Source organism: Quercus lobata, chromosome 9, assembly GCF_001633185.2.
Source record: "Quercus lobata isolate SW786 chromosome 9, ValleyOak3.0 Primary Assembly, whole genome shotgun sequence".
In the NCBI taxonomy this organism is placed as follows: domain Eukaryota; kingdom Viridiplantae; phylum Streptophyta; class Magnoliopsida; order Fagales; family Fagaceae; genus Quercus; species Quercus lobata.
The window spans coordinates 10,437,265-10,509,353 of NC_044912.1; the positions used below are offsets into that span (position 1 = coordinate 10,437,265).

Consider the following 72,089-nt stretch of genomic DNA (forward strand, 5'->3'; position numbering starts at 1 on the left):
AAGTTTTGGACAGAACCAAGGTCTTGCATGGTCCTCGGACTCAAACCTATGGAGAAACCAACTACTTTAAGAAAATCTAAGTTTTTGACAGAATCAAGGTCTTGCATGGTCCTCGGACTCAAACTTATGGGGAAACCAACTACTTTTAGAAAATCTAAGTTTTGGACAGAACTAAGGTCTTGTATGGTCTTCGGACTCAAACCTGTGGGGAAACCAACTATTTTAAGAAAAACTATAAGTTTTTGGACAGAACCAAGGTATTGCATGGTCCTCGGACTCAAACCTATGGGGAAACCAACTACTTTAAGAAAAACTATAAGTTTTTGGACAGAACCAAGGTATTGCATGGTCCTCGGACTCAAACCTATGGGGAAACCAACTACTTTAAGAAAAACTATACGGTTTTGGACAGAACCAAGGTCTTGCATGGTCCTTGGATCCCCAACTCTAAGAAAACTAACACAAACCGAGTGTTTAGACCCGGTATAGTCATACCTCGGTCCTTGGACCGGATGCCCAAAAAAAAAAAAGGTTCAGGCTATGAATATTGTCAAGAACGTGGCAAAGCACCCTAGTGCTCGGTGACCCTCTCGGATAATTCCTTTTAGGTTACCCATCCTCGGGTGATCACCCCATATGCAATACAGAGCATTCAGCTGTTATCTTGGTCAGTCTCATATGGTTAACCTACTTCAAGTCGGCATTATTGTGCCCGTCAATTTTAATAAGTTCAAAGTAATAGCTCTTTGTTAACAAGGGTTTCAACCCTAAGTATTGTTCAAAAGAAAAGGACACCAGCACATCCATTCACAAAACAATTATGGCAGAAAAGAAAGAACACGCAAAATGAGATAAAGTCATATTTTATTAGACAAAGAAGTAGTATAGTGTACAATAAGGGGGTTAAACAAGCCTATACCAGAAGCTAAATACAGAAACTAAAAGAAAAAGATACAGGGGAACGATAAATCCTTCAAAATTTTGCCCTAGCAGCAACTAAGCACGTCAGGATGGCACCAGCGATGGAAGAGAAGAAGAAGCAGAGGCAACTGGGTGGCACCAGTGATGGAAGAAAAGAAGAAGCGGAGGCACCTAGATGGCACCAGTGATGGAAGAGAGGAAGAAACAAGGATGCCTAATCCCCGTACCAGCTCTGACTGCAATCTAGCAGGTATCATATTAGCAGCACTCAAGAGAGAGCGGATGGTACCGACGATGAGAAACCTCAGTGCTGTTGCACCAAAAATCTGATGCGACCTCCACGTAATTCGGATTTTGGCTGAAGGAAGAAAAGGCTCATTTCTTGCCTTATCAAGGGGAAGAAGTGTCTTGAGTCTTTGTCTCCCTTGCCCTAACCGAGCCATCTTAAGTCTCGGGGAAACCCAATGCTTCTGGAGAAGGTGTGGTCTCTTTGCCCTCATTCCGGACGTGACCATATCACTCCCTAGGGCTTAGTCACACTGGTAGTGAGGACTTTAAGCACAACTGGAGGGTTAAGGATTTGAAAAGCTTAAAGGGTCTGAACATAAAGGAAATGACCTCCCACCGTACTTCTTGTATGGAGGGCAAGCCTAGCGGCATTTAATCTGTACAAATCTCCAAGAAAAACTGCAAACGAGATAAGTCCCGCTCAATTCCCAAAACAGTCTTCAGCCGTTGGAATTGCGTCGCCTCGTAAAGAGACCTTATTAAAGGCGTGCCTCGTGTACCGAAACGACAGAAGCACGGCATGGGTAAACCAAAAGAATGTCTCACAACTAGAGGCGTGTCCCAGGCAAATGACGAGGCTCCGGCATTGATGAAGGACAAGTCTTGGCAAACCACGACATAGGCCCGACATCATCAAAACCCTCCTCTCCGTCCGAGGAGCCGGACAGCAAGATTTTAAGGGGCTATTGTAGGGCCAGAGAATTTGTGATCCCGGCCCATTTTACATTAGGGCCCAAGGCCCACGCCGAGGAGAGGCATTGCCAAGGACATACAACGGAAGTCCAAATGGCCTAGAGATATAGCCGAGGACAATTCTGTCCTCGGCATCCCAAAGCGCTCCTAGAAGAAAGGGCGAGTACGGTATAAGAGCAGTTCAAGGAAAAGCTAAATACCTCCGCATTGATGGGGAAAGGACCCCTGAGCAGTGTGGCGACAAAGGACAAGGGAAAGGCTGTCATTACTGCAATTAAGTACTCTGCGCCTGACAAAGCAATACTTTTCAGTTTTTACAACCACCCCCAACCACTTTGGGTATGGGCTGATAGGACAAATATTAGCCCTAGAAAGCTGAACCTACACGTGGACATTGGAGGGAGGGTAAAGGCTAGTATAAAAGGGGAAGGAAGCAATCTAGAAAGGGGCTGGGAAAAAGGCCAAGAACCAGAGCCTCCCAGGCCATGCCGAGGAGAAAGTCTTCTTGCGCAAGCATGGTTCACCTCTGTGCAATCATCACAAACACCATGACTAACGGCTGTCCGTTCACCAAGGCCTAGCCTTTTAGCCCACTCTCTACAAATTTTATTGTTTGGGCCATTAACGTACGAATCTAATACCAGTTTGGGATCGTTACAAATTGAGTCCTTACAATAATCAATAAGCTTATATTTTCTACATAATTTTAAATTATAAAAACTTGCAATTTAAAAATTATATTGATGACATAGCTATTAATTTTTAATTTTATTGAAATTTTGCAAACTTGAAGAATATAAGAAAAATAAGTAATCTGATGGTGAATTTGTCTAAATTCACCTCCTATAAAAAGATATTAAGTAAGGTTGTAGTCTAAGGTTACAACCAATTTTGTAGCTAAATTTTATCCTTCAAAAAATTAGTAAACCAAAATAAAGACAAAAAGCAAATGAAAGAATAAACATACGGCGCAATCAATTCCTAAGGAGCATGTGTATTTGGAAAAATTGAGGAGTACTACATCCACAATATTTTCATAACAAATCATAGGTGATAAGCTATTATTAGTTCTAAGGGTAAATTACAAATTACACCCTAAAATTTGAGAGTGATTGGATTTTACACTCTGAAGTTTTAGAATTTAAATTTTACCCCCTATATTTTAGAGATGATTGGATTTTACTTCCTAAAGTTTAGGAGTGTTTTGATTTTACACCCTAAAGTTTTAGAATTTGAGAGTGTAAAATCCTAACACTCCCTAACTTTAAGGAGTAAAATCCAAATTTTGAAACATCAATGTGTAAAATCCCAACACCCCAAACTTCAGGGGATAAAATCTAAAGTTTGAAACTTCAGGGTATAAAATCTAAACACCCCCAAACTTTAGGAGTGCAATTTGCAATTTACCCTAGTTATAATTTGAATCTACAACTTAAATTACTTTTTTGCCTTGTGAAAATATTATGAAGATAGCATTTTTCATTAAGCATTTCAAATATTTTGAAATATGATGCATATGTGGGGGGGGGGGGGGGGGGAATGCATAAGCATTTGAGAAAACAAATATTTAAAACACAAGCTGAATTTTTTTGGTATATGATGCATAAAGATGATATATATGTGAAAAACTCACAATTAAGACAGGTCTTCACTGTTATCACTAATCTATGGATCCAGATCTATAAATATACAAAAGAATTCGTGTAAACATATTCCATATAACTAGTTTCTATGACACAATCAATCAAATGACATGGTATACTCATCAAAAGAAATTCTTAGTGACAAAACTTGACATTTATCCCCAAAGAAATAAAAAACAAAAAACAAAGCACTCTCTCTTTTCTTTTCTTTTTGAGAAACCAAAACAAAGTAGTCTTATCTTGAAGTGTTGATCCACCTGTGGGCTTCTTCTTTTTTTTTGAATTTTTGATACTTTTAATAGATGAATCAAGGTTGCTTATTTGGACTCTTTGTAATTTAATCTTTCTGATGATGCCAAAATCGTCAATAATTAAAGTCATCCAAATAACTCTAGTGTAACCTGCAAGATCACAAGGGGTGGTAACAAATGGGTCACTGGTCTGGTGCCTGCCGGTGAACCTTCGATGATAAAGTTAGAATGAGAAAAAGAGAATTAGGAAATTTTACCTGGTGAGAATATATTTCTAATCGTACCCCCTACCTTTGGTAAAGTGTGCTATATATAGGCCTTCCATCTCCTAGCCGTTGGAACCACCATTAATGGTGGTTTAATTTCCTCCTAGGGTAACGCCTTTGGCATTCAATGCAGGGATATGGAATCTTCTGATACTTAATGCATGGATACGGAGTCCTCTAAGCTGTCTCTTTACTTCGTCTAAACCATAACGGCTAAGCTAATAATGGTGGCATTTATGGCTCGTTCCTCGTCCTTAGCTATGTCTGGACGAATGGTGCCTTCTGGCTCATCATCAATTGCCCCCCATTCCTTGGTCATCAAGCCTTTTGACGAACTGGGGAATATGGAGGGTCACCCAACATTCAGTGTGCCCTTATTGATTCCATTTCCATCGCATTTATGGGACATGACGACAAGGCACACTTTGTGGCCACATGTCGCGTTTTGGTTGGCTGGACATGGGTGCATTCCTCGACGAGGCGTTTGGTCTTTCCTCGTCTCAGTTTCTTTGGGAGATTTTTAAATGCTTTTTTTTTTCTTTTCCTTTCTTTACTTTTTATGTCTCTTTCACCTCTGTATTTCCATCATCTTCTGTGATTCCTCCTTTTTATGACTCTTCCTTTCTCCGAGCTCCGGCCACCCTACTCTTTCTTTTTCAAGTACGGTACTTTTCCTTTCCTCCCCTTACTTGGTTTTGCTTCGTTTTGCTTCAAATAGGGACTTTTATATTTTCTTTCCCTTTTTTGATGTATGAGTATTCTGAGGTTAGGCGCCATTGTCCTTCTATTTCCTTTCTTTTCACTCGTTAAGGGGCGTTTCTTGGGTCCGCCGGTGGTTGTCCGGAGGTTGGGTCCTTCGCTTCTAGAGGTAGCACTCTAGGGTTGGTCTTAGTTGATCTTAGCCCTTTATTGCATCAGTCCTTAGATTGGTTTAGGTCTGTGCGAGAAATGTCAACGGAGGTGAGATCTAGTGAGTTGGACACGAGTTTGTCGTCTAACGACAAAGCCGTGGAGGTTGATACCGCCATTTCAGCGTCTCCATCTTTAAACCCTTCGTCTTCTTCACCTACTATGCTGAGGACTTTCCACGCCCTTAAGGAGGTATGTTCTCTGGATAAGGACACACTTTTCAAATTTAGGGATAAGTTCCAAATTCCTGATGAAACCAGGATTTGTCTCCCTCGTTTAGGCGAGAAGGCTTGCGCTTTCAATCCTGGAGAGGTGTATTTTTATGAGGCTGCCCTATTAAGTGGCCTCAGATTCCTCGTCCATCCTTTCGTAATGGAGCTCCTCCACCACCCAGGCATAGTGCCAGTGCAACTTATGCCAAATTCCTGGTGGATCGTCATTAGTTGCATGGAGATTTGGATGATAGTGATGGAAGGAGACATGATTCGGATGGATGAACTTTCTATATTTTTACCATTTAAAAGAGTCGAAAGAGTTCGAGTACTACGAGCTAGTGCCTTGAGAAAGGAAGGCCCGTTTTATCGTGAGTCTTCCCTCGTCATTTCGTTATTGGAAGTCTAGGTACTTCTTTATATCTAGAGATGGCTTGGAAACCCTTTCGGACAATCTTTGGGGAGACGTCCCTAGGTTGCTACGTAGGTGGCAGACACCTAAGCTTAATGCGTCTTCTTTCATTTCCTTTTCTTTTTTCTTTTTCTTTTTTGAAGGGGTTTGTCTTTGTTCCGTCTAACTCTAACGTCTCATATTTGTTTATTTCTCACAGCCAAGACTCGTCCAAAGCTGAAAAGTAGATACAAAACTCGCATCAAGAGTGCTTTGGACTACGCGAAGACCATTAACGACTTCGACAATTTGATCGACCCTAGGACTTTAGCTCGTCATTTCCTAGGTCCCGAACCTTCTTCTTACATCTTGCGTGCGATAACTAGGGAAGAGAAAAGTAAGTTTTTGGTGTCACTCGTTTTTCCCCTTTTAACTCTATTGTTGATATCCTATTCCTAGCATTCTTTCGCAGAGATGACGATGAAGTTCAACCAAGAGCAATACGCCAAGCTGAGGGCCAAGAAGAACGAGCCTTTGTCCAGCATTGGCTAGAAACGACCCTAGACAGCGAAGGAAATTGTAAGGTTGAATTTAATCAACCATCTTGTTGACTTTATTCCGTGCCAAATTTGCTTGTAATTTAGCAATTAGTAACCTTGTGTTTAGGTGGGAATCATGTAAGGGTAGTGTGTGAGAGAGTGTGAAGAAATGCTTAAGACTGTGCAGTGAAGCAGGGACTCGCGGTTGGATCTCGAGGGTGGCTCGCGGCTTGCAAGCTGCCAGAAGATGCACACAAGTGAAGCATGCAAAGAAGCTGAACCGTCATGGAAGCTGAACCGTCATGCCAGCTGTAGCACTACAGGATAAGGATAAAAAGTCCAGACTGGCCATTCAGTTAGCTCGCGGCTTGGACTCGTGACTCAGTCAAGTCGCGAGACCAAGTCGCCAGTCCACTCTGTTATGGAAAAATTGACTCTTTGCATTCCTTTCTTACTCCAGTATAAATGCCCCTTATACCCACGAAATATTGAGAGCTTCCAAAAAGAACTTTGAGAGGGAAACCCTAGAGAAAAACAAGATTGACTCATCCACAATCTTTACATAGTGACTCTTCAAATTCTTCAACTTTCACCCTCTCCATTGTTACATTCTTGAGAGGTACATTAGCTAAAACCTTTTCTCACTATACCCATATCTGTGAGAAGACTTTTTGGTGGTTTGGGAAGAAATTCAAAAGGAACTAATTCATATTGGTTGATGCTATGGGTTATAGCGGAATCCGGTAAACTAAAGAAGAAATAGGTTTGGCGTAACCTCATTGGAGTAAGAAGCTTGGAGGGCTTAGGTATACTGGGTAGATTAGGCTTGGAAAGTCTGCTGCTATTCATGTATCCCAACTTCATTCTTTAGTGGATTATTTACCGTTTGGAGGGCGGTGGAGAGGTTTTACGCCGAAAGCTTCAGTTTCCTCTTCGATAACACATCGTTGTATTGTCATTGTGTTTGCATCTCTCTTCCCTTAATCTTTGCCATTTAATTTCTGTTGTGGATGTGATTTTATTTGGTTTAGATTGTTTATCAATTCTATTATAAGCTTATGTTCATTTTCTGCACATATATTGTTTTATATTAAGCTTGAATTGGTAATTTATAAATTGGGGGTCTAAACGTTCAAGGTGTTTTATACACTATTTGAACATTCAAAAATCAATTGATATTAAAGCCTTACGGTGTACCCCCAAGTCTTGGGGATGTTCAGGGCTCCCAAGTTCGAGTAGCCACCCAAGGGGGAATGGGGTATATTTCAACCTAAAAAAAAAGTTCCATGTCGTAGTCTTTGTCTTAATTGCTTTCCCCATGTGGGAGATTATTGGATCCCATCAAAGCCACATGTCAACCCAAAATATTTTTCATGTGGCATTAACGTACTTTGCCACATTTTTATATTCTAAAGTTTTTTTTCCAATTGTTGACATCAACTAAGTGAGATCATCCAGATGACCTAACAATTGCTTTCCAGTGTTTTTTTTATTTATAATAATATTTGTTTTTCCTTAATAACTTTTAGTTTAAAAGTTAGAATAAGGTCTTGTCTGTTTTGGGACGTCTCTTAGAGACAGTATTTTCAATTTTTGTAATTATCTCAATTTTTCTATTGTCGGCAAAATTCACTATTTTTGCCACCTAATCACTATTTATAGGTTTTTTTTTTTTTTTTTAACTATTTAAACATATTATAGCCTCTAAGGCAATAGGGTTTTCACAATTTTGTCTATTTCTCTCTAGTGGATTCTAAGACCTTATCACCATGTGGATTCATGAGACCCCTAGTGGATTTGAGGTTTTCATTTAAAAGCTAACGTGTTTAGTTTCTTTTTCCATTCAAAAAGCAACATGTTTGTTTTCTTATAGCTTCTGCGACATTAGCTGCAAAACAAACTAGCTTTTTTTTTGGGGGGGGGGGGGGTGGGGAGTGTAGAAGGGCTAATATATTAGACTAAACAAAAATAAAAATGAGTCTACTATAAACATTAGCTACCTTATAAAGAAATAGTAAACTCTTCACCACAGACGGTGGATTGTCAAAAATAACAAAAAAGAACTCTAAATTACATTAGCACGCTGGTTTTTGAGATATCTCATAAATAAAAAACAAAACAAAACAAAAATGATATAGAACATGTTAGAAGTCAACTTATCTTGATTTTTATTAGGATAACCCAAGTTAAAATTTTTTTTTTTTTTTAATGAGTTTTATTCTAAAAGTACCAATCAAGCAACATTAGAGCATTCTCATAAGCTCTCTCATAAAAAATGTCATTTTGACACACCAAAAATCTACTTTATCATTTTAGCACATCATTTTACAATATACCATTTATCAGATGTTTTATACTTTAATTCTATACATTAAATTAATATTTACTACCCGTTAAAATAATATATTAACTTTTCCCTATCATCATCATCATCATCAACAACAACACAAACAACGACCACTGCCGCAACAACGGCCACCAACAATCACTGCCGCACAACACTGACAGCCACCACCGACACAATCCCATCCACCAACGCCACCTTTAAAAAAATAATAATAATAATAAATAAATAAATCCACAACAACCCACCACATTCACAAACCTCAAAACCCATCCCAAATTAGACAAAAACCCCAAAATACAAACACAAACACAAATCCAAATTTTCTCAACTCAGAAATTCAAAACCTTGCCATGGATTAGTACTACCACTACTACTAGTAAACCTTTCTCTAAACGACGCCGTTTTCTTTGCGATCTCCAATGGATTCGTTCTCTGGCATTTGTTCATCTTCCCCATCTCTCAAGCCCCAAAAGCCTCTCCTCAGACCAATTCACTCGCTCCGATGCGACTCGTTGGTGTTCCTAACTCGCTCGCTGCCCAAACTCGCCGATTGGACTCAGTTCGTGGTGTGCAAGATCTCCGCCGAGCTATCATCGTCTTCGTCTTCGAAGCTTGAGTCAGGTCGGGTTCTTGGAAGAGTTCGTGGGGTGGAATTCCGTCCTGGCAAGAAGATCGGTGGCGTCAAGTGGTGGTCTTTGTTGAGATCGACGTGCTGTGGAAGAGAGAGAGAGAGAGAGAGAGAGAGAGAGAGAGAGAGAGAGAGGGTGAGTGAGAAGTGTTGTGAGGAGAGAGGAAAAGTAAATAAAATAAGCATAAAAAATTATGGTATTCTTGTCCGTACGCTCTCATATTTGAGAGCGTACTGTAACATGTTTCAAAATTTTAACACATATAGCACACCTCATGATGCTCTGTTTTTGGTGTTTGGTGTGTAAAATGACAAATATTTGACATTTGGCACACCTGATGATGATGATGCTCTAACAAAACGAACTGGGCCTCTATTTTATTAAAATCTTACTGGGTTTGGTCCTATTTGTTAATGAACGTGGGCCATGTTACTTGAATTTAGAAAGATGAGTTTAACAAAAATTCATTTTGGAAGAATTTAGCATTAAAAATGTCCATCTCAAGAAAAATGAAATTAGCTCCAATATTTTTATCGGTCATGCCTTTGACTTTGGGCCGCAATCATATATATAAAAGCTTCGTAGCAAGTCTAGAACTAATTATCTCAGTATATGTGTTTCAAATTCAATATGAAAATTCTCTTTGGAAAAACTTGGAAAATGGGTTCAACAAACTTGAAAGGCAAGTCCTAAACTTGAGATTATATTCCATGTTTCACACTCTTTAATATTGGTTTATGGAGTATTTGAGATTTTTCATAAACAAGAAATGAAATAGTTTGGCCAAATTAAACTCTAGACGACATTTGCATTTTGACCTTAAGGAGACCGCAGTTGAAGTTGCAGAGACCAAGCACTTTAATGAAAACCTCATTTTTTTTATAAATATTTTTCAGAAAATAAATCCATTTTCAAGGGAAGAAAGAAAAAGCAAATCAACCTTCCATCAACACCTGCTTAAATTAGAAGATTTTTATTTTTCCTACTCTAGCCTTCATTCAATACTCTAAACAACTAGCTAGTCAATTACAATCTCTGAAAGACCCGGGTGAGAATTCCTTACACAACATGCATGATAAATGGAAATCTCGCACGAGCAATTATCTGCCGCCCTGTGAGGACTTTTCATGATGCCTGCGCCAAGCTGCTTGCACCACATGAGCTGCGAAGGGTTCCAACTGCCCTTTGCCAACACACTTCCAGTTCTTAGTGACAATATTCTTCAAGTCCTCGGCCATTAGAGCAAAGCCTTCAATTGGTCCATGGGTTTTGACGGTTCTTGGAGAAATGGCGAGTTTGGGCAAGGATGGGTTTTTCAACACGAATTCAAGAAGTTCTCCACCGAAGAAGTCACCTTTTTCAAGACGCTCAGCGAGTGAAGAGGAGCCACTGATTGCTTCACCGTTATTACTAGTTGAATAGCTCCATGCAACACCATCAGTGATGAAGATCGTCGCATCAACTGGGTCTCTCTCCCGAACAATGTAGCTCTGCTCATTGTAGTAGACTGGCCTGAGAGAGTCGCATATCTTTAGCAACAGTTGCTCATCCATATTTTGAAGCGCCGGCACCTAGCTCAAAAAGTAAAACAATCCGCATAAATACTGTCATGAGATCAAATATTGGTAAATTGTGTGATGCACGGAAATTTTTAACAAAATATAATTTTTTTTCTCTTTTATTGCCTAAATATGAAATTTAATAATTATAATATTTATTAATAGATATGTATTGTAATTATGTATGGAATTATACATTCTAACGTTAGGTCTTTATTATAATTGTATTTGTATATAGAACTAAATATTCTACCCTTAAAATTTTATTATATTTATATTAAATTGTATATTCTACCATTAAAAGAAATTATAATATGTCAAAAATTTAAAGGGTAGGTTTAAATATAGAAGGAAAGTTAAATTTAATTGAAATATACATATTAAAATAAATTATAAGGTCTCAAAAGATTACATGAAAAAATATTATAAAATAAATCAAACATCATGCATTTTTGGTCAAAAATCTTTGAATTTTTGTTGTTGATTTCTTTTAATGTTATTGCGTAAATTTTTGAAAGCCTAGAATCTTCCATATAATTATCCTAATTTTTTTTATTAATTTAAATTCTATAAATATTCTTCTGTAAAAAAGTTCTATAAATATTCATTTTTAAAAACCCTACATATATATGGGGTTCTTCATTAGGTAAGGTTGTATATATCGTGTTTATATTATGTGTCTCAATATTGTAATTATTACAACATTTTATAACATTTTTTACAAATTATGTTGACCATGTTACTAATGGACCATTACTATTTACTAATGGTAATATATACATTACCATTAGTAATGCTAATATGTGTGTACATATATATATCACACATAGAGTGAGTCATATACACATAGAGTGTCATATAGTGAAATTATGTTGTACAATTTATTCTAAATATTTAAATAAATCAAAATACTATTTAAATAAAAAAAATTAATTAATAAAGTATCAACAAATTTAAAAGAAATTTTCATTATATATTTCAAATCATTTTATATTTATTAGAATCTTTATTCTTTTAATAAAAACATAGCACTACAAAATGTGCATTAATTCATCACTTAAATTACTTTTTTTAATTTTTTTGTTAAATTTTAATTATATATTGATAATCCTTTTATGCATGAGTGCTGCATCTGCAGTGATGGTTAAACAATCAGTTGACTAAAACTATAATGCTCTTATTTCTTTCTTCGTTCTTTTCAGAGTGATATCAATAATAGCACTAATCTTGCACAGGTGCAAATTAAATATTATTTAGCAAGTTTATCGTAGCTAATTAACGAACTCACTTTTTTTAGTAGATCTAAGTAGATGTGGCGTTTTACAGAATTGCTTAGTCCTTCAGGAAGCTGTCGTAACAGGTTCTCCACATGAACAAGGCTTTTGTTTTTTTTCAAAATCTGCATTGCGTTCTGCATAATCTGTCTTTTCATTTCTCCAGGAAGCCTGTATTTGAACATCCATATTTCTATTGTTCGTTTTTTCTCCTTCATCTCCATCTCCATTCTTTTCTCCTTGTCCTCCCTCTTCTTCCTTGCCTCTTTCTCCTCCGCCTTCTTGCTTTCCTCCTTCTCCTCCCTCTTCTTTTTTGCTTCCTCCGATTTTGAAGAGTCCAGCTGTATGTATAGCTGTCCACTTCTACTAGTAAGTTCAATTTGTCAAATCTTATGGTATTAATTAAGTAGACAAAGAACAAAAAACTAATATTTTACGTGAGTGTATACTCCTTGTAACCGATTCATTGCCGTAAGATTGAGATATATAATCTAATGCACGTTGGTGATCATACTTCTTTTTCAAAGAAAAACTTTGAAGTTTTTATTTATTTATTTATTTATTTATTTATATTGAGGGTGAAAGGATTTGAGCCTTAAATATATTGAAAACACCAAAATGTGACTAAGTTAAGCCCAAACTTTTGACTAAGTTCATATCCTTAATTATAGGTTTAGAATTTGTAATGTTAAATCCAAAGTTTCAAAATCTATTATGACATCCATTCTAGTTTTATATTGAAACAGAAATTTAAGCACTTTTGCAATATATATAGTTGGGTGGAATGATTTGAACTATAAATATTTTTATTAGAAATACCAGTAGGTATTGAGCTCCAAAGCTCTTGATTTTTAAAACCTATATTTTGGATATTTATTAATACAAAATTACTCCATATTATATAAATAATAAGCTTCATAGGATCTCCTTTGAAAATTAAATATTAGAGAAATCTAAACACATCAATTGTTAATAAAATATATATATCAATGGACATTTTTGGTATTTCCAATAAAGACACTAAAGATTCAAATTTCACTTTTCTCGATCATCAAATATTATTAAAAATAAATAATAATAAAAACCTAAATAGAAAGGATAGTGTTTAAACACACTTAAGATATATGGAGAGTTGAGGTGAGACCATGTGAGGATTTGAATAATAAATATCTCCATTGAAAACACAAGATCATGAGAAGATTTGAACTATAAATATCTTCATTGGAAATATTATGAAGTGTCAATTAAACTTCAAAGCACTTTACTATAGTAAGAATAGTTTGGATAATAGTGAAAAGAAAATTATTTTAATTATAAATAGACATCATAGACTTACAGTACAACAATTTGGCCACTTTAATACATAGCAAGTGTGAGGGGTATCATTCTTCCAACCTAAAAACCAATCTAATGCCCACTCCTTGTTTTTAGCCTAAATATTGTTCAGTTCATAATTGTATAACTAGGAAGTAGGAACCCTAAGCCTTTAAAAAAATAGAATTGAGACTAACCTGCAAATTTCCAATGAAATATGTAAACAATAACAAGCCAAAGAGAGAAATGAGAACTGCAAAGCATTTTTCCCAGACATAGTTACTTGTTTCGAGGTTTTGACCAAGAGAACTGCAAAAACGGTGCAACTATAATGTGTTAGATATAATAATCTTAGAAATCAAACCTGCAATAAATAACAAATAAAAAGAAAGAAGAAGAACATTCTGCAGAGAAGAAACTGCCAAGAGATGCACCAAAAATGCCAGGAGACATAATCAGGGACGTAGCTATGCTTGGACCAGGGGGAGCAATGGCCCCCCCTACCCAATGAGAAAAAGCAAAATATAAAATATATAAAGCTTGGTTTTGAATTTTCATGCTCCATTTTTGTTCAATACTTCCAAGCTTTTACAAAAAGTACACTTTCTTTATTCAAATTTTCATTAAATTTTGATTCTTTTTCTAAATGATTTATGAAATTTATCTTAAAGTATTGCATAGAATAATTACAGTTTAAATATTTGATGAAGTTCCCCAAAAAACCTTAGGATAAACAAACACACACACACACACATATATATATTATTCTAGAGCTACAATATAATAAACATGGAGCTACAATATAATAAGCTTGGATAAAAACATGGTTTTCTTTGGGTTAATCTAGAGCTACAATATGAAGATTTAGGCTATAACAATTTTTTTAAGCATTTGGGTTTGAGTGTATCTTGTCCCCCTCACTCGAAATCCTAGCTCTATTCTTGGACATAATCGTAAGCCATGGACGAGAAGGGTGGCTAGGGAGTAATACATCTAAAATTCTTTTCTTTTTTACATACAGCAAAAATATATCTTTAATTTATCTCAAGTATTTTTGTATGGCAGATTATGTGTGTGTGTAGGGGCAGGGGGGACACTAGGTCCATTGCCTGTGACCCCATCCAAATCCCCCTTATCTTTTGTTTGTTTAGAGTGATTTTTAGGAATGATTGAAAAATGATGGAACAAAAACCGAAGAGAATATTCTATTTTTATTTCTTTATATAATTTGAGGAACTATGCTCACAAGTATTTGAATTTATTTAGATATTTTGCTTATATATTACGTAACATGGACATAATAGTAAATTCATATAAATTATTTTTTACATATATCCTCTCAATTTTCTTTACAACCAAAAAAATAAAATTAATATTTGTTTTTCACCCTTCTTAATTTTTTGTTGATCATTTGTACCAAACATATATGATAAAAAATTAAAATATTTTTTATTCTCTCTCTCTCTCTCTCTCTTTTATCTTCCCAACCAAACTAAGCTTTAAAGTTCTTTTGAAAATTAGTTTTTTATAATATTTAAAAATATAAAAAAAAAGTTTTCCCAAAAAAATCAAAAATGATTTTTTAGAAATAAATTTTAACACCTAATGTAATCAAGAAAAAACAATTATATGTAATTTTAATATTAGAAGATATATTATCACTATATCACCTAGACAATGTACTGAATTATATATTTTTTCTAACAAAATAATTCTTTTACAATTCAGTATATTTTTTACAATCTTTTGCAAATCAACCCATCATTAAATAATTCTAAGATAGAAAGAATAAATATTCATACTTTTAATTAAACTCAAGAATAAAAATATCATATAGCGTCTTTTAAGAGCAAAATCAATTCATACATAGAATATTTTAAATATTTTGAGTATGTGATCATAATGTTAATACTTTTAAGCTAATATATTTAGATTAATCTTTTCATTTCATATAATAATGACTATATAGTATATATTGATTTTTTATTTGTTTATATTTTTATATTTTTATTTATATGAATATATATATTCAGCTTAAATTGTGAATAAATAAATCATACATAATAGTGAGTATACTGATTCTGGCTAATATGTTTTTATTTTTTTTGGAGAAATATTCTGGCTAATAATAGACTCAAAAATATAAATTGATATCTAATATACAATAATAAACTATAACTTATATTTACATTATATTTTCTACTTTAATCGATTTTTTTGTTCAATAGATTAAGCAATCTTTCTCCCCCTAAACCAAAATTTTGGCTCCACGAATGGGCGTGGCAAACTATGGCCTCGTAAGAACAGTTTCTCAAAAAAAAAAAAAAAAGTCTCGTAATAACTTACAAATAATGCAATATGGACATAAATATATTATTAATAAAAATTATTCTGAAATGCTAGTAATATGGAATAGCAGAGTCAATATTATGTGCAAACCTTAGATTTTGTAAGCCCCACCAGAAACAGTGAAAGAATTTTTCTGAGAAATTTTTGGACTGCACTACACCAGACTGAAGGGCGCCAAGAAATATTCCAAAATCAAAGCGCGTTTTATCTGGTGGATTTATTGGGCAAACGTCATTTAGAAATGTGTAATTTCCTAAACTGTGAAGCCTGTCATCACATTTGAAAGAACTTTCGATACATCCTGTATGAATTTCACAGGCTCTGTGCCAGCAAGCAGTCTCCCTTTCAATAGAAAGAAAATACCAAAAGGCTCCCAATACCTAAAAGACCATCGAGACATTGAACATCAATAAACTCTTCATATTTTCCTAATAATCATAATAATAATTCATGAAATTGTACACAGAGAAGGATTTATACATGAATTATATAATGTATTTATATTCTATATAATATCTATGTTGGTGGTCATATAATTGACCTAGGACAATAAAGGTATTCTTGATTGAGCTAAAATCAAGAACATGTCACTGCTCTAGAAACACAACATATTTACACAACATTTTTATTATAGTTGAGATGTCAGTTTTTGATAGGTCAAAATAATACTTAAAATATTAGATTAGGACTCTTGATAACTTAAAGACAAAGGTGTTGTGAAAATATTATGACATTTTGTTATATTTTTAGATTTTCTTTATCTGAGTAATAATACATATGTTCACAACATTTTCTTAGCAAATTCTAAATTGTAGACTATTATTAGTAGATTAAAAAGTAATATTAGTAGTAGGCCCATGTTAAAACCAATAAGCAATAACAAACTACTTCCTAAGATTTCCTTGAAATTATTGTAGATATAATATTATTTTATTATTTATGTGAGAATAGGAGTACTCATTTATAATAAATTAATAAATGAAGTATTTCACATGTTATATATATTTCATGTGTTTTCGCAAATGCTTTTGATAAGCTTAAGCATAATACATTCGAAATCTAAAATTAGTACAAAATAAAATTAGTACAAAATCAAACTTACATGACTGGAAATGATGTAGAGAAAGAAATTGAATGCCGCTTTAACTCGTTTGGGGGTTTCAGATGATTTGTCGACTCTCTTCTTAGGATCTTTCCAGGATTGGAAGATTTGAATAACTCTTGGCACATATTGGAAGAGAACAAAGAAAGTCAACAACTTTCTTTTATTCAAAGATTTTGAGCCTTCCAGTTGTCGAAAAATAATTAAAATGATCACCTGAACAGATTACAACAAGTATAGAGTCAAGGGATAAAATTTAAATACGCAACAATTTTGAAGAAAACAATGAACTGAATAAAGCTCTCCCTTACTTGCGGGAAGGGAAGAATAACGAGAATGTCAATTACGAAGTATGGCCACAAATAAGTCTTCGCTATTTTCCGAAAATCTTTAACTACCTTTCCCGAGGTCTCGTCTATATAGGTATACTCATCATGAAATTGCAAAATAATATTTATAATGCCAATGATATCGGTAACAGAGCGCAAAATAAGAGATATGGCTCTCAACTTTTTGTCTATCCCAATGCACTTCTTATCTTCATTGATCACAGGAACGTAAAAGAACAAAGGATCCAATGCTACTGCAATCACACACGACACTCCAAATATTATCCTCCAAGATCGGAAGAACCACTTAGGCGGCTCACGAATTTTCATTGAGCTGCTTGATCCAAGCACTGGAGGACCTCCATCTTCAGCTTCATTCCTCTCGTCTTGCCTCTCAATATCATGAATCCTGAGAAATAAAAAATAGCGGACATTGAATTACTAGGGTGGTCTAGGAGTTGTTGCTTGTTTAGTGTTGGCTATTTTGTGCAACTAGTTACACCTGTTCTGACTGTATTCTACTTTTTATGAATGAAATCATCAGTTATCCTTTAAAAAAAAAAAAAAAAGCATGGTTCCTTTCAAACTAAACCGTACAAAATGCAAAACATGTTGATAGTGATCATCGATTTAGAAGTAACTAAACTACTATTAACTTAACTTCCAAAAAATTATTGGTACAGGAGTGATAATCTTTACGGTAAGGAATAAAACATGTTGTAATAGAATAACAAAACTTATTCATAGATTTGGTTGTAAGTTGAGAATTAACCAAATGAGAAATCATACCTAAAGCTTCCACCTTTACTTCTTCGCCGATTTCCACTGCTATGACTCATACCTAAAGCTTCTTAATGAGTCAATTTCCAAAATAAAATAATCAACGTCTGAATTATAAATAAACGCGCACCTAATTAACACAAAGTAAATATTTTGATCACTGAAAAGTGAGAAACAGATTAGACAAATTCTATTTTTCAAGTACTGTAAAAGGAAACCTCTCTTGAGTGTGCATATTGAAAAACAGTGATGGAGTTAGAATTTGACTTCAAAAAAATTATAAGTGATATGCACATAAAGGCATGTGCAAACAAGTACTTGAGACCAATCTAATAATAAATATAACTATTACAAATATTAGGTGAAATTTTATTACAGGAAAATCTATACAAAAATAACACTATATCTTTGTTTATAAATGAATAAGTCTTTTAGTGAATCTTGTTATTTTGGTTAGATCACACGATAACTTTTTTATTTTATTTTAAAAAAAATCATTTATATATAAACACTAAAACCTCAAATTGTAATGTAAAAAAAATTATAAATTAGAATAAATTATATATTAATGAAAAAGATAAAGTATTAAAAAAACTTTGAGTTTTGTTTATCTTTTCTTAATTAATTTTGAAATGTAATAATATTTTTCTTTTTCTTTTTTTCTCTTTTCGATTAAAACCCCCTTTTTTTTTATCAACCACTATTTTCCTTTTGTAAGTTGTAAACCTTAAAAGACATTGATAATATAAGAAAGATTTTCTTTTTAATATAAGTTTGAAATAGAAATAATAATAATAGTCTATTAGTTATGATATAAATAAATAAAATAAAATCGTTAAAAACAAAATAAGATAATCAAATTTTAAGATGGGTCAAAGGGGCAAATTTATTAATAAACAAATGTGTATGAAATTTTTGGCGGGAATGCGCTCCTGTCCTTTGAGCCTTGCCCTAAGATTTTTTTTTATTGGCTGAGCAGAAGCCCCCCTAGAGGTGTGCAGAAAATTCACCGACCTGCCAAACCCGACCCAACCCAACCCGACCCGTCGGGTTGGGTCGGTTTTTAAGGCTTGGTGGGTTGGGTTGGGTTACAAAAAAAAATTTTACAGCGGGTCGGGTTGGGTTTGGGTCATAAAATTACAAACCCGCCAAATCCGACCCGATCCACCCATATTTAATATATAGTTAAAATATATTATATATTTAATAATTATTTTTTTTAAATTAGCTGTAGGGCACTTATATATATTTAAATATATATTATATATTTAATAATTTAAAAAAAAAAACTAGCAGTAGAGCAACATTTCCTCGATTCCTCATACTAATACTAATTTAATATATATATATATATATAATATAGTATATAATTAATTTTTTTTTTTTAATAACCAATTCTTCCTATCCTATATAAAAGTCAATTAATTCACACAAATTTTAATAAATTACTATTGTTGTTTAGTCATTAGTGTTGTTTGTCTTTAAAGAGTTACATTGATACTAATCTTTAGTTTTTTTTAATATATTAATATTTATATTTTTTTTTCTACTCAATTTAATAATAATAATAAAAAATTTATCAAACCTATGGGTTCAACCCGACCTAACCTGACCCATGTGGGTTGGGTTGGGTTGGGTTGGACTTATGTGATGGGTTGGGTTGGGTTCAGGGGCGGAGCCAAGGGGGGGCGAGGGGGGGCAACTGCCCCCCCTGACCTTCCTCCCAAACCCCTTTAGTATAGGATTTCTGGATTACTTTGCCCCCCCCACCCAAGAATTTCTGGACAAATTTCAAAGACAACCAATTAACCTCAAATTCTAACCCATAATTTCAGTTAACTATGCAAATGATACAAATTTGATAGTTTGATGCTGAAATTAATTCCCCCCCTTATAAAGAGAAGAGTATACAATATGTTATATATCTTAAAACGAAAACAAAGAGCTGCTCTTTCAAGACACCTGCAGAATTAGAATCGGCTACCACAGTGTTCTGATACAAAGAGCTGCTTAATATGCTTCTTTCAAATACCTGAAGTTCAAGTAATTGAGATTTTACATTCTATTGATCTAATATCATGTATGTTTGTGAGAGATAGTGCCTTATGAGGTGGCTTGTTATTCTCTGGTAGCACATGCAAGAACTTGCTTTGCTGTCATGAGATGTGCTACACACTTGTACCTTTATCAACAATGTTTTACTATATATCATACTAGAGAAAAAAGATACAAAGAGATAATATTAAATTGGACACATTGACACTTACTAATTTTTTTTAATGGGAGATACACAGCACTTAATCTTTTACACCATTTGAAATTCAATTTTCATCACACTTTTTAAGTTTAAATAAAAATCTTCTACTAAATTGAGTTTAAAATATTTCATGGTTCCAATTCTAAGTAGCGGATCCATAATTTTAAATTATGTCTTATTTTTTCATGACACTAAATCTCTAATGCTTACATCTTTCCACTAATCTTTTTTTTCTCCCTCAATCTCTTTGACTCTTTCATTGTTTCAAATTCTATGTTTTGGTAACGAACTTTGAGGCTTTTTAGCAATGAAGTGTTAAAAATTAATTAAAAAATTGAATGGGAGATCAATAGATAAATGATTGTGCTTCCAAAGTTCCCTATAATTTTGCCCCCCCTGAAAAATCCTGCCCCCACTGGTTGGTTTTTTTTTGACCCATGATGATGGAAAAAAAAAACCCGAACACACTAGCCCCCCCCCCCCTCCCAAAAAAAAAAAAAAATCAACATTATAAGTACAGTGCATCAAAAGATCAAGAATGAATATTTTTGTAAAATTACTTATACTATCTCAATCGCAGTATTCAAAACAAGAAAACAATGCTAGATTAATTACTTTAAACATAATTTTATTTGTAAATGGATAAAAGAAGAAAAGAGAACTGTCAGGTTGTTCTGGAAATGTGTAATGAAACCAAACAATATATACTTCTAAAGAAGTATCCCCTCACGGAGAAAAAGAATGTGAATTTATATGACAGAAAATCGAACCTGATAAACTATAGTAGCAGGCTTATTTCAAGTCTGACTGAGCAAATTAAAGAGACTAAGCTCGATTTGGAATTTAGTACAAAGTAAAATGTGGAGGAAATTTATAAACAAGGGCAACCCTCACTGTTCTCACTTCTCATAAATAGTTTCTAGTACTTACGGAACCACTTGCACTAACAACAGTCTATCCTATAGTCTTTCTTTAATAGTATTGTTTCGCTTACCAACCATCGAATTTAAATCTATTGCAAACTAATCTAAGCCAGCTAGCTATAGACATGAATTCACAAATTCCCAGAAAAAAAAAAATGGTAAGAAATATATATATATATATATATACACATATATAAAAGCATATTTTGCAATTTGCTAATTGACTGCAACCTCGATCTCGCAATTGCAAGTGGGAACTCAAGAAAACGAAAAGATGAAAGATAATAAAATAAAACCTCAAGGTTCCTAGTTGACTTTAAAGACTTTATGATATTGAGATTGCATGTGACAAATCCAAGTTCAACTACATTCCACGATCATTTTATTACTAGCTATAAACAATAAGTATATTTTGCAACTTGCAAATTGATTAATTTTGTTTGTCCGCGAGGTGTGGCAGCAACTGGCAGTTTTAGAAATAACAAAGAATGACAGATAAGTAAACGGAATCACTAGTTTTAACACTATCTTATAATAATTTGGTAAACCATGAATGTTTCACGTGAAATATTATATAACGATTACATAAACTCCAACTCTGTCCGTAACAAGAACATGACATGAGTCTCAAGAACCTTCCTCACGAATCGCGAGTCGCAACGCGGATAAGTCCTTATTTTTTTAGCATTTCTTCTTGTTCGTTCTGGGGGAGGAGGTCTTGCTACCCCATTTAGACTATCGTAAAATTTTCAAACATTTCATGCAATACAGACGACTTAAAAGGTATTATTTTTACCAGAAGTTCCAAAGATTAAGGTTTGATCGAAGTTTTACTGAGTTTTTGTATATTCATTATCAGATATCAGAATAAATTTCACAAGTTTTTATATTATGAAACCTAATTCTTGACCCATCATTTTTTACTAAATTAAACAAGGTTAACCAAGTTTTTTTTTTTTTTTTGAGAAAGAGGTTAACCAAGTTAATTTGGCGAATATCTAACCAAAAAAGTGAGATCGCAGAAAATATGATTCCTTAACTTATAAAAGAGGACAAAATTTCTTATTATTTGATTATTTAGAATTTTAGAAGTTTTTTTTTTTTTTTTTTTGAGCTAAATGATAGAAATTGTATTAAAGAATTGAAAGAAATTGTATTAAAGTATACAATTGTAAGTCTGAACACAGCACGTCCAGACAAGAATACCACACCACATTATTCAAAGAACAGCAGAGCTCATGAAAGGCAAGACAAGAAAAATACTGCATAACAAGCAAAACTACTTTAGGAGTTTGTTTGTGTCGCTGTTAGTCTCTCGTATAATGCCAACAGCTCAGTGGCTCCATCCAAAATTGCCTTTGGGTGTAACTGAACTTTGTAAAAATAGAATTTGTTTCGTGCCCCAAATCTCAAGTTCCTTCAAATTCAGCTTTTTCATCATAAGCTGAAACAATAGGAAAAATTATGACGACGCATTTGAACATTTTTGTACTCTTGCTTGAACCAGGGCCCAAACGTTTCTAGCAAAAGAGCATTCCCACAGTATATGACAAATAGTCTTTGACTGGAAAATGTGTTGTACATTCTTGGAAAAATAAGTTCATATGTTTTGAAGATAAAATCACTTTGCCGAGCTCTAGGCTTTGAGAGATGGACTTATGTTATGTGTTAATTTAAATTTATTGGCTGTTGAGATTGAATTTGATGCTATCGTTATGCTTGGTTGGGTCTCTAGTAATGATAGTAGTAATTTACTTCATGCCTCCCTTATTATGGATTGCAAAACTCTCATCAACCAAATTCCTCAACAAATGTAAAAATGCTTTGGCAAGGATGGGAGCCGGTTCAAACCAAGAACTTTTGTTATTTGATATTCCGTCTATGAACCTTTTTATGTTATTGTTTTATAACTTTGCTGGCATGTATTATGAGAGACCTTGGTCTCTATATATAGACGTTGTTTAGTTTCTTTATTGTTTATAGTTTTCTACCCAAAAAAAAAAAAAAAAGATAAAATCACTTTAATATTATTATTTTCCTGGACGTATTTCTCTTTAGAGAGTGATTGTCTTTTTTCTTTTTCTTTTTTTATCAAGACAGCATGATATTATTTTTTGTGGGATTATAAAATATAAATCCCATTAAAATAACAAAAATAAGGTTGCTGCTATGGTTATTATCCCAACTTACTTAGATCTCAATTTGACATGGCATGACACCATTTAAGCATTAGTAAAGCTTGCTATTATTCAATCTTACAAGCTCAGGCTGCTTCCTACCACACTAAACCACAAAATTTTCTAAATATTATTAAAATGGCGACACCAATTTATTTTGGAATATGCACATGATTTTCTTAAGGAATTTCATTAAATCTTGATCAACTAAACAAGAGATGTGACCATCTTTTATTTGTGGATAGAATCAATTGCTATTAAAGCCTTATGGTGTGCCCCCAAGTCTTGGGGATATTCAGGGCTCCCAAGTTAGAGTAGCAACCCAAGGGGGAATGGGGTAGATTTCAAACAAAAAAAAAGCAGTTCCATGTTTTAGTTCATGTCTTAATTGCTTTCCCCATGTGGGAGATTATAGGATCCCATCAAAGCCACATGTCAACCCGAATTTTTTTTTTTTTTTCACTTGGCATTAACATACTTTACCACATGTTTATATTCTGAAGTTTTTTTTTTTTTTTTTTTCAATTTCTGACATTATCCAAATGATCTAACAAATCCATTGTTTCTCTTATAAATGAAAACAATAACAAGTGGTGAGCCACATAAAATTCAATAATATTTTAACAATTGTGAAATTGTAAAATATATATAAATATATATATATATATATATATATATATATATATTGTGTACATAGCATTGCCAAAAGAAAACCTCAAGAGTACAAATCTGAAGGAAAAATCCTACCAAAAAAAGACTTTGATCTTGACATTCATATCCTCCTAAAACCCTAGTTCTCATAATTAATCACCATCATCTTTACCACATAATAGAAAAATCACCATAAGAAATAGCCACCACCAGCAATTACAACAATCGACTACAGCATCAACATTGCAACTACAACAACAACAGACCCTACAACCACAAGTAAGAGCAATCACATTAATCCATGCAAAATTCTTATCTATTTTGCAAGAAAAAACATTTTTTTTTCTATTTTACACACCCACTTTTACAAAACACCCACATTAGTTTATCTATTCTATCATCTATTTTATTTAAGTAATAATATTTCTTTAATTTTTCATTAGATCAAACAAACCACTACCCACATGGCCCCACCCACCTTTTTGTTCTTTGTTGTGAGAAGAAGACAGATGAGAGAGCAATATGACGGGGAGAAAAAAAGAATAAAAAAATCATTTGTACATGCATGAACAGTAATCGTGCATATATGCATAATTACTATTCATTTGCAAAGCAGTTTTGTATATTTGCACATTTTTATAAATACTGATGTGGTGGGGGTGCTTTTTGAGTTAAAATGTGCAAAATTGAGCACTTTTTATATTTTGTAAATTTTTGCAACCACTGATGTAATTGCTCTAGCCCCTTAAAGCCCTTCTTCATATCATTCTCCATCACTGCATATATATATATATATATATATATATATATATATACACAGATTCACACAAAAAGCACACAACCACATACACAACTCACGACATTGATTTCACGCACATAAACACAAAAGCTCACACAACCTTTATCTACACCCACACAAGCATACACTTCGATATGCATTGGCACGCTTACACATACTCATCAATGCACAAACTAGCCCACTTAGATCACACCCAAATTTATCAAGCATGTCCATCATCATGATTTCCAACACAGACCATCCATGATTGGGGCCACTCAAAAATCAGAGCTAAGGAACCTTAACCGAAACCTGCCCTCAACCCCTGTTGCCATTGTCCAACCTAAGGCCCAAAACCAGTTAGTCCAATAAACCTAAATGTCTCTTAAGTGTTTAGTCCAATTCAATGCCCACCAACTTGGGCCAACAATGAAGCCTGCATGCATCTAAATCTCAAACAGAACCCTGAAGGCTGAAGCTTATCCAACCCAAATTCATAGAACTAATCTAAGCCCGAGAAGTAGATAATACAAACCCAAGCCCATTTTAGATTCAAGTCCAACTCCAATGTAACCCAGATCAGACTAGGCCTATTTCTGGTGGGCTACTTCACATATTCACAAAATTAGTCCACCTATTAATTAAACGTACATTAAACAAAAAGTGAACCAAAATGCAATGCAATCTATACCAAAGATGAAAGATGCATGAGTATGATTAGAGAAATGCATAAGCACGTGAGAAAACAGATAATGAAAAAACATGTTGAAATTTTTGTAAATGATGCCTTAAGATGTTATTTCATGTGAAAAACTTAATTAAGGCAGTTCTTCACTTTTATCACTAATCTATGCATATGGATCTATGGATATGCAAGATGTGTTCTTGAAAATCAAAATTACTAGAACTACTATCCTAATACTTGAAATACTGTTTTGATGTAATGCATGAATATGTGAATACATGATGATGACTCAAATAACATGGAAAACCAAATCTATTAACATTCTAAAACAAAGAGACAATCAATCAAATGACATGTTATAATCATCAAAAGAAATTTCTACCTAAAAATTTTTATTTTTATTTTTTTATATCCTTTTAGATATTATGAATATCCATACTTGAGAACTACATAAATGAAATCATATTCAAATAAGATTAACTCTAATTAACTAATAAGGACAACATTTTACCTGTGCATGCACTGTTCGATACATAAGTGAGCTCTGAATCCTCAAAATTATTCATTACTAATCTCTTGACCACAAATTTAATCACCATCCCTTCTTCTTCCTTTGGACTCCTTCAGTCATCAAGCTCCTTATTCTCTTCAAATTCAGGAACACAACTTATGAAATTGGCAGAGTAGACATGATTTTGGTCGAATGCTTTCATCCATTGAATATGACAATATACCGATTGTTCTATTTAGAAAATAACTCAAGTGTGGTGGATTTTAGGGATTTCTAAGTGATTTGTGTGTTATTTAACAAATTTTTATGCTATGAAAATATAGATGCGATGATGAAAATTTGTGGGTTTTAGTGGTAGTAAGCTTTCTTTTACTAGAACACTAAATAACTGAATGATAGATCACCAAAACTAGATCCCTTTTTCATGATTCCCCCATTTATAGGGGGAGGTCCTTTCAGTGTTTTAGGGATCGGTGCTATTTCTAGTCCTAAAAGAAAGTAACATTTATACCAAAAACAATCAGAAACAAACACACTTAAGGTTATGTTTTTCTGATTTTATTTTGAATTTTTATTTATTTTAGAAGATAAAACAAGGTTTTCAACCTTTTTTTTTTTAATTAAATATTTCCAATATATATATATAACTATTAAGACAATAACTGTAAGGACTCAATTTGTAACGATCCCAAACTGGTATTGGGTTCGTACGTTAAGGGCCCAAACAATATAATTTGTAGAGCGTAAACTGAAAGGCTAAGCCTTGATCACCGGATAGTGGATGGTCACGGTATTCATACAGAGGTGAACCATCTTTGCTCAAGAAGTCTTTCTCCTCGACATGGCCTGGAAGGCACTGGTTCTTGGCCTTTTCTCCCCTTCCATCAATGGGGTCATCCTGACATGCTTAGTCGCCACAAGAGCAGAATTTTGAAGGATTTATCGTTCCCTTGTATCTTTTTCCTTTTTGCTTTTCTTTTTGCTTTTGTAGTTAACTTCTATTATAGGCTTACTTAAGCCCTTCATTGTACGTTGTACTATTTCTTTGTATTAATAAAAGATGGCTTTATTTTATTCTAAGTATTCCTTCTTTTCTGCAATAGTTATATTGTGAATGGATGTGCTATATATGTATATTTTTTTTTTTTTAATTCTGAACGATACTTAGGGCCGAAACCCTTGTTAACAAAAAGCTATTATTTTGGACTTATTGAGACTAACAGGCACAATAATGCCGACCTGAAAAGGTTATACATATAAAACTAACCGAGATAACAGATGAATGTTCTGTATTGCATATGAGGTGATCATCCGAGAATGGGTAACCCAAAATGAACTATCCGAGAGGATCACCGAGTACTAGGGTGCTTTGCCTCGTTCCTAACAACATTCATAGCCTTAACTATTTTTTGGCACTCGGTCCGAGGACCGAGGTATGACTGTACCGGACCTAAATACTCGTTTGCATTAGTTCCCTTAGAGCTAGGGATCCGAGGATAGGTCGGGACTTCCATTCTGTCTAGGACTTGATCCATTTTCTAATGGCTAATCTTAGATTCTCTTTAAGTATCTGGTTTCCCCATAGGTTTGAGTCCGAGGACCATGCAATACCTTGGTTCTGTTCAAAACTTAGATTTTCTTTAAGTAGTTGAAAGGTTTGAGTCCGAGAACCATACAATACCTTGGTTCTGTCCAAAACTTAAATTTTCTTTAAGTAGTTGGTTTTTTCATAGGTTTGAGTCCGAGGACCATGCAATACCTTGATTCTGTCCAAAACTTAGCTTTTCTTTAAGTAGTTGATTTCCCCATAGGTTTGAGTCCAAGAACCATACAATACCCTGGTTCTGTGCAAAACTTAGATTTTCTTTAAGTAATTGGTTTCCCCATAGGTTTGAGTCCGAGGACCATGCAATACCTTAATTCTGTCCAAAACTTAGCTTTTCTTTAAGTAGTTGGTTTCCCCATAGGTTTGAGTCCGAGGACCATACAATATCTTGGTTCTGTCCAAAACTTAGATTTTCTTTTAGTAGTTGGTTTCCCCATAGGTTTGAGTCCGAGGACCATGCAATACCTCGGTTCTGTCCAAAACTTAGATTTTCTTTAAGTAATTGGTTTCCCCATAGGTTTGAGTCCGAGAATCATACAATACCTTGATTCTGTGCAAAACTTAGATTTTCTTTTAGTAGTTGGTTTCCCCATAGGTTTGAGTCCGAGGACCATGCAATACCTTGGTTCTGTCCAAAACTTAATTTTTCTTTAAGTAGTTGGTTTCTCCATAGGTTTGAGTCCGAGGACCATGCAATACATTGGTTCTGTCCAAAACTTAGCTTTTCTTTAAGTAGTTGGTTTCCCCATAGGTTTAAGTCCGAGGACCATGCAATACCTTGGTTTTGTCGAAAACTTAGATTTTCTTTTAGTAGTTAGTTTCCCCATAAGTTTGAGTCCGAGGACCATGCAATACCTTGGTTCTGTCCAAAATTTAGTTTTTCTTTAAGTAATTGGTTTTCCTATAGGTTTGAGTCCGAAGACCATGCAATACCTTGGTTCTGTCCAAAACTTAGCTTTTCTTTAAGTAGTTGGTTTCCCCATAGGTTTGAGTCCGAGGACCATACAATACCTTAGTTCTGTCTAAAACTTAGATTTTCTTTTAGTAGTTGGTTTTCCCATAAGTTTGAATCCGAGAACCATATAATACTTTGGTTATGTCCAAAACTTAGATTTTCTTTAAGTTTCGAGGATTAGCCCCTTGGCCAAGGTGTGGAGCGTTGACTTGACGATGGAAGCCCCTAGAACTGCCCGTGCCACTGGTGCTTCGAAGCGTAGCCCCTAGTAGAACTTCATATTAGGGCAAAAACAACGAGCTACTGGAAGTGATGGAGGGGCTTTCGTAGGCCCTTGCTTGACAGGAGCTCAATCCACCGCTTGTGCCAACGCACAAGCCTTTCCCACAGACGACGCCAATTGTAAGGACTCAATTTGTAACGATCCCAAACTGGTATTGGGTTTGTACGTTAAGGGCCCAAATAATATAATTTGTAGAGCGTGGGCTGAAAGGCTAGGCCTTGATCACCAGATAGTGGATGGTCACGGTATTCATATAAAGGTGAACCATGTTTGCTCAAGAAGTCTTTCTCCTCGGCATAGTCTGGGAGGCACTGGTTCTTGGCCTTTTCTCCCAGCCCCCTCTCTAAATTGCTTAGCCTTTACCCTTCCTCCAACGTCCATGTGTAGGTTCAGCTTTCCAGGGCTAATACTTGTCCCATCAGCCCATACCCAAAGTGGTTGGGGGTGGTTGTAAAAGCTGAAAAGCATTGCTCTGTCTGGCGCAGAGTATTTAATTGCAGTAATGACAGTCTTTCTTTTGTCCTTTGTCGCCATATTGTCCAGAGGTCCTTTCTCCATCAATGTGGAGGTGTTCAGTTTTTCCTTAAACTGTTCCTATACCGTACTTGCCCTTTCTTTCAGAAGCGCGTTGGGATGCCAAGGACAGAATCATTCTCGGCTATATCCCTCCTCGGCTCAGGCCTTGAGCCCTAAAGTAAAGTGGACTGGGGTCACAAGTTCTCTGGCCCCACAATAACATTATTCAACAAGGTAAAATAATCTTTTAAATAATTCAATAAATTGAAGTATTTACTTCTTGGGATTATCTTGTACTTGCATAGCTATCATAATTCAAAATTTGGACCAATAGAATTTAATTTCTTTATTAAATTTCAATTTTTTTAAAAAAAAAAGGGGGCCAATAAAAAATAATTAGAATATGCATGCCTATGGTAATTAAAACTATTTCTTGTCCAATCAAAATTGTTTTCTCATAATACCTGAGCCCTATTTCTAACTCAAAAGGTTTTTTTGCCCTTAAATCAATAATGACCTTATGTGATTATAATTTTAATGTCAAGGTGAATTATGTAATTTGCACCTATGTGAGATTATTATTTTTCCCTAAGAACTAAAATGTTGAAAAATGTGCATTTTTAGGATTGCAAGAAGGTGTCCATAGCTCTTTTGTTTCAACCCATAATAAAAAATAATGAAGCTTTAAAAGGCTCTTACAAACAATATTCAAAGCAATTAAAACAAATATTGTCCCCATTCCGGGGTTATTGCCTAATGTGTTCATCATCTAATTTCAAAAAACTAGCAACTCTGTCACTAGCGAACTAGCTTTTCAACAACAACATCAGGAACTTCTGAATTTTTATTCTAAAAGCAGCTTAACCAGCATGATAGCTAGTTTTTGTTTTCTGAAGCCGACTGGGAAGGCTTTTCATTCTTCTTTTCAGGATGGCTGCGGCGGCGCCATGCGGCTTGTAAAGCAGAAGCTGCTTCGGTTTTCCATTTGGAAACTACAGTCTTCAAGTCGTTGGCCATTAGAGCAAAGCCTTCAACTTTTGCATGGGTTTTGACAGTTTTTGTAGAGATTGGGAGCTTGGATAGGTCAAGTGATGTGGGGGAGTCGTTCAAAGCCCAATCTAGAAGATCTTGTCCATAAAAATGACCTTTTTCAATGCACTGAGCCCCTGAGGAGACAGTACCCTCACCATTACTGGTTGCAAAGCTCCATATAATGCCTTGCGTGACAAAAATCGCTGCATCAAGTGGTTCTCCCTCCCGAACAATATAGCTGTGCTCATTGTAGTACACTGGCTTGAGATAGTCACATATCATTTGCAACAGTTGGTTTTTTTTACCAAGCATTGGCACCTGCTTACAAACAACAGAGAAAAAACCAATTGAAAGAAGAAATTATTAATTTCCAGAAGTAAAACAATTAACTCTGACATGTTTAGACATGGCAAAACAGATCAAAATCAAATTATATCAAATTGTGTTATTATATACGATAATAAAATCATCAAAATCAATTTTTTTTTTCCATATCTTATTATTTATATTGATGAACATCTACATTTTCCTAATTTTTATTATAATCTATCATTTTTTTATTAATGTATTAAGATTTTTTTTTTTTTTTTAATAATTTGGATTAGCAAATCTTGATGTCATATATGATGTGTTTGTGCATATTAGACTTTAAATAAGTAAAAATAAAATCAGTTAAAATTATACTAATATGAGAACATAGATAAATTTTTTTTGTTGTTTTACTATAAATATTTGAAACTTAATTGATTGGTTTTGATAATATATTATGAAACTAATAACATAAGTATGTTACTAAATTGATATATAGTAAATTAAGTAAATAATTTAATATAATACATTAATTTTTTCTAATTTTTTATTAAATATGTAACATACATGCATGAACATCTATTTAAAAAAATTATTTCCCTTTTTTGAAACATTAAACCAAATAAAACACATACATATTTTGTATCCTATATATTTCATCCAGTATATTAATCACTTTTATCGTATTGCTTATCCATTATTTGTATGTTGTTCCAAATATTTTCAATATTTTTCACATTTCTTCCAAAATTTTATTTTTGTTTATAAAAAAAACACCTTCAATCAAATTGCATTTTGAATCTATCTAAAAAATGTAAAAAAAGGAAGACTCACTTTCTTTAGAAGAGGCTCACAAAGATGGTGCTTAATCTTCCTTTTGAGTTCTATGGGAAGATGAAGAAGTGGCTTCTCTGCATCAATATCTTTCTTTTCTTCTAGTATGTGTGGAATGTTGTGCATGATCTCGTATTCTAGACCAGGTGGGAGCTCGTTTCTATGAATCCACAACTTTACATCCAGTTCTTTAGATTTCAACTTTTGTATAATCTCCTCCGACCTTTGAGTTGCTAATTGCATATATGTCTGTTATATAACAAATTCAGTTTGTCAAATCCTATTGATAAATTACTATTTGTCCTAAATATTTAAGTTGATACAAAATAATGAATTTAATTGTACATATAATCAATATTCTAATACCCAACAGTATTTATGAGAATCGTAAAAAAGAATAGTTTTGTGACCTCGTACCATATATCTCATGCACATCGAGCTGCATATTTAACCCTAAAAACCATTTTGATCTCACAATCTAATACAGAAACCATCTCTACTGCTAGCTCACACACATAATTATGTATAAATAAGGACATTAATCTTAAAAATAAAATAATAATAAAAAGATGTTGAGCGCCAACCTGCAAATTTCCAATGAAATACAAAATCAACAGAAAGCCAAAGATTGAAATCGAAACAGCGAAGCAATTTTCCCAGATATAAGTACTTGTTTGAAGGTTTTGACCAAGAGAACTGCAAAAATTGGAGCAAATATAATGTATGAGATCGTCAAAGTAAAAAACTAATAATAATTAAAAAAAAATTAAAACAATCATTACGTGGTAAAAGTTTAGACTAGAGCTGTACATCGGCCTTAAGAAAAGCAAATAGAGACCAAGAGATCACAAGCCTAAAACACGAAGATAATAATACAAAAACCATCACTTAAAAAGAGAATGCTACAAATTATTTTACCAAAATCCATGTTTGAGCTAGCTGTGATTGAGCTTAAATTATATATAATATGTTATGTGTGTATGTATCAAATAACTTTTTGCCATGAATTTGATTACAATATTGCACACCAACACACATACACACGCAGAACTCCTAGAATGCAATTATTTCTTGTTTTATTTTTTCTCATTAAAAATATAGCATAATAAAAGGAAGGTATATATTAAAGATACAACAAATTTTATTACATAACTTTTACAGGCTGATATGTCAATGAATGTAATTGGCTGGTGTCAACAACTTAATAAATGAATGTCAAAAAGTGATGTAGTTTTGTAAAAAAAAAAAAAAAAATTCCAACAGCATTCTAAAGAACAAATGTGACCCTACACAAGGAAAATTTACCATGTATCTCGTCTCACATGAGAGTGGACCCTAGATGAATGTAATAGTACCTCCTACACTAATGACGGAACATGACTAGCACAATGACCGGTCCACATGAAGAGGGGGTACCATGGTTTTTGAAAATTTTTAGATTCCACCAATCACCAAAAAAATAATACGTTATCCTCCAAATCTATTTCACAGTTACTAATCAGTTTTAGAAAATACCTAAACAAATTAAGTTCCATACTTATAAGTAAAGAATGATTGAAGCTGAGTCTATGACAGTTGTATACAATTTATTTATATATCTATGGGACAGAAGTTAACCATGACCTCCCAAACATAAGTTTCTTCTCAGCCATTGGATATATAGGCAATGCAAAAAAGTGTGGCATTGGGCATTACATGAAAGTATGTTTTATTATAAGGATAAAGTTTGGTTTCAAACTTTGTTGTAGCCAATAGCTATAACATTTACTAAAACAATTAGCATGATTTTATATTTTGAAAATCTAATCATTGAATTATATGTTCTTTATATTCTTAACAAATATGTCAAATTTAAACTTATTTTTTATTAATAATTTTAGACTACAAAGACTTGAAATTTAAACATTTGATTAATGACACAACTACTAATCTTTGATTTTTTTAGAAATTCTGTAGGCATAGAGGATATAAGAAGAAAATATAATCTAATGGTAGATTTCTCAAAATTCATACCCAATAAAAAAATATTGAGTTGAATTATAGCCCTTAAATACAACTAAGTTGGTAGCTAAACTTTATACTTAAACTATTTTTTTTAAACATCTTTTTGTCATGGAATCTAGAATTTTCTGAACAAACTTCGTTTCAAAAGCTCTTTTTGACAAAGAATGTACATGTTCAAGTTTTCCAATAGCATGATGTGATCATATATGTGACAAACACTGATAAAAAAAATAGCATAATATGGAATGTCAAAGAGTTAAATATGTGCAAACCTCAAATTTCGCAGGCCCCACCAGAAACAGTATGCAAACTTTTTAGGAATATCATTGGATGCCACGGTACCAGATTTAATGGCGTCAATGAATATTCCAAAATTAAAAGGAGTTGCAGCATTTGGTGTCTCTACTGAGCAATAATCATTTAAAAATGTTTGATTTCCTACACTATAACGACAGTTAAATGAACTTTGATTGCATCCAATATGATTTCTACAGGCTATGTGCCAGCAAGCTGTCTCTCGTTCGATAGAAAAGAAATACCAGAAGGCACCCAGCACCTAAAAAATCACGGAGTCAATAAAAGATTAGATTTTATTTTAGTAGAAGAATAAAAGATCAGTTGATTGTGCAAATTTTCTAGCAAAAAGTAGAGTAAAATTATTTAAAAAATTATTTCCACCAAAATATATATATATATAAAGTTGATTTTTTTTTTTAAGCCCAAAGTTGAAATTATTTACTACACATGACATTCCTCTCGCATAAAAATATACTTATCATACGCAAATAAAATTTATTTTACGTAATTTCTCCAAAAAAAGTAAGGAAAAATGCTAGAGGCATAAAGCTCTAACTCTTGATAGATCACTAGACTAGCCATACAGGCATACTAAACAATTATGTGGAAGGATATACAATGAAATTGAAAATCCAACTTACATGACTGGCAAGGATATATAGAAAGAAATTGAAAGCAGCTTTCACCCATACAATTCTGGAAAGGTTGTTGTCAGTGCTGATAAGTTTCCTCCATGATAGGTAGATTCGTAGAACTCTTGGCACATATTGGAAAAGAACAACAGCATTCAGGAACTTCCTTTTATTCAAGAATCCCGAGCCCCTCATTTCCGAAAAAATAATGGGCACTACCACCTACACAAATGACAATGAGTATTGTGAGCTTTACCTTTTTCTTTCTTTTTGAAAATTTGATACCTATTAGAGACATTAGTCATTTAGGTAGTGCCAACTAGCTAATCTACAAGGCTCTTGGCTTGTGAGCTCTACTTAGGTAAGTCATTATCTTTTATATCATTATTTATAGATAGTTATAATAATTATTTACAAGCACAAGTTTGCAATGGGAAAAACCTTCTTAAACCAAAACTTGTAAAAAAATTATTATTTCAAATCTAATCTAAATTTGTTTAGATTACTTGTGTTTAAGAAATCTAAACCCACTCATTTTTAAGGTTCAAGATTTTATAAGCCCTATAATAAAAATATTATATTTGTGGGTTCTAGTTAGCTTAACTAATAAAAAATTATGTTCTCAAATAAAATATTTGAGGTTCAATCTCCCCTTATACAAAAAACCAATTAGTAATGCAATGTTAGCTATTTACTACAATTAAGTAAGAGTAAGAGGCCAAAAGTTTTGTAGTCAACTATTTGGCACCTTCTAGTGTTTCCAAATAAAACATCTAGGGTTCAAATTCCCCACCTATCCAACTAGTTGACACCTCCCAGTGTTTCCATCTCCTAGAGTTCAAATCCCCCCTTTCCAACTAAAAATAAAAAATAAATAAAAAAAGGAGAAAAAGGGAAAACCATTTAAGGCAAGGAATCAAAAATTTTGAAGTAAAGATGCTTGCATGAAATATAGATTTAATCCTTCTTGCAGCTGAGCTTGGAAAAAAAATACACACATTTTAGAAACAATAAAGTCTCCCTTACCTGTGGGATGGGAAGAATAGCAAGAATGTCGATTAGGTAGTAGGACAACAAGTACCTCTTTGCTATTCGCCAAGCATCTGTAACTAACACAGTTCATCCAAGTTTCAGAGGAGCCTCATCTATATAAGGGCAAAGAAATTGCAAAATGATATTCATGACATAAACCATATCGGTGACTGATCGCAAACAAATAGCTGCAATTTTTAATTTATTATCCAATGCTAGGCACTTGTTTCTTCATTGATCACAGGAAGATAAAAGAACAGAGGATCCACTGATACTGCAATTGTACAAGAAACAACAAACATCATATTCCACATTTGCAGGTACTTATTCTCTAGTTTAAGATTCTGAAGAATTGTCTTTCTCATTGTTCCTTGTTTCCCTGGATCAACTCCATCATTCATGAGAACTTGCCTCTCATTATCATGATTCCTGAACAGAACAAACAAACAAACAAAGAATCAATCTTGAAACAAAAAATAGACACATCAATCTGAAAGAAGAATCATCAAATGCGCCATTGAAGTTCTACATAGAATACCCCAAAACAGATTTTTTTTTTTTTTTTTTTCCTTTTCCTTTCATTCTTTTTCATGCATTTAAAAAACTATTAAAGAAAAATATTAAAGTTATCATCAATTTTATTATAAAAAACTTATAAAAACTAGCGCGATAATTACTGTGATTAGTATCACATCAATAATTTCATAAATAAATTTCTAATTTTTTGTGTTTTAGAGTTGATATATTACTTTCTAAAAATTATGTAATGAATAAAATATGTAGTACATAGCATCACTCAACTAGAAAATACCTTGACACTCATATGATAAACTTTTCTATAAGAAAAAATAAAAAGACGCTCATGTGATAAACAATTAAATATGATTACCTATCCACACAATAACTAATGCTCTAATTCTAATATAGGAAACATAGTACTACCCATATATATAGCACATAGCACATCTTACAAGCGTGTAATGCCATACAACACGGAGAACAAATAATAATGTTTAGCTCATGCAGTTGACCTAACCCATCTCATTTTTAAAATTAAATTATTGTATTGAAAAAGGAAACACTACCCATATTATCTTTTCTAGAAACAATTAAACTTAAGACAATTATGTGTTGAAATTTGATTGGGGAATCTAGTGTACTATACCAAGGAACTATACCTCAGTTCTATCCTCATTACATTTGCTCATAGTTCCAGGAAAAATCATACATTTAAAATTTTAATGACCAAGAACTATGCAACGGATCCAACCTGTTTCTTATATTGATGCATTACAAAAAGTAGTGCCAAAATTTGGCAAAAAAAATTGAAAAAAAAAAAAAAAAAAAAAAAGGGTGTCAATCTCTACATAGTTGGTTCCTTTCAGGCTTTCAGCCGTATAATTGTTTTACATCCAACCGTGTCCATACTTTTTTACATAATGTGGAAAGTGTAGACATCTTCAAAAAATGTGGATATTGTGTGAAGTAGTATACACCAAAGAATGTGAAACAATAATCTTCCATGTATGCTTATAATGGCATTAATCAAAACAATTTATAGTAACTACATAGTGAACAGCAAAGGATTGGAACCTAACCTCACACCATTTTCTTTCCGATGCCCACGGAGGCTCATAACTTAAAGCTTCTCAAAGATACAATGTCAGAAAATAAAGAATCAACCTCCAAACTAAACAATATATCTATAAATAGATAACATGGGATTGAAACTAATGAACTTGACTTGCAGCCATTTCACAGGCTTTTCAAAGGATTTTAAGAGTGTGCAAATGCATATGCAAGTTATAAACAAGGGGTACTCTTGCTGTTCTCATTAAATTATTTCTAGTTATTGAATCATTGCCAACAGTCAACCCTCAAGTCTTTCTTTGAATAATTTTTCACTTTTTCTTTGTCTTATCAATCATTGCTCATCCATGAATTATCAGTATGATCAAATGGACCAATAACAAAGTGACAACAAAGTAAAAAATAAACACATCATCACCAAGTCAGAAATACAAAGTGTCAAATCCACAAACCCAAATACATGTCACATCATTTTTTGCCAAATAGCATAATTTTAGAAATAATGTAGGAAAAAAGCACAGGGCCAAAGTTATTTAGTTATGTAGCATCTTTTTGGAACTCGAGTTTCCAAGCATTATGCCAATCTAATTAAACATAATTCTAATAACTTTGGTCAGATGCTATTTAGCAAATTTTTCCTAAAATTATGCAATTTAGCAAATTTTTCCTAGAAGTGTTTGTTATATACACACTGTTTTACACATTCGTACACACATGCCACGAGTAATTCTTAAGTGTTTCTAGAACACAGATAATGATGCTCTCTTCTCTCACCACTTATTAAATTCATAATGGAGCCACCATGTGAGAAGAGGAAACATTATTTCTCCTAACTCCGAAAGTACCTCCGAGAGTACCTAAGAATGCACTGACGTGTAAAATAGTGTGTAATACCATTTACCCTTGGCTGTTAAAATCTTCACTAGCCACCGCCGGCCTCCACAGCTCCACCGTCAGGTTCATCACCGTCGAACGATCGCTGCCTCTCGACGGAGCAATGCGAGCTCACGTTTCGAAGTTCCACTCCCATCTCTTTCAGAACTCTTAATCTAACGCTGTAGTTGCAAACAAAACTTACATTATAAATTACAAGATTTGACAATTTCCTAGCCTCTTGCAAAATTACTCAAAATCAATGCTTTAGACTATTACAATGGCAGATCAAGAACAACAAAGCAAAAGAATGATATATGAACTCTAATTTGTGAGTATCGAGGGAGGAGATGAAGTAAATGGACCGATCTGGACCGAAAGGAACCAGTACCAGATCTGAAGGATACAAGAGAAAGATCCAAATAAGTGAAGAGAGAGATAGGCTGAAGAGCGAACCTTTCACCGGCGATTGCTTTGGCGGCGGCGGCGATTGATCTTGCTGGTGATGAAGAATTGGAATTGTTTGGTTATATGAGTAATGTGAGAAAAAAGCAAAAGGCAAAAAAAAAAAAAAAAAAAAAATTGTTATAAGCTGGTTTTGCTTAAATTCTCTATCTCTATTCTTTGTGGTTCTCACATTTTTTTTTTTTCCTTGTCTCAATTTTATTTCAAATAATATAATTCTAACTTTTTAAAATAAATTTTTTTTTGGGTAGTCTTTTTAAAAATAAGTTAGCATTTAGATTTTTGTTTCACATTATTCAAATAAGTTACTCAAAATAAACAATTCTTAAATAAGCTTAATTTTTTTACTAAAAATGTGATAAAATTTACTTGTATTTAAATAAATGAAAAAAAAAATGTGAGATTTTAATTGGAAGGTAAAAACTAAAAATTGAACAAATAAATTCACACTTATCTAGTTTTTTATTGAAAAATTTTTGTAAGTGTGCTAAAACATACTTGTACCTTAAAAAAAATTTAAAAGTAAGAAAAAGCTGAAAAATTGAAGTTTTAAAAAACTATATAAGAATTAAAAGCTAAAAGTTAAAACTTGAGTTCGTTTGAGATCGGTTTATTTTGTTGAAATTGAAAATTTTTTATTGAAAGTACCGTAAATAAAGATAAAATTTAGTTGAAATAGTACTATAAGACACATGAATAGTATCAAAAAGTGTAGTAAAACCCATGAATAGTAGCAAAAATAAGTTAAATAATAAAATAAGCTGCCAAATATAATCAATCCAAACACAACATCAAGCGTACGTTTGACTTCAAATTAAAAAGTCAGCTTATTTTACTACTTATCTTATTTTTACTACTATTCATGAGCCTCACTACACTTTTTGATATTATTTATGGGTCTCACTATACTATTTCAACTAACTTTTACCTTTATCTACATTACTTTTAGCAAAAAAATTTCAGTTTCAACAAAATAAAATGATTCCAAACAGACTCTAAGTGTGTGTTTGGCTTCAAATTACAAAGTTAATTTATTTTACTATTCAATTTATTTTTGTTATTATTTATGGACCCCACTACACTTTTTGGTACTATTATCTCATTATACTATTTTAATTAATTTTTACTTTTATTTACAATATTTTCAATAAAAAAATTTTAATCTCAGCAAAATATATAGATTCCAACAAACCCTAAAGCTGAAGTTGTCGGCAAGCCAGCTTATTTTAGAAATATAAATCAGTGCATGTTCGGCATTTGCTTTTTACTTTGACTTGTTTATTGTTTTATGGGTCCTACGCAAATCCCACCCAACAAAAAAAATTCCAAGCTTATTATTTCATTTGGAGTTTAGTGTAAAAGTTTTAGTAAAAAAAACTGTTTATCAAGAAAACGGAATCATTTTTATCAATATCCTTCGTTCCTTTGACCATTTGGTAAACCACAAATTCCACGTTCCGATAAGATGTTGTACAAAAAAATATTAAATATTTTGTAAAAATTTGAAAGTCAAAACTCATGTATGAACGTGAAGAAAAATTATAGAAACTCCAAAACTCTCAATAACAAATACATGAATCTAAAGAATCAGTCCACGCAGCGTCAAAATCAACCCTCTGTATTAAAAGTTTAAGATTACAAAATTTTTCTCACTTTTTGCCACAATTTTAATGTCACAAAGTATAACCGGTGAAAAAAAAACTATGACTTAGGATACTTGTACCGTAATTTGACTATGTACCCGTTTGGTTCAACTTTTGAAGTACAAAAGTTGCGTTTTGCAAAAAATTGGCCCAAAAATTGCGTTTGGTTATTACAAAATGCAACTTTGGGTCAAAAGTTGCGTTTTAAAAAATGCTCTGAATGCGAATCTCCTATTATGGACTTCATCAAGTCCATTTTCCAAAAGCCCTTGGGCGTTTTGGGGTATCCATTGGGGGTGAGTTGGCAATTACCAAATTGCCCTTCAAATGCTCATGTCTTCAGAGATCGCACAATGCCTTCATTCCACTTTGGGTCATCTCTCTACTCTGCGCAAGCTCCTTCATTCCTCTCACCATTCATATTCTCTCTTTCACCGTTCTCCAACCCAAGCAAAAGAAACACAGAACAAACACAACATCCCAACGGACACAACAATCCAGCAAAAGAAGAATAAAAGAAGAGGAGAGGCACCACCCTACCACCAACCCAACACCACCACTGCAATCCATTTTCAACAGTTGATAATCCACCACAAAATTGACCTCAAATCAATAGAAAATCAAACCAAACCATCAGAAAATCCAACTTAAAATCAAGCCAAACCCACCGTATTTGCCACCATTGCTGCCGTCAAATCTGCCACCGCTGTTGCCGCCGCCGATCTGCCTTGCTGCTGCCCGAATCTGCTTGCTTCCGCCGCTAGATTTTCTGTCATGTGTGAGTTTTGGGTTTGATATATGAGAGAAGAAGAGAGTTCAGAGAGTACCAGACCTTTTGGTTTGAGACATGAAAGAGGAAGAGAGTTGAGGGAGTCCTAGAGGCAAAGAAGAATTTAGAGAAAGGGAGAAACACGGTTGAGACTTGAGATGAGTATAAGATGAATGAGATATTAAAAAGATACATATTAATAAAATAATAATAATAAATATTATTTAAATAGAAAATATGGTAAAAGGAAAAAATGAGAATTTAACCATAATTTTCCAACTATATAATTAGTAGTTCCGGTTTCTAAACTATATTATTTACTAACATCTCGAGTCTCTATAAGACTCTATAGTAAGTTTGTGGTTCAAGCTTCCTATATCTTACTAAAAAAGTCACATTGGGAGATGTTCCTAACTTTCAAGGACCCAGAGTCACAGCTGGAGTGGCTACAAGAAATGATTTATAACCAAAAGAAGTGACCAACCTTATGTGATATTAACTATGTTGTATTAACTTTAAACTAAGTATTAGATATGTTGTATTGACTTTAAACTAAGTTATGTGATATTTAGTATTAGCTATGTTATATTAACTTTAAACTAAGTTATGTGATATTTAGTATTAGTTTTGGACTAATATATGTGTAATGTAAACCATTGTTATTGATACCGTTCCGTTCCAGCCAGAATTTTTCGTACCGATATGCAAACTGGTACTAGAATACCCCATGTTCCACCTCGGGTCAGATTTCGGGCCGTTTCGGGCCATTCCAGTCATTTCGGCCAATTCCGGCCAAAATGTAAATTCCGGCCGGTACAGGATTTAGCCTGTTAAAAAAAAAAAAAAAACAGTAAAGGTCCAAACGACGCCGACCTACCATTTGCCTGAATGAACCTAGCGTTCCAGCGCATTTCTTCTTCTTTATCTTCTTCTTCTTCGTTTTGTATCCACTGGTTAGTGGGACTGGTCTTTTGCTCTTTTATTTTCCATCGTCTTGAGTGTTTGGTGTCTTCTAGAGTATTTCAAATTTCAACTTCAACTTTTCTGAGCCCATCACATGAGTGGCTTTGGAAATGACAAAAAAAGTTAAAAAATTCAAAAGCAAATGTCTTTTTTTTTTTTTTTTTTGAGCCCCAAAAGCAAATGTCAAAGGTATTATATTAATATTAATTTATTTAAAAAAAATATGATTATTAGAAAAATGTTATATTGATAACATTTTCACAATACTTACATAATAAATTGTAAATAATAGGTTGTATATGTGTACTCATATATATATATATATATATATATATAGTCTACCCGAACGCTTGATACCCCGTTGTTGTGTTCCCTTCTTTCAGTCGTTGGCGCCACCCTAGTCGTAAAGTGAAGTCCTAGAACCTAGCTGTAAGGCCCGTTTGAGCCAAGAGAGGGCGTGTAGGGCATGAGAGGTATAAGGTTGGTTAGGGTATGTGTTACGAAATGCAACGGTTGTGAGAAAAACATGATAACTGAGTGTTGAACCTAGGATAGTATGAATAAGTTGTGGAGATCCAACTCCTCTATCAGCTCCAGGACTAGTTGTCCTCCTGATATTGTAAATGAAGACGATCACACTATTGATGATAATGAGTTGATCCCTAATTTTCGTCATTGGACTATTCCTAAAGTTGATACTAAAACTATTTATAAAACAAGTTTTGTTGAAAGTACTTTTCATTCTGCTTACAAAGCTAGAACTGTTGAACAAATTTTCTCTATTTCGAGAGTTCATGAAAAATGTTGTTTGTTCACTAAAAAGAATATTAATGACTCCCTTACTGCTAAAAAATTCAGTTATTTGCATATTGGAATGGTTCAGGTTGCTATTAAACCACTTACCCGAAAGGGTATTAATGCTTCTGTTCTCATGTGTTTGAGAGATGCTAGATTTAAAATTTTCAAAGATAGCATTTTTGGTATGATTACTGCTTCTATGTATGATGGTCCTGTTTATTTTAACTGTTATCCTGATCTTACTCTTGCTTTGGATGATCCTAATATTGTTAAAGCATTGACATTGAATATTGCTTCATCTGGTTATCCCATGGAAGAAGGTAGTAAGCCTTTTGCTTTGATCTATCGCATTTATTATAAACTAATGGGTACTCAAATGAATCCTTGTGCTATGATTCCTAGAGAACCTTCGGGTAAAACCATGTTAATTCAATGTTCAACTCCTGATGCTAAAATTCAAGTTCCAAAAATGATTCGATGGCAAGATGTTAAACTTCCTAATGATTGGTTGTTAGAACAAGAAACCCCTCCTGCTAAACCCATTTTTGATGAGCTTGATCTCACCCATATTCAACAATATCTTGATGGTACTGTTAAAATAAGTTTTCAAAATAATCCACCTTTGAGGATCAACAAAGGAAGACATTCCTTTGCTGGATCTGAAAGCATTTCAAAAAGAGATCGAGAGATCAATGAATTTTTGAAAAAGAATTTAGAAAAATCTGATTTAAAGCTAAAAGGTATTTCAAGTGATAAATCTCAAGTTAGCTTTGTTTACTATTCTACTAAACCTGAAACTTCCTCTCTATTTAATAAAACTGCTAATGAAGATGAGGAAGACACTGTTTCTGTTACTCCATTTGACTTTGATTCTCCTATTGAAAATCCTCCTGTTTACCAAAATCAATTAAGAGTTTTGACTGTTTTAAATGATGATTTTGAAATTGATTGGGATTCCCTGTACAATGAGTTTATGCTTGCAAAATACATGACCAAAAGAAAATATTTCCAAAATAATTTTGCTCAGTCTGAAAAAGACTGTGTTAAAAGACAATAGTTGGAAAAGATGAATCAATTGAAAAAACATATTTTGTTTTTTGATTTTCTTGAAAACCATTATGTTTCAGAAGATGAGGTTTCAAAACAACATTTAAATGTGATAAAGAAATCAAATTTTGTTAAGATAGATAAAACCATTATTAGGTCTAGTCATTCTCCTCTTGACTCAATTTTGATAACTACTAAGAAAGATGAAATGACAAAAGAGGAAGTGAAGACCTCTCCTTTCAAAATTGCTGATGATCAAACTCCTATTGTTAGTCTTATTGAACAAAACAATTTTACTAATCAATCTTTGCATATTATTGGTCAACAGCTTGACCGTATTGAAGAAAAAATTGTTGAAAAACCTGTTTCTGAAAAAGATGTTTCTGTTTATGAAAAATCTGTTCCTGTTAAAACTGAGAAACCTTTGATTGACTTACCCAGTCAAAGAGAAAAAGTTATGTTTAAAACTTCTTAGTCCAAAACTCTTGAAATTGTTGAAAAAATGATTTCTGATTTAAAAGTTAAAACTGAGGGTACTTCTACAAGTACTCCAACTGCTCGAACTATTTCCAAAAAAGAAATTGTTTCCGAAGAAAATACAGATTCGGATACTGTTTCTTTTGTTTCTGCAAAAAGAATCTTTGATGAGGATTTTCCAGAAATTAAAAGATTTGTTGGGAACTCCAAATCCATGTCTTTTACTAAAAACTGGTATTCAAAACCTACTCCTCCTGATATGCAGTTTGAAGAGAGATCTTTTCAAACACAGTTTTCTGTCTCTGCTGATAAGCTTTATGAATGGAATATTGATGGTTTGTCTGAACAAGAAATTATTAATAAAATGAGTCACATGTCTATGGTTGGTATTGCTTATCAAAATAACCATGATCTTGATCAACCTGAAATTGTTAATCTACTTGTTACTGGTTTTTCTGGTACTCTTTGTGGATGGTGGGACTCATACATCACTGAAGAATCTAGAGAGTCTATTAAACATGCTGTTAAAAAGAATGATGAAGGTTTGCCTATTTTTGATGAAAGTATTGGTCGTGGTATTCCTGATGGTGTTAATACCTTGATCTATACTATTCTCAAACATTTTGTTGGTACTCCATCCAATATTTCATCTCGTGTTTCTGATTATTTGAATAATTTGAGTTGTCCTACTATGTCTGATTACAGATGGTATTAAGATGTTTTTACTTCCAGAGTAATGCTCCGGAAATATTGTCATAAGCCTTATTGGAAAGAAAAGTTTATTGACGGTCTGCCTCCTATCTTTGCTCATAAGGTAAAACAAGAATTAATGGGTAAAAATGATTCTATTGATTATGATAATTTAACCTACGGTGATATTTTCAGTACTATTAAAAAACTTGGTATCAATATGTGTAATGATGAAAAATTGTTAAAACACCAATTAAAAAATAAAAGAAAAGCTAAATATGAAATGGGAAATTTCTGTGAACAATATGGTTTACCTCCTATTGCTCCTTCTAGGCAAAAAGGTAAAAAACATGATAAAAGCCATAAAAAATATAAATACAGAAATAACCTTGTTAAACCTAATGATTTCTATGCTAAGAAGAAAAATGTTTCTAAAAAACATGTTAAACAGAGAACAAGTAAAGGTAAATGTTTTAATTGTGGTAAACCTGGACACTTTAGTAAAGACTGTAAAGAAAAACCTGGTAAATTGAAAAACAAGTTCAACATGTTAAACATTGATGATAATGTGCAAGAAGAATTATTCAGAATCCTTGAATCAAACAACTCGTCTGATTCTTTGGAAGATGATTTTTCTTCTTCATCTGATTCTTGCTATCAATCTGCTGATGATTCTTCTGATTCTACTAATATTAAAATTGGTTGTAGAGATTCTTGTTGCAATGTTATTAATGCTCTCACCAAGAGTGAAGAAGATGAAAAATTAATAATTCAACTAATAAATCAAATTCAAAACCCTGAACTCCAGAAAGAATATTTGGATAGGTTTAAGAAAAATTTGATAAGAGATGAAATTGGTAAAAAATCAAAATCTAATATAAGCTTTGAAGAAACTTTGGAAAGATTTAATAAAAAGAAATCTAAAGAACTAACTGTTAATGATCTCCAACATGAAATTCATATTGTTAAACAAGAGATAAATGAATTAAAACATGAATTTAAAAGCATGAAAAGTGATAACAATAATCTCAAACAAGAATTGATAATGTTAAAAATTGATAAAGATCTTAATAAATCCGGTAATGAACAAAATAAACAAAATGAGCACAATGATGGAGATGAATCCAGTCAACAGGCTCTTCTTTCTGATAAAGGTACTCCTGACACTTTCACTGATCCTCAACTTGCTTTTGTTAATAAATTACTTCCTCCAAAATGTTTTACAAAAGTTAAAATTGTTGTTTCTCCTGATTATCATTTCACTGTTATTGCTATGATTGATTCTGGTGCAGATATGAACTGTATCCAAGAAGGATTAATTCCTTCAAAATATTTCGAGAAATCTACTGAAAGATTGGTTTCTGCTAATGGTTCTCAAATGAAAATTAAGTATGAATTGAATAATGCTCATGTGTGCCATGATAATGTTTGTTTCAAGATTCCTTCTGTTCTTGTCAAAAATATGACTGATAAAGTGATTCTTGGTCTGCCATTTATTAATGCTTTGTATCCCTTTCTTGTTGAACATGATGGAATTACTACTGATCCGTTTGGACAGAAAGTAAAATTCAAATTTGCTTCAAAGTTTGAAATTGATATTGATAATCTGTCTTATAAGAAAGATTCTCCCATGAATGAACTTGTTCAAGAACTAGTGATGAATTCTTACCAATGTTTCACTGATGATTTTAAAGGTAATTTTCATAATACCTAAATGATAAATACTATCCATTATCCTAACATTATCAATGATTCTTTGTAGGAATCGGACAATGATGCGTGGATAAATACCACAAATAAGTGGGATAATAATAATATTCATATTTATACCACTAGTAAGTGGATTATTATGGAAAAGAAAAACAAGGGAAAAGCTCCTGCACAGGACTATTCTCAAAACAAAGGGTTCCCAGCGGGACGACCTTTTAAAATGCATGAAGGCGTATCTTCTAGGGTAAAACCCAGTGGATCAACATCCCTTCAAGGAGATGTCCCGGCAGAGGTGACATACTCCAATGGTAATATATTAATTGCTTTACAGGAAGTTTTGTCAAAAAATCTACAATTCCACAATGGAACCTATTCAGAATTACCAGACTCTATTAAATTCATTCTTGACAACCTTCGGTTTGCTTTTACCAAAAACCACCATAATGTTTTCCAAAAAACCCTCAGAGCCCTTGAAATCCACCTCGTTAACCTTGCTGCTCAAAATGAGGTTTATATGAGCCATTATGGTAACCTTATTCCAGAAAATGACCTTGCTTCACATATTGACTTTGTTCCAGAAAATAACCTTGTTTCAAAAAATGAGGCTCTTGTGAGCCGTCTTAAAGCCTACACTAGTCAACTCTTTGGCAAAGAGGAAATTCATTCAATGGATAAAGAGACTATAATGGGCACTGATTATGCTAGATTGAGTCTTAAGACCCAATCCATGTTAAGAAGTGTTGTTGCCAACTTGCCTTCAGATTTACAATCTCGTATTCTGGATAGCAAGGCTATGTTTAGGTCTTTTGACCTATGGTCCAAGTATTTCAGGAAACTTGTTACTGCCATTATTCCTAACCCTAATGAATTAGACGAAGGTGACAATGTCTTTATTCAGCTTGAATGAGAAGATCACTTTGGGAGTAGTCTCAGAGTATATGAAAAGAAACATCCATTTCCTGGTCTCCTTATTGATTTTGATAATGGTTCATATTTCACTGATGAAGATTCAGATGATAGTGATGATGATGATCCTAATCCTAGCTGGCTTTCCCAAATGTTTGAATATGGCTTTGTTAGGTTCGTAAAGTTAACAAGCCATAAACAGGTCAGTCAACTTCCACAGATCATTTAGAATGCTATTAAAGGGTTTGAAAACTCTTCCACTAGATCTTTTGTTACTATTAGATGGTGGAGCACTCAGCCAAAATGGGAAAGAAATAACTGGATGAATGTTAAACCCTCAAAGCATCTCATTCTCATTAATGGTTACACACACCAAGGGCCATGGTTTGAGAGAAATTCTCAATTATCCTTTAAAGATCCTTTTGGTCTTGCAAATTGTTGGAGAAATTATTTTAATAATCAAATTCGTGAAGTTGCTCATAACCTATGGAAAAACTATCATTTCATAGGAAGCACAGATAGAATTGCTGTTTTTAGTCCCAAACCCTATGCTGATGCCCTTGTTCACCTACAAACAGAAGATCATCCTAATCTAAAAAGTCTTCTCATTCCAAGGAAAACTCCAAAGTTTGAGCCAATTTTATATTGCGGATTCTGTAATAAGTATGTTATTTACCATAAGCATGTATGTGATTCTCCACAAGGTCCTTTTGATCCTTTTGATGGTTATCCATCCGATGCTCCCTCTACTGATTGATGAGGTCACTACTGTTACAAGACTGGTGTTACTTTATTTGTCCGGCTTGCACAACAGCCAAAATATTTTATTGTCCTTCACAAATATGTTGCGGAAAATCCGGAACTGATTCATAATACTCCGGATTTTGCGGAAGATTTTGATTCTCTTATTTGTCTGGCCTGCACAATGGCCAATGCTTCAATATTTACTACTGCTAGAAGCTTATTTCCCACCAATATGATGCTTCTAAAGGATCCCAAAGATTGATGTTCACGTGAAGACAACGAAGTGCATGCTTATTAGTTCCTTTTGTTGGCTTCTTTCTTATTGGTTTCTTTTGTCTCTAAAGGACACCAATAATGAGGCCTTGTCCCTACACTTATAGGCCTATTGCTGATCTCTACGGAGGATTCACATAATCTTGTGGATTCCCCACAAGATTGGGTCAAAAAAGAAGAGAAATTCTATTTTACTATTCAGTCACTATTCACCTGTCACTATTCATCTGTCACTATTCACTGTCACTGTTCATCCGTTACTGTTCATGACACTGTTCACTCCGAATTTTGCCTATTTAAGGGGGTTGTCCCTTATGTTTAGAAGTTTTTTCTAAGTCAAGTTTGAGTTCTGATTTCTCTTCCCTTAGAACTAGCTTTCTTAGAAGAGAGAACTCACCCTACTTCCACTACTACTACTACCTTGTTCACCTTTGTTTACTACAAACCTTGTAATCCTACAAACCTTGTAACTAGGACTAGTTCAAGCTTTGTAACTGTTAACCTGTAACTGTTGAGATCTTGTATTCACTACTACTGTAAGTGTTATTCTACTTTCAATAACAAGTATTTTCAGTTTTATGTTCATTATTATACTTGTTGCTACCGCCACCTTGGACGGATTACCGCCATACTGGACGGTTCTAAATTGCTTTCATTTACTTTGAACTATTGTTTTCATTTACTTTGAATTATTTTGATATATACTGCTTGGCTGGTTCTACCGCCTTATTATTGTTCTTATTTACTTTCAAGTTATTTACTTTCAAGCTACTTACATTATTTTCATTACAATATTATTGTGCTTCCGTCTCTTTCCATCAGTGGTGCGTCCCCTTCCCCCTTTATGGATATATATATATATATTTAGGAACCCCGAAACACCCTGAAACGGTACGCCGAAATAGGCCGGTACCGAAATATTCCGTTCCACTAGACAAACCAAAACGGGGTTCAAAACGGAATTATAACAATGATGTAAACACATTTGGAATTTTCATTACAGTGTTGGTATATTCTGAATTGTCTTGATATATTCTGAATTGTCTTGATGTTCTGATTATTATGTTGATTTATATTAAAGTAGTATTAGCAATGGTGTTTCTTCGTGATTCCATTGCTAATTCCATTTGGGGGGATAATAATTAGTAGTTGTCTTTTTTTTTTTTTTTTTTTTTTTAATATCATGTAGTACAATTTAAACTTGGGTTATTGGTATGTATTTTATTATCTTTTTTACATTTATATGTAGTACAATTTAAACTTGGATTATTGGTGTATATTTTATCATCTTTTTACATTTTCATTTTGTACTTCATGATGATGAAAATTATTTAGATTTAATTAATATTGAAAAATAAGCCATTAATGGTAATAACAAATAATTATGACACTAAAAAAGAAAAATTGCCCAAACATTATTAAAATAATACCAATAATATATTATTATTATTATTATTATTATTATTATTTAGTAAGTATATGAAGTAGTTGATTTAAGTATGAAATAAATTCCCTTATATATACATTGTCTTTTTTAGTAATTTATCCCTTAAATTGCAATTTTTATAAGTGCTAGCCAAACACTCAGCTTTTTCAAAAAGCACTTTTTAACAGTTTTTACCAAACACTTAGTTTTTTGAAAAAACATTTTTTCATTATGCACTTTTTAAAAACTCAACTTTTTCAAAAAGCCGAACCAAACTCACCCTATATTGCAACTCAAACAAAATGCGTACAACTCAAAAAAAAAAAAAAAAAAAAAAAAAAGCACTTAATTGAATTTGTCTACAGTGAAACCTGACTGATATACCAACATGCCCAATGATTACGCCATGCTAGAGGGTTGTAAACCTGGAAGTTCAAACTAGCACCAATCTCTTACCATTTGAAAATTTATTCAAATCCGTAATATATGTAAAAGTAAGTCAATATATATTGTAAGTACTCGAAAATAAAGGTCAAGCCCAGTTAGAACAGTAGTACTTTGTCCTTCAAATCAAGCTCAAATAATAGAATTTCTAAAGGGAGGGAGAATCAAGTCCAAGTGCAATTCTAAATTAAGCCCAAGCTTAAGGCCGAGGAGCCCAATGAAATAGATTAGCGTGATTTAAACAATAATTGAGTATAATGTCCTCCTTGGGCAAGTCTGAGGATTAGCTTTCTTCTATATAAATGTGGTTCAAGTTTTACACCAAACTATTTATTGTTCTTTTTACTATTCTAATGGTCCTTCAAATGTTCATCCCCTATTTCTAGGGGGTTCTCCCCCTTTTATATCCCTTTTCCATGCATCATAGCCCTCCACCTATATGCCTCAGGGCATTTTCCAGGATACTTGTCCCATCAAAACTCTACTGAAAGTGGTGAGAAGGGCTACTAGATGTGAATTTACTGTTCAGAAATCATTTCCACATTAATGCAACTGATAAGGTTGGTATATGGCATTGAATGCAAAGGTGAGAGATATATCCTTCAGGAAACTTCCTCCCACCTTCCCTGCCCACATCGTTATCTCTTCTTCTCTCTTGGGGCATTCACAAGATACGAATTGTCCTAATCCTCTTATTCTCCTCAGGTGGGAGGAGTCCTCGGAGTTCGTTTACCCTTCTAGGCCTAGATTAGGCAAGTTGATCCTCGGTCTAGTATTCCTCAGTCCTCGGACCCCCCCCCCCCCCAACACACACACACACACACACACACACACACACACACGCACATATATATATATAAATTCTTAGCAAAAATATATATTTATAAATTTTTTTTGAAATTTTAAACCAAATAAATACATATAGGTATATATTCTTTACCATATATATTATTTCATCATATATTAAAAGTATATGGTTAAATGATTAAATTTATTATATTCTAATAAGTTAAACTTTTAGGACAATCGGTAATTTAACATGATATCAGAACAAGAAATTTTGAGTAGGATCATATTGCCGTTACATTGCTATAATATTTCAGATCTTTCCAACTTTTCAATATTATTCACAAATCTTCCAAAGAAAAATAATTAAAATCTTTTATTCTTTATGATTTAGCAAATCTTATTAACTAAAAAGCAAGGGAACAACACAACAACCCAAATATACACTCACCAAGCTGCCAAACAAGGAACAACAAAACCATGCCCCCACACACAGCCCAAAATAGCCACCACCCAATACAATAATTAGCAATAATTAACAACTCAATTCTCAGCTTTTTCCAAAGATTTATATTACTAGTAGACTGCTTTGAAGCAATATAACTTTAATCAAACTACTTTTTGAATCTATCTATAAAATGGAAAAGAAGAAGAAGGAGAAAATGAAAAAGAAAAAATTTCTTTATATAGGGCTTGCGAAGATGACGCTTAATTTTCATTGCAAGTTCTTCATCAAACTCTTCATTTCCCTCCAATATGTGAGACATGTTCGAAATGATGTCCTCTTTTATATCATTTGGCAGTTCATTGCTATGATCCCATAATTCCAAATCTTGTCCGTTAGATTTCACATTTTGTATAATCTCCTCCAATCTTTGTATATCCTCCTCCAATTTTTTAGATATTAACTGGAAGTATGTCTGTAATATAACAAGTTCAGTTTGTTTAATACTGCTGATAAAACAATGATGAATTTAACAGTTTAATCTTAAATATTCTAGAACCTAACAATATGTATGAGAATCATAATATAGAATAGCTGTGCCCCCATACCATCTCATGCATTGAGCTGCATATTTAAATTGCTAAATTAACCCTAAAACTCATTTTGATCTTACAATTTAATAAGATTATTTGTTAAATGGATGTTTCTTGGCCCTCCAAAAAATTAATATGCCTAAAAAAAACCATAAATCAACAAACCAATTAAAGATGTTGATGATCGAGTGTGACTAGTGTATTACACCAAATGCAGCTTTATAAAATAAAATCTTCAAAGCTCGCCGTTTGGATAAGTTGTTCTAGTATATAGAAAGTGAATGGCAATGCTATGTCCTTCTATTTATACAGAAACCATCTCTAATGCTCATACACACAATTATATAAATAAGGACCTGAAGCATAGGAAAAAAAAGAGATGACGAGTGCCAACCTGAAAAATTCCAATTATGAAATACAAATACAGAAGCAAGCGAAGGATCGCAATCAAAGTTACGAAGCGAATTTCCCAGATATAGGTACTTGATTGAAGGTAAATATCAAGAAGACTGCAAAAAATTGAAGCAACTATAATGTATGAGATGGTAATATCAGAAAATTATATATTTTTAAAAAATCTAACACGAATTAAAGCCTACACGTGGGACACAAGATAAGCAAACATAAACCAGGGTTACAACTTACAGGCTTAAAACAAATATATATTATACAAAGACCATCATTTAAAAAGTGAAAGCTGTAAATTATTTAATTTCTTATTTAGACCAAAAATATAAGAGAGAAAAATATTTTGTGAAATATTCTTGTGAATTGCACATATTATCGACTAGTTTAAATATTATTAAAAAAAATATTAATCATTTTGTAATGAATAAGTCAATAAACTATGCATTATCAATGGTATCAGAGCCATGGATGGTAGCTTAATGAGTTTTATTTCTTTGCAATTAAGAAGTTACTAGGAACTTATATTACTACATAGCCACTACTTGCTCCTTGTTAGCGTTGGTCAGCCTAGAGACTCGTTGGCAAACCATAGTTTCGCGTTGGTCAGCCCCTTTGTTGTAGCCGACGGACAGGCGTTGTTTGGGTGGTCCCGCAATGGAGTTTCCCGAGGAGGTGGTCCCGATAGCAAGGATACCAATGGTTAGTAATAGTTCCGCCAGTAATTATTAATTGCTTAGAAAGAGAATAAATACATTTATCAGCTCATCATCTGTTTGCTTGTTCACACTTAGGCTAGGCACACACTAATTTGAAACATGGACTATGATGATATAGATTATGATGAAGGTTATAGCATGAAAGATATAGATGATAATTGGTCAAATAGTGATATGGATTATGAAACTGATTCTGACAGTGAAATTGATGATTATAATTATAATGGTAACACAAACAATTGGAGTAATTTAACAGAAGATAAAATCAACCGACAGACTAATAACCACAATAATAGTTTTTTAGACAGAATTAATAGAAAATTGGAGTCCTTGGAAAATATTGACAGATCTAATATATATACTAAAGTTGAAAAGAAAAATGATAGCTTTTTGGACCTCTATGAAAGAATGAAAGCTTTAAATTCACATTTTGAAAAAGATATAGAATTTGGACCCCATCATAGATCATCTTTTACAGAAACTGTGATAGATAATTGGTTTATAAATAGTAATTCAAAAGAAGTTGATAAGAATTTACAGACATTAAAAGCAACTGATAGAAACGTTAACCCAACTAAGGAAAGAATAACACGTATGAAAGATAAAAGTACTATAGAAAATGACAGACTAAAAGAAATGGTGGAAAAGAAAAATAATAGAGAAGATTCTAGTTCAGTACAAATTATATGTAAAAAGCTAGACACAGATAGACAAAAGAGCCTAATAGAGACAGAATCTCTACATGAGAAGTTGATAGATAATGAGAAAGAAATAGGAAAAGATGATAGTCCTAGAAATAATGATGATAGCTTGAAAGATAAATTGTATGAAAAACAAAACAATGAAATGGTACGTAGGATGTTAGACACAAAAGAGATAGAAAGAGATAGTGAAAAAGTAGTCAACAATAGTAGGAAAAATAATTATGGTAATAGTGATAGTGTAGGGAAAGTAAAGATGGAAGTAAAAGACAAAAAGAGTAATAGTTTTAAAGAAGAAATTGATGAGAGACTTAAAACAATCGATAGAACTGAAAATAACAGTTTAATAGAATTGGCTAAAAAGATAGAAATTTTAAGTTTACCAATGGAGACAGACAGAAAAAGAGACATAACAGTTTTAAATACTATAGAGTTATCAGATAATGAGAAAACTGACAGACATGTTAATAGTACTATTTGTCATAAATGCAAAGGATATGGACATACTAAAAAACAATGTGACAGACATAATAGAATTATTAAACAAATTAGTAAATTAGAATTTAAGAAAGATATAATAAATGAATTAATGGAAATATTTAATGTTAGTCAAAAAGACGTAGATCAAGTTAAGAAAGAGTTAAAATCAACCAACCCACTTAAAATTAATAAGAGAAAAAGAAAACAAAAAGACATAATAATAAAACTGATAGAAAATCTACCAAATCACTATAAAGACAAAAAAGAATATTTATTAAAATTGAAAGACTCTATAGAAATACCTATTGCTTGCATTAGGTGTAGGAAATATGGACACCATGTTACAGAATGTCGAAAGAAAGAGAAAGAAAAAGACAAGAAAGAAAAGGTAAAAATAAAACAAGACGGTGTAGAGATAAAACTAGTGGCTTTACAAGACATAATGACAGAAGCAAAAATGGTAAAAAAGGAAATTAAAGAAATTAAAGAAGAAAATCTAACAGACTTAAATGAACATAATATTGTAGAAATAATAAAAGAATTTTCTAATCCCATGATAGACCCCCTTGTTCCTCCTACAGATAAAGAAGTTACAGATATTAATGTTTCACATAATAGTAATAAATTTGATAGACATAATTTCTTAAGTCTAATTGATAGAGTAATTCTCCAAAAATGGTATACAGATATTACTAAACCATTTTCTTTGACAGAAATTGCTTTGACAGATTCAGGTGACGATATAGTTTATATACAAGAAAGATTAATACCCTTAAAGTATTATGATAAATCATCTGAAAGATTAATTCAGGCCAATAGAGAAAAACTGATAATTAATTATAAAATACCTAATGATTATATATGCCATGACAGAATATATTTTGAGACAACCTTTGTTTTAATTAAAGACTTTCCTTTTAAAATTATTTTAGGAACTCCTTTTATGAATTTAATTTATCCCTTTTTAGTGATAGATGAAGGAATTAAAACTAATATATGGGAAAAAGATATATTCTTTAAATTGATTTTACCACTTGTCTTGACAGAAATACACTCTTCCAAAAAAGTTACTATTTTAATAGATATCAACGATAGAGGAATCTATAGAATTGAAAGAAGTTTGTCATCTTTAAAGGCAGAAATGCTACTTCTTAATCAATTGACAGAAAATGACAAAAAGAAAGATAAACAAGACAAAGAGACAGAGATATGTTTTTATTCCCCTTTCTTACATAAAGTCCAATCTACAGAAGAACTCATAAAAGACAGAAATATGAATACAATATTTTGTAATCAATATGCATGGACTAATAGTATATGGACTGACAGATGGCAACTTGAGACTATTGCCCCTACACACAATATAGATGGAACAATTATGATTTCTTTTAATAATAATGACAGACATACTGATAGACTGATAGAAGTACTAAATGAAAATAAACACTCATTGATACCATTGACTACCCAGAAGAGAGCACAGCAGTAATATAGAAGCATAAACAATGATAAAATAGTTGATAAGGAAGAGAATAGCAAAATAGATATAGTCAAAATAGATTAAAACAGGGTATGGAATATAAAACTGAAACAAATAAAATCTTACTTGAAAATACTTCTGTCTTTGATTAAAACTGAAAACTTCTGTCTTTCTTACAAGCTTTGAAAATAAACACTGTCTGAAGAGTTACAAGATTACAAAGTAAAATCTGTAAAGGGTTACAAGATTGTCTGTCTTGAAAGGTAAGGCTACAAGATTACAAAAAGAAAGTAAAGTACAAAAGTCTTTCGGGGAAAAGGAAAAGGAAAGCTAAAAGTCTTTCTGAGGATTGGACCTTGGAAATGGAAACTTGGACCTAAAATTTGGACCTGAAATTTTGGACCTGGAATTTGAACCTGTCTTCTGTCTTCGAAGTCTGTCTATTTATAGATAAAGTGAACCATGGTAAGTCTTCAAAAGTAACCTGAGTTAAATGAAGTGAACTCAAGTTAATCTGTCGGTAGAATCTTGAACAGTAAAAGTCTATCTTGAACAGTAATAGTTTGTCTGTATGTGAATAATATTCTGTCAAAATATCTTTCAAAATATTTTTCTGGATCTGTCTGTATCTGTCTGGACTGTAATGGATCTGTCTGGAAGCTATTCATGCATGTTGGTGAATAGTGATCTGTCTCCAGTGAATAGTGATCTGTCGCCGGTGAATAGTGATCTGTCGCCGTTGTCTGTCGGAAGAGTATTCTGTCTGTCTGTGCCTTCTGTCTATCTGTCTATCAATCTGTATCCGCGTAGTTATCATAATCTAGCGGATCAGTGTTATCCTCATACTGCTCATGCTCGTGGAGCACTCCATAATCATTACATAGGGCACAATATGAAATAGGAACGAAAACAGGAACATGATCTTTGGCTGTCATCAATCTGGGATCTTTAACAATCCTTCTTTTCCCAATGAGCCTTCCTGCTGAAGGTCTTGGGCCATACACAACTATCCTGTCGGTGTAGCCATATAAATGAAAACATCTATCTAATTCTTTCTGTTCTTCATAAATCTTATTACTCATGAAATTAGACCATTCTTGAGCCAAAGCACCTGGATCATCCAGTGATAAGTAAGTATCACCTGTATACCAGTTATATTCAAGGATACCACACCAATCATGGATAAGGACTAAAATGTGTGCTGGCTGAGCTTCCATATAATAGCTAGTGTCCCAAACTGGAAGAGTACTCCAGGTTTCTATCTTCATATAATTAAGTCCTCGAATCTGTGCTGCTGCTTCTTGGATGACTCTGGGAAATAAACTAATCTGATTTGCAGAAGTAATGGTTAATTTTCTGATAAACCCTGCTTCTAGCATTTCAGATAACCATAAGGGATCACAGATTACTAGATCTTCTGTCTCTGTGTTGATAAGTAATCCCGGGTAGGGATCAAATCTGTCTCCTGTTCTTTCATAAACTCTGTCTGAATTTCCAAAACTGTCATACCATTTAGCCTTATGAGATAACCATATATCACCTGTCATGTCTTCTATTCTGATAAATGCTGTAGAGACTAATAATTTAAAAAGATACATCCATCTGTCATAAGAACTTGTTATAGCTTTATGAGTTAATATATTCTGTTGGATTTCAGGGGGTAAGGTTCTAATAGCAAGTCTCGTTTTTTGCTGAATCCTAGGGTGGAGCTTTGAAAAGCTTGAATCTCCATCCTCCTTGCCAGGGAGTTGACAACCGAGAGCTTCAATAAATGCCCCGGTGCTAACAAGATGTAATTCCAAAGCCTGAAGGGTCATTTGGAATAAGGGTTTCTGTCTGAGGGTGAATGCTGCCTGTAAATTATCAAGAAGTAGTTTAATATGAAGAGGAAGGTCTGTAAATTCTCCGTCTTGAAACATAAGATTGCTGTCGATCACTTTTTGCAAGATTACACTTTTATTACCACATGAATACATTGCCTCTGCTAGCAACGTATCCTGAAGGGATATTGTCTCTATCGAGATGCCTTCATGCATATCCGAAATTTTAACTGAGGGCTTTCGGAAACCTCTGGGTTGCACCGCTGGTGCCTTGCCCTTGTCTTTCTGAGAGAATCTTTTACTCATGGTAGTCTGCAATTGGGTTTTTGGAAAAGGATTATATTTGGAATAAATAAAAACCTCTTTCGAAATTCTTCTGTCAATGTCTTTCTGTGAAATTCTTTTGAAATATTTTATAAGGAAAACAATAAAAACATTTATAAAACAAACAAAATTTATAAAACAAACTTTTCTTTGTTCACTTTTGTGCTCTTTCTGAGTAGCAATAATATTAGAGTGGTCATGATGGGGTCTGTCAAAGTAAGTGGGATTCAGAGATTGGTTAAAATCTAATATGATTCTATCCATTCTTTGATATTTGATACATTCTTTGTCATGGATTCTAGAGTTTTTGAATACCAGCTGACTACTAAAACTCTTTGTGTCAAAGAATATAAGTTCGAATTTTCCAATAGCATGATGTGTATATTGATTATTGATAACAAGCACTAACAAAAACTATTGTGGAATAACTCAATTTTGAATGTCAAAGAGTAAAATATGTTCAAACCTTAAACGTCGCAGGCCCTACCAGAAACAGAACGTGAACTTTTTAAGAAAATGCTTGGATGCCACGGCACCAGATTGAAGGAGTTCAAGGAATATTCCAAAATCAAAAAATGGCGTATTTGGTGTCTCTACGGAGCAATAATCACTTATAAATGAGTGATTTCCCGAACTATAATTACAGTTAAAAGAACTTGGGATGCATCCAATACGGTTTGTACAGGCCATGTGCCAACAAGCTGTCTCTCGTTGGATAGAAAAGAAGTACCAAAAGGCACCTAGTACCTAAAAAACCACCAAGTCAGTAAGAGATCAGTAGATTGTGCAGCAAAAAAATGAAGTAAAATAATTAAAGAGAGAGTATTCTGCATATATGAGAAAAATTAATTGGAAAGAATAATTAGAGAGAGAGTATTCTACACCTTCATATAAAAAAAAAATTAGACCCATCTGTAGTTTTCGTAAATAAACAATTATGTGCAAGTAAAGTGTAGCATACCAAGAATAATCTTTCTAAAGAAATGAGAGAAAAACCAGTAATAAATTATTTGGAGAATGTGATATAGAAATACTAAAGAAGTTCTGCATGGCCATCCTCTACTGCGGCATAAAGCTTTATTAAGTCTTGATAGATTACTAGATCTTAGCCATACAAGCAAACCAAACATTTTAGTGGAAGGATAAACTAAGAAATTGAACATCCAACTTACATGGCTCGCAATAATGTACAGAAAGAAATACAATACAAATTTCACCAATGTAAATCTGGAAAGTTGGTTGTCCGTTCTGATAATTTTCCTCCATGATAGACAGATTCGTAGAACTCTTGGCACGTATTGGAAGAGAATAGCAGCACTTAGGAGATTCTTATTGGAGCCTCTGATGATCATTTGCGAAAAAGTTATTGGAACACACACCTAGACAAGTGATAATGAGTATTGTAAGCTCTACTAATTATATAGGACAATATTACTTATAGAAACTTGATATTCATTTCCTCATATTCAAATCACATATGTTTTCCTAATATCCTTTCAAGTAAAACTTAAATATAGAGTACATTTGATTTTTCAATTAAATTCAAACACATAATTGCATTAAACATCAAGCGATTAAATTCAATTAGAGAGATTTTAATATACTATACCTAAGTTTTTCACCATCTTTTATATCAAGTTTCAGCATGCCGTACTTGGTATAACTTACAAGCTAAGAGTTTGGGATGGAAGGAAACCTTTTCAAACCAAAACCTGTTAAAAATTAGAAAATTTCAATTCAGTCCTAAACTCCGTTAGATTCTAGGAGTCTTATTTCAAACCTATGGCCACTTATATTTAAGAAATCTAAACCCACAAATTTTTAACCAAATTCAATTTTTGATAAACAACATGACGCCAGTATATTTAATCTTACATAAATTGAATAGTGTTAATCATTCAATTTGATTTAAATTTTGTCTAATAGTATATCTGCTGTTTATTATCACTATTACATACTTAAACCATCTAAGAATACTAAAAACCCAAAATACTAGAGACAGTACAAAACTGTGGGTAAATTTAGTGAAAAAGACTAGGAATTTTTTTTCTTTTTTTTGAAATATTATTAAGGCTAGCTCGATTTATTATTCTGAGTAAAATATTTTTCGTAAGAAAATATATTCATCCTAGAACATTTTAAGAGAAAATTGTTTGTTTTCTAGTGTTTGGTTTTGTTTTTAAAAAAATGCTCTTGAAACATTTTTCATGTTTTGGCTAGCTAGTAGGGAAAATATAAAAGTTCCTATATTTCAATAAAATTTTCAGCCATCCCAAATAGTTGAGAAATGAGAAAAATATTTTATGCCAAAACAAATTGACTCTAAATGGGGGGGGCCTTGTGAATGGTAACACAAGATATACTTAAATTAGGACACAAGTAAATCTCTACCTACACAATCTATTTCACACATTTTTTCACAAATTGTTGAGCTGATAACTTTTAACTGGTAGATATAAACAAGAGGTTAAAAAAATAAAAAAGCGAAATATATTGAATTCCTTTTTTTTTTCTTTAGGACACCATTGAAATTCTCATGATTTGTGCCTATAGAAGTAGGATTCAAATCCTCATTTAGCAAGAGTAAGCTCACAAATTCAATTTCTACAATTAAAATTAAACTTCAAAAATCATACACAAAAAGAGTTTAGAAGTAGAAAAATCTCTCTTACCTGTGGGAGGGGAAGAATAGCGAGAATGTCAATTAGGAAGTAGGACAACAAGTACCTCTTTGCTATTAGCCAAGCATCCATAATCACCTTAGTTTCTCCACGTTTTCGGGAGACCTCATCTATATAGGGACAAAGAAATTGCAAAATGATATTCAAGAGATATATCAAGTCAGTGATTGATCGCAAACAAATAGCTATGATCTTTAATTTTGTATCCAATGTAAGGCACTTTCTGTCTTCATTGATCACATGAAGGTAAAAGAACAAAGGATCCAATGATACTGCAATCACACACGACACAATAAACATCACATTCCACATTTGGAGGAACTCTCCCTCTGGTTCAAGAATATGAAGAATTTGTTTTCTCGTTCTTTCAATCTCTGAATAAATTCCATTATCATTCTTTGGAACTTGCCCCTCAGTATTCCCAATCCTGAACAAAATAAATAAAAACAGTCTAGCTAAAACATATCAAATATACCCATCAATCTGAAAGAATAAACATCAAAGGCACCATGAAGTTATAGATAGAACAACAAGCATGTACAATTTTAGGAAAATTACTGTTACACACTGCGTGTAAAAATGACTTTCGAAACATGACTTGCTTTATATAATTTGTTTAAATGTTTTAAAGCATGCAATTTAATACATGGGGAAGGAGTAAAATATTCTCTTTCTTGCTTTTAATTCATTTAAATGTTTGAAATGAAAAATGATTGAGAAGGAAAATGATAACCTTATTAGTGATTCTACTACAAAAAGAGTTACAAATTAACATGGTAATGAATGTAATGATTGGTATCACATCAACAATATAATATATATATATATATATAAATTTTTTTTATATTTAAAAATTGGCACATTAGTTTATAAAACTTATGTAGCATCTTTCCATTCGAAAAATTGTTGACCCTTGATTAACAATTAAAAAAAGATCACCAACTTTAATCTTCATATAAGAAACATAGTCTAACATAAAATATAGCGTATAGCACATCTACCCCAACAGTGTAAAATCTAAAATTGTTCTTGGTTTAGAATCTAAAGAAATATCTAGAGTAAATTTTAAATAAAATTTAAATCGTGAAATGTATTTTCTCTCTATTTCAAAGAAATGTAGCAAATTTTTTCCATGTGACACAACATGAAAAAAAAAAAAAAAAAAAAAAAAAAAAACCTTTTTGCTGATATATAATTGTGGGTCCAGAGAATTTGTGACCCCAGCCCATTTCATGTTAAGGCCCAAGGCCTGCGCCAAGGAGATATAGGGCCGAGGACGCACCATGAGAGTCGAGGACGGCCTAAGGAAATGGTCGAGGACAAGCTCCTACTCAGCATGCCATAAATGCCCCTAAAAGGAAGAGTGATCACAGTGCGGAAACAGCACAAGTAAAAGGCTGCCAGTACTACAATAAAGCATTCTGCACCTGACAGAGCCATGCTTTTCAACTTTTACAACCACCCCCAACCACTTTGGGTATGGGCTGATAGGACAAGTATCAGTCTTGGAAAGTCGATCCTACACGTAGACGAAGGATAAGGAATACAGGCTAATATAAAAAGAGAAACAAGCAATCCGAAAGAGGAGGCTGGGAAAAATGACCAAGAACCAGAGCCTCCCAGTCCGCCTCCAGGAGAAAGACTCCTCGAGCGAACACGATTTAATTCTGTATGAACACCACGACAAACCACCGTCTGGTGACCAAGGCCTAGCCTTTCAAACCCACGCTCTACAAATGATATTGTTTGGGCCTTTTTTACATGCGAACCCAATATCATTTTGGGTCGTTACAAATTAAGTCCTTACAATTGGCGCCGTTTGTGGGGAAGGCTTGTGTGTTGGCACAGGTGGTGGGCGTAAAGTTCCACTAGGGGCTATGTTTCTTCACTAGGGGCTACGTTTCTTCACTAAGGGCTCCGCTTCATAGTGACAGTAGCACGGATGGTTCTAGGAGCTTGGCCGAGGAGCTAACCCCCCTAAACCAAGGTCCCACGCCATAGCCGAAGGGTTAATTCCCCCAACTACTTAAAAAACTAAGTTTTAGATAGAACCAAGGTATTGCATGGTCCTCGAACTCAAACCTATGGGGAAACCAACTACTTAATAAATCTAAGTTTTGGACAGAACCAAGGTATTGCATGGTCCTCGGACTCAAACCTATGGGGAAACCAACTACTTAATAAAGCTAAGTTTTGGACAGAACCAAGGTATTGCATGGTCCTCGGACTCAAACCTATGGGGAAACCAACTACTTAATAAAGCTAAGTTTTAGACAGAACCAAGGTATTGCATGGTCCTCGGACTCAAACCTATGGGGAAACCAACTACTTAAAAAGCTAAGTTTTGGACAGAACTAAGGTATTGCATGGTCCTCGGACTCAAACCTATGGGGAAACCAACTACTTAAAAAGTTGAGTTTTGGACAGAACCAAGGTATTGAATGGTCCTCGGACTCAAACCTATGGGGAAACCAACTACTTAATAAAGCTAAGTTTTGGACAGAACCAAGGTATTGCATGGTCCTCGGACTCAAACCTATGGGGAAACCAACTACTTAAAAAGCTAAGTTTTAGACAGAACCAAGGTATTGCGCGGTCCTCGGACTCAAACTTATGGGGAAACCAACTACTTAAAAAGCTAAGTTTTGGACAAAACCAAGGTATTGCATGGTCCTCGGACTCAAACCTATGGGAAAACCAACTACTTAATAAAACTAAGTTTTGGACAGAACCAAGGTATTGCATGGTCCTCAGACTCAAACCTATAGGGAAACCAACTACTTAAAAAGCTAAGTTTTTTACAGAACCAAGGTATTGCATGGTCCTCGGACTCAAACCTATGGGGAAACCAACTACTTAATAAAGCTAAGTTTTGAACAGAACCAAGATATTGCATGGTCCTCAAACTCAAACCTATGGGGAAACCAACTACTTAATAAATCTAAGTTTTGGACAGAACCAAGGTATTGCATGGTCCTCGGACTCAAACCTATGGGGAAACCAACTACTTAAAAAGCTGAGTTTTGGACAGAACCAAGGTATTGCATGGTCCTCGGACTCAAACCTATGGGGAAACCAACTACTTAAGAATTAAGTTTTGGACAGAACCAAGGTATTGCATGGCCCTCGGACTCAAACCTATGGGGAAACCAACTACTTAATAAATCTAAGTTTTGGACAGAACCAAGGTATTGCATGGTCCTCGGACTCAAACCTATGGGGAAACTAACTACTTAATAAATCTAAGTTTTGGACAGAACCAAGGTATTGCATGGTCCTCGGACTCAAACTTATGGGGAAACCAACTACTTAAGAATTAAGTTTTGGACAGAACCAAGGTATTGCATGGTCCTCGGACTCAAACCTATGGGGAAACCAACTACTTAAGAAGAATGTTAGGTTACTCAGACCTACAGGAAGATCATTTACTAAAAGTCGGATTAAGTCCTAGGCATAATGAAGATCCCGATCTGTCCTCAGAGCCTCAGCTCTAAGGGAATTGATGCAAACGAGCGTTTGAGCTTGGCATGATCGTACCTCGGTCTTCGGACTGGATACCAAAAAAGGACCAAGGCTACAAAAGCCATTAGGAAGGCGGCAAAACACTCTAAGTACTTGGCGGCCCACATGGACGGTCCACCTTTGAACCACCCATCCTCGGATGGTTACCTCCTACACCGCACCGAGCATTCAGCTGTCATCTCGGCTGTTTTGGGGTATGTACCGCTTTCTCAGGTCGGCATTATTGTGCTGAACAGCTCTATTAAATTCATAATAACATCTTTTTCTTAGCAAGGGTTTCGACCCTAAGTATCGTTTTTTCAGGTCGGCATTATTATGCCGAACAGCTCTAATAAGTTCGTAATAACATCTTTTTCTTAACATCTTTTCCTTAGCAGGGGTTTTAGCCCTAAGTATTGTTTTTTTTTTAGGACGGCATTATCAAGCCGAATAGCCCGATAAATACAGAATTACATCTTTCTCTCAAACAAAGATTTTTTTTTTTTCCTAAACATCATTTGTTCAAGTCAGCATTATTGTGCCGGATAATTTCAATAAGCACAGAGCAAGGTCTTTTTATTAACTGGGATTTCGGCCCTAAGCATCGTTCAGAATATAAAAATAAAAAAGAAGTCATATGGTAGTACGTCTATTCACGGCATAACCATTTCAGAAAGAAGAGGTAGAATATACGAAATAAAGCAATGTTGACTTTTATTAATATAAAGAGGTATTACAGCGTACAATGAAGGGCTTAAACAAGCCTATACAGAAAACGAATTGCAAAAACACTAAATAAAAAAAAAACAAACAAACAAACAAACGACCAGAAGTCTTTTTAAGCTCTACTCCGAAGTCTTTCCAAATTCTGCCCCAGTAGCACCCATATTGAGAGGAGGACCTCCCTTGGTGGAAGAGGAGAAGAAGAGGAAGAAGGAAAAGCACCAGAATGGATCTAGTGATGGGAAAGAAGAAGAAGGGGAGGCAAAAGGAGGCACCAGTGAAGGAAAAGAGGAAGAAGCAGGGATACTTCGTCCCTGCGTCAGTCCTGACTCCTAACACGCTGGTGCCATGTTAGCTATGCTCATAAGAGAGCGGTTGGTACTGATAATGGGTGACCCCAGCTTAGTCGCACCAAAAGTTTGACACGACAAGCCTCTGCTTCGGATTTTGGCTGAAGGGAGGATGAGAAGTACCTTGAGTCTCTACCATCCCTGCCCTGACCGAGCCATTTTGAGCTTCAGAAGAACATGGCATTTTTGGGAAGGGTATGGTCTCTTCATTCCCGCTCCTATCTCGGATGTATCACAATTCAAGGTGTAAGCGAGCGGATAAGGGAAACTCTGGGGGAGGCTAAGGGTTTCAGACTTTAAAAGGATTAAAAGGTCTCTGTGTAAGAGAAGTAACCTCTTGCCTTTCTTCTTATATGAAGGGAAAAACGGGAGGCATTTAATCTATCCAAATTTCCAAGAAAATCTATAAACGAGAATATACCCACTCCACTTCCCCACGTCGTTAATAACCGTCGGATTTAAATGGTCTCGTAAAGGGAAATCATTAAAGACGCGTCTCAAACACTGAAACGGCAGGAGCGCATCGTGAATGAATTCAGAGGAATGTCTCGTAGTCCGGCGTGTTTCCTAGATAGATGAAGAGACACCCGCATTGATGAAGGGTAGATCTAAGCAGACCGCAATAAAGACGTGGCATCACCAAAACCCTCCTCTCCAACCAAGAGGTCGGATAGTAGGATTTTGAGGGATTATTGTGGGGCCAGAGAATTTGTGACCCCATCCCATTTCATGTTAAGGCCCAAGGCCTGCGCCGAGGAGATACAGGGCCGAGGACGCACCATGAGAGTCGAGAACGGCCTAAGGAAATGGCTGAGGATGAGCTCCTGCTCAGCATGCCATAAATGCCCCTAAAAGAAAGAGTGATCATAGTGCGAAAACAGCACAAGTAAAAGGCTGCCAGTACTGCAATAAAGCATTCTGCATCTGACAGAGTCATGCTCTTCAACTTTTACAACCACCCCCAACCACTTTAGGTATGGGCTGATGGGACAAGTATCAGTCTTGGAAAGTCGATCCTACACGTGGACGAAGGATAAGAAATACAGGCTAATATAAAAAGAGGAACAAGCAATCCGAAAGAGGAAGCTGTGAAAAATGGCCAAGAACCAGAGCCTCCCAGTCCGCCTCTAGGAGAAAGACTCCTCGAGCGAACACGATTTAATTCTGTATGAACACCACGACAAACCACCGTCTGGTGACCAAGACCTAGCCTTTCAAACCCACGCTCTACAAATGATATTGTTTGGGCCTTTTTTACGTACGAACCCAATATCATTTTGGGTCGTTACAAATTGAGTCCTTACAATAATATATAACATTATATTATAAAAATTGCTTGTCTTAAAATTTTAATGACCAAGAACTATGTAAGGTATCCAACTTTTTTCTTATTTCATGCATTAATTTATAAATCAAAAATACAATTTCATATTAATTATTCTACATTCTATACATATAAAATTCATAATTTAACGCGTGATATATAATTTTTTTTATTAATGCTAAAACTAAAAACGTGAAAAATATGATATGTATTATAGACAATGTATACCTACAAATAGACATGGCAAAACGGGTCAGACCCGTTTGACCCGACCCGTTTGACCTACAACCCGTTTGACCCGTAACCCGATTGACCGGTTTTGACCCGCAACCCGATTGACCCGACCCGAACCCGAACCCAACCCGCCCGTTTTGCCACGTCTACCAACGTTGAGTAGATTGAGATTGAGGTGTAATTTTTATAAAATATTTACTTATTCTTTTTTACTTAATATGTTATGTACTCCATTATAGTTTGTCATTTTTTACTTGCCACCTTCATTTTCTCTTCCTACTTTAAATAGATTGAAGATTATACCAAGATTAGTTTCTAGAAAGCTGGAACAAGAGTTGCACCAAATTTGGGTATCAATTCAAGCATTTAGTGGTAATTAGTAACAATATCACTAGTGAGAATCTAATCACAATTAAGGAACTTATAAACAATTGACAGATTGCATCTATTTCCAAAAAAAAAAAATTGTTTGAAAAATACGGGTCAACTTGACCCGACTCAACCCGCGACCCGTTTGACTTGTAACCCGATTGACCCGTTTTAAAAATGACCCGTTTTGACTCGCAAACCCAATTGACCCAACCCGAACCCGCCCCGCCCGTTTTGCCACATCGACCTACAAATGTGACATAGTTTTTTATTTTTACAAATAAGTAGGGCCAAAATGGGCATTAATTAATCAAACCCAAAAAAAAAAAAAAAAGTAGTATAATGATCATCTGTTTATCACAAATCAAACCAAAACGGCCTTTTAGGCTTTCAGCCTACAAAGTTATGGGAAAAATCCTTATAATGGTATTCATCAAATCATTCTCAGATTTTATAAAATTAAAAAATATAAATAAATAAACAAATTATATCAATTTAAGTAACTTCGAAAAACCAGAGAAGGAATAGAACCTAACCTCACACCGCTATCTTGCTGATGCCCACGGAAACTCATAACTTAAGCTTTCAGTGATACAAAGTTCAAAATAAAGAATCAACCTGAGAATGTGTAACTACATAAAAATTGAATTGAGTAGCAGGAATTCTACAAGGCTGGGCAATAGAGAACAAGATATGGCCAAAGCAAAGAGAGAAAGGCAGACATTGGCCTTTTGCAGATGCAGATGCAAATTATAGACCAAGGGCAACTCTTGCTGTTCTCGTAAATAGTTTCTAATAATTGAATCATTAACAATTGTCTTTCTTTAATGGTATTGCTTTTTTATTAAACAAAGAATTTTTTTGATTTATTGCAAACTCAACTCAGCCAGCTACTAAACTTGGTATTGTAACCGAAGAAAAAGCCCAACTATATGCAAAGTCCCAGCAAAATAAGGTGGTATAAGAAATATATTAAAGAAAGAATATTTTGCAATTTGCTAATTGAATATAACTTGGTCATTACAATTGCAAGGTGGGAACTCAAGAAATAATAAGAACACAGAAAGGAAAAGATAGACCTCATGATATATATATATATATATATATATATAGCAAGTTGACTATAATACCTTCATGATATTTAGATTGCATGTGATAATCCAATCGATCATTTGACTACCATAGTAAGATCATATTGCCTGTCCGCAAATTTGGAAATAACAAATTAAAATCAATTTCTCTTCAATTTTTTTTTTTTTTTTTGAAGAAAAAAATTTATTCAATTTAAAGAACGAGTAACAAGTAAACGGAATTGTAAGGACTGAAATTGGATTGGTCCCAAAACCGGATTGGGCTCAAACCTTAACGGCCCAAACAATAAATTTATAGAGTGTGGATAGAAGAACTAGATCTATCCCAGAAGAAAAACGATTAGATTTAACGGTTCAAGACGGTTTGACGCAAGTAAGATTCGAAAATCTATTCTCGAAACAGATTAAGTAGTTGGTATCATATGGTTTCGTTCACCAATAAAATTGTACAAGAGTTCTAGTCCTTATCCTTTATTTTTTCTCTCTCTTTCTCAGTACATTTTTCCATGTTATATACTACAATCTTGGTACCACACACGTGTAGGTTAAATTCGGGGGACTCCTTCCTGTCCCATCCAGCACCTCCTAGAACCATCAACCAGTAGCTGTAAGGCTGCTTGATCACTGTTCAGGCATCACTTTCACATTAATGCGGCTAGAGAGTTGGTTGAGAGGCAGTTAATACAGAGATAGCAGTTTTTGAAGATATTTGTTTACCTTTTTTTTCTTATCCTTGGTCCAATGTCCCACCCTTAGTTGTGATGTAACTCCGAAGTAAATCCGTGATGATATGGCACTCAGATTTACCTCGAACACATGTTGCCGAGAAGGCTTTTGTCCTCGGACACTTATTAGACCCATCTCACATTGTCTCTACTCTTATCTTCATTCTATTCTCCTCATAACCTTATTTGGGCCTCCTCGGATGGTCTAACATCCTCGGATAGGGCCATAGGCCCAGTTAATACTGCTTTAACAATACTTCCCAATTAATTGGCTCCCACAATAGCCCCTCAAAATCTTGCTTTTGGACTCCTCAGAAGAAAATGATGATTTTGATGTCCTCATCCCATCTTGTTTTTGGTTTTACTCTGTATTCCTGACTTCCTACATGTCTTTTTGTATGCTCTGGACACGCTCCTGACGCTTCGGCATCCAGAGCGTGCCAGTATTAAATTTTGGCGACGCCCCTGTCCCCCACGTTCAATGGTAAGATATAAATCGAACGATGGAGGGTTTTTCTTGTTTTACGAGTGGGAACTTTCCCGCTTGTAACTTCTACGCCACTATAAATAGCTTTTCAAATCAATTCTCTTTCTTGCTTTCAGCAATCACACAATCCTAGAGCTCATACATTGAACCTGTCTCTTTCTTTCATTTCCCTGTGCATCTACAAATATTAGAATCTTGTCCGAGGACCCTCTTTTAAACCTGTAAGTCTTCTTAAAACCTTTTTAGCTTTGATCTTAAACTTGTAAATTTTTCTTCGAAACCCTTTAGGAAAATGGGTAAGTTCCAATGTCTGGTTGAATCCGAGGAGGGTATGAGAAGTTTCAGGGCTAAGTATAGGATTCCACCAACAATGGGTGTGAGGTATGTGGCCCAGGGGGAGTGGGTCGGCGCTAGGAAAACTGGGGAGGTAGTCATTCCTATGATTGCCTTCATAAAGGGTGGGATGACCATTCCCATGGGTACTATTACTAGGAATTACCTTAGATTTTTTAGGTTATCTCCCACACAGTGTACCCCGAACATGTTTAGGGTCTTGGGAAGTATAGAAGTTTTAAATGAGCAAATGAACCTAAACCTGACCAACCACGATGTGAATTGGGTGTACAACCTGCACCATTTGAAGGAGCAGGGATATTACCTCAAATCGAGGTATCCCGCAGTAAGGCTAATCCAGTGCCTTTCCACTTCAAACAAGAACTTAAAGGAGGATTTCCTTATCTTTTCCGAGGAATGGCAAGATGGCCTGCCCTGCCCAATGAAGGAGGGAGAACCAGGTGGGGGTATAGCCATATATTCATGAACTTTAGTTTACACACTTTTTTTTTGTCTTGTGTCTCAATATTCTTGTTTCTAATGAAGCCTCATTTTAATTCAATGATTTTGCAGATAGGTGTTCTACCAAACCCAAACTCAACTTAGTCAACAAAGCAAGCTTGGATAGGGTATTGCAAGCCGAAATATATGTGAACGAAGCTGACGGTCAACTCTGAGCAGCTCATTTAATCCTCGGATACACACCTCTCTCATTCGCCTTCCAAGCTCCCAAATACGTAATTCGAGCTCGCGACCTTCGGCTCCCCCGTATCAGCGTTGCCTACCAGGGGTTTGTCGTTCCAGAAGGTGTTCCACTCCCCAGAGACACTCCCTGCACCCAGCCACTTTTCGTTGCCACTCCTTCAGTAGGAGCATCCTCATCCCAACTCGTCCTCAGAGAAGAGGAGGACAGAAGAGGAGAAGAAGAAGAAGAAGAAGAAAATCAGGAGGAAGTTGTAGATTTGACAAACTCCTCGGATGAATTCGAGGTTTTTAATCAAACTATACACTCCGAGGACGATTTCGATGAAATGGGTGTCCAAAAGAAACCCCAAAGAAGTCTAATGGAGTTGATAGAGAACCAGCCTAGGAAAGGTGTGCCAGGCAGATCTACACAGTCTTAGATTCCCCTTCCTCCCACCAAATCTCCTCCTCCTACTCCTCACTAACCTCCTTACCAACCTCAACCGGTTAGACCTGAAGCTGCTGATTTAAAAAGGCGAAGGGAGTAGAAAGGGAAAGACGTGGTGGATACTGGAAGATCCCGTCCAACCTGGGAAGAAGAGGCCCAACGAGCTGCGAAGCAGTAGAAGGTCAACCACACCTCACAACGAGGCCAGGAGAGGTCGGATACTCAACCTCCTGAGCCTCAAGCTTGGCTGCCAGCACCCATACACGGTGGGGAGCCCCTGAGGGATGACGCACTCAGGGACTTCAACGGTGGCATTGGGTGCCACGTAGCCTCGGCCGTAGAGGAGGCTTTGTTGCTTCCAAGGGATATGGACGAGCTGAAGAATATAAGGAAGAATGAAGTCTTCCTTAACACCAAAAGATATTTGGGAATGGTATAATGTTAACTCTTTCCCCCCCCCCCTTTTCTTTTTACTTGTAATTACTATTTATTGATATATACTTTTTATTGGCTATGGTGTTAATCCTTCCCTTTTAGGCTATCCAAAACACTTTCAAATTGGAAGAGATTACTAATAACTGCTACTAGCAATTGGAAGATGAAAGGAAAAAACGGACGGCAGCCATACAGACATTGACCATATCTAAGCATAATCTTGCCGAGCTGAAGAAAAAGTTGACTGCTGAGGAGCAGGCTCGCCATAGCGCTGACTCAGCCTTGGAAGGCGTAGAGAGGCAAGCCGAGGACCAGAGAAGGCATCTGCGCGAGGCAAATGATGAATTGAAGGTTGCCAGGGAGCAAATGGTAGCCCTTAACAAACAACTGGAGGAAACCCAAAAGCTAAAGGATCAAGCTGAGAGGTCCAAGGCTGAAGCTGAGAAAGCAAGGGTTGAGGCCGAGAAGGAAAGGGATGAGGCCGAGCAAAAGGGTTATGACCTTGGAGTGGCTGAGACCAAGGAAACCCTTAGGGCAAAGGTCCTAGCGGTGTGATGCATTTACTACGCCCAAACTTGGGATGAAGCCCTTAACCGAGCTGGGGTTGAGACTTCATCTGAGTTGAGGAAAGTAGAAAATGTGTTTTACCCTTCTGCAATTCGAGCCTCAGGCCCTCCTTCCACTCAAGAAGATATGGCTTCCATTCCTGTTAATCCAAATCCAGAAGTATTGCCTCAGGATCCTCCTCCTCCCAGCCAACAAGGACCAACAAACAAGACCGGTGCTTCCCAAGAAGCATCCTCGGATAAGGCTGCAGCCGTTCCAGAGGTAAGGGCAGCTTCCCAAGACTTTCAG

At 34.2% G+C, this 72,089-nt stretch overlaps 1 protein-coding gene and 1 pseudogene across 2 annotated transcripts; both read right to left on the reverse strand.

Moving 5' to 3' along the window:
• Window positions 1-10,189: 10,189 nt before the first annotated feature.
• On the reverse strand, window positions 10,190-17,855 carry LOC115961205 (cyclic nucleotide-gated ion channel 1-like). Its single transcript, XM_031080225.1, has 7 exons — window positions 17,806-17,855; window positions 16,999-17,425; window positions 16,688-16,903; window positions 15,676-15,965; window positions 13,434-13,545; window positions 11,937-12,275; window positions 10,190-10,660 (listed from the first exon to the last, which is right to left on the reverse strand). The coding sequence occupies exons 1-7, from the start codon at window positions 17,853-17,855 to the stop codon at window positions 10,190-10,192; spliced, it is 1,905 nt and encodes a 634-aa protein (XP_030936085.1).
• Window positions 17,856-29,775: 11,920 nt separating this feature from the next.
• Window positions 29,776-38,307, reverse strand: LOC115960538 (annotated as a pseudogene). Its single transcript, XR_004085199.1, has 8 exons — window positions 38,198-38,307; window positions 36,877-37,923; window positions 35,273-35,707; window positions 34,256-34,468; window positions 33,590-33,873; window positions 31,898-32,009; window positions 31,314-31,562; window positions 29,776-30,488 (listed from the first exon to the last, which is right to left on the reverse strand). The product of XR_004085199.1 is annotated as a cyclic nucleotide-gated ion channel 1-like (transcript).
• Window positions 38,308-72,089: the final 33,782 nt, after the last annotated feature.

Coding starts and splice junctions, on each gene's coding strand:
- LOC115961205 (XM_031080225.1), bottom strand. CDS start 17,855: ATGAGTCATAGCAGTGGAAATCGGCGAAGAAGTAAAGGTGGAAGCTTT. Junction 15,966..16,687: donor TCTACATCATTTCCAGTCAT/GTAAGTTTGATT, acceptor ATGGTCTTTTAG/GTATTGGGAGCCTTTTGGTA. Junction 13,546..15,675: donor TGGGGCTTACAAAATCTAAG/GTTTGCACATAA, acceptor CCGTTTTTGCAG/TTCTCTTGGTCAAAACCTCG.